We start from the raw sequence: 60,948 nt of genomic DNA on the forward strand, positions 1-60,948 counted from the left end.
TGGGATTACAGACATGAGCCACCGCGCCCAGCCAAAAGTTTTTCTTTATAAAAGAATCACAGCTAATAGATGCAGACATGATAGAATGAGAAAATCAGTATGCTGCAATGACATCACAGATCCTATCAATCCACCTTTTAAAAAATTGTATTTTATTTTTTAGAGATGAGGTCTCACTATGTTGCCCAGGCTGTACTCCAACTTAAATGATTCTCCCATCTCAGCCTCCAGAGTAGCAGGGACTACAGGCAGGCACCACTGCAGCCGGCTGTACCAATTAATCTTAACATGCCCCCAAAATGGCACAACCAGACATCATGTGCTCCCAGTGGGATGGCAATTGATAGAAAGTACAGAGCACAACTATTGGAGAAGTATTCATATTAAAAGAAAAAAAGCAAAACGGCCGGGCACGGTGACTCACGCCTGTAATCCCAGCACTTTGGGAGGCCGAGGTGGGCAGATCACCTGAGGTTGGGAGTTTGAGACCAGCCTGACCAACATGGAGAAACCCTTTCTCTACTAAAAATACAAAATTAGCTGGTCGTGGTGGCACATGCCTGTAATCCCAGCTACTGGGGAGGCTGAGGTAGGAGAATCGCTTGAACCCAGGAGGCGGAGGTTGCGGTGAGCTGAGATTGCGCCACTGCACTCCAGCCTGGGCAACAGGAGTGAAACTCTGTCTCAAAAAAATAAAAAAACAAACAAAATTTTAAAAAGCAAAACAGAAAGACCCCAAGGATAATCAAACCTCCAGACCTAACTACCACTTAAAGAAATATGAGGGGCCGGGCATGGTGGCTCACACCTGTAATCCCAGCACTTTGGGAGGCCGAGGCTGGCAGATCACCTAAGGTCAGGAGTTCAAGACCACCCTGGCTAACATGGTGAAATCCCATCTCTACTAAAAAAAAATACAAAAATTAGCTGGGCATGGTGGCAGGCGCCTGTAATCCCAGCTACTAGGGAGGCTGAGGCAAGAATCGCTTGAACCCAGGAGGCGGAGGTTGCAGTGAGCCGAGATCACACCATTGCACTCTAGCCTGGGTGACAAGAGCAAAACTCCGTCTCAAAAACAAAAACAAAAACAAAAACAAAAAACACCAAAGATACAATAGGCTAAATATAGACTGGAAAGTTCTACAGGGCAAATGGTCCAGTTTTTCCAACAAATTAATGGAATGGGGGAGAGGAGGAGGAAGGGGGACTTGTTAAGTAAAAAAGCCTTAAGAGACATCAATCAATGCCATTTTTGGACAATTTTGAAACACTCAGTAGAAACAAAATATACACTGATTATAATCATTATAAGATAACATTAAAGAATTGATTTTCTGTTGGGCGTGATCATGTTATTATGGTTCTGTTTTTTTTAATTTTTATTTTATTATTATTATACTTTAAGTTTTAGGGTACATGTGCACAATATGCAGGTTAGTTACATATGTATACATGTGCCATGCTGGTGTGCTGCACCCATCAACTCATCATTTAGCATTAGGTATATCTCCTAAAGCTATCCCTCCCCCCTCCCCCCACCCCACAACAGTCCCCAGAGTGTGATGTTCCCATTCCTGTGTCCATGTGTTCTCATTGTTCAATTCCCACCTATGAGTGAGAATATGCGGTGTTTGGTTTTTTGTTTTTGCGATAGTTTACTGAGAATGATGATTTCCAATTTCATCCATGTCTCTACAAAGGACATGAACTCATCATTTTTTGTGGCTGCATAGTATTCCATGGTGTATATGTGCCACATTTTCTTAATCCAGTCTATCATTGTTGGACATTTGGGTTGGTTCCAAGTCTTTGCTATTGTGAATAGTGCCACAATAAACATACGTGTGCATGTGTCTTTATAGCAGCATGATTTATAGTCCTTTGAGTATATACCCAGTAATGGGATGGCTGGGTCAAATGGTATTTCTAGTTCTAGATCGCCACACTGAGGAATCGCCACCTGAGGAATCGCCACACTGACTTCCACAATGTTTGAACTAGTTTACAGTCCCACCAACAGTGTAAAAGTGTTCCTATTTCTCCACATCCTCTCCAGCACCTGTTGGTTCCTGACTTTTTAATGATTGCCATTCTAACTGGTGTGAGATGGTATCTGATTGTGGTTTTGATTTGCATTTCTCTGATGGCCAGTGATGGTGAGCATTTTTTCATGTGTTTTTTGGCTGCATAAATGTCTTCTTTCGAGAAGTGTCTGTTCATGTCCTTTGCCCACTTTTTGATGGGGTTGTTTGTTTTTTTCTTGTAAATTTGTTTGAGTTCATTGTAGATTCTGGATATTAGCCCTTTGTCAGATGAGTAGGTTGCGAAAATTTTCTCCCATTTTGTAGGTTGCCTGTTCACTCTGATGGTAGTTTCTTTTGCTGTGCAGAAGCTCTTTAGTTTAATTAGATCCCATTTGTCAATTTTGGCTTTTGTTGCCATTGCTTTTGGTGTTTTAGACATGAAGTCCTTGCCCATGCCTATGTCCTGAATGGTAATGCCTAGGTTTTCTTCTAGGGTTTTTATGGTTTTAGGTCTAATGTTTAAGTCTTTAATCCATCTTGAATTAATTTTTGTATAAGGTGTAAGGAAGGGATCCAGTTTCAGCTTTCTACATATGGCTAGCCAGTTTTCCCAGCACCATTTATTACATAGGGAATCCTTTCCCCATTGCTTATTTTTCTCAGGTTTGTCAAAGATCAGATAGTTGTAGATATGTGGTGTTATTTCTGAGGGCTCTGTTCTGTTCCATTGATCTACATCTCTGTTTTGGTACCAGTACCATGCTGTTTTGGTTACTGTAGCCTTGTAGTATAGTTTGAAGTCAGGTAGTGTGATGCCTCCAGCTTTGTTCTTTTGGCTTAGGATTGACTTGGCGATGCGGGCTCTTTTTTGGTTCCATATGAACTTTAAAGTAGTTTTTTCCAATTCTGTGAAGAAGGTCATTGGTAGCTTGATGGGGATGCCATTGAATCTATAAATTACCTTGGGCAGTATGGCCATTTTCACGATATTGATTCTTCCTACCCATGAGCATGGAATGTTCTTCCATTTGTTTGTATCCTCTTTTATTTCACTGAGCAGTGGTTTGTAGTTCTCCTTGAAGAGGTCCTTCACGTCCCTTGTAAGTTGGATTCCTAGGTATTTTATTCTCTTTGAAGCAATTGTGAATGGGTGTCCACTCATGATTTGGCTCTCTGTTTGTCTGTTATTGGTGTAGAAGAATGCTTGTGATTTTTGTACATTGATTTTGTATCCTGAGACTTTGCTGAAGTTGCTTATCAGCTTAAGGAGATTTTGGGCTGAGACGATGGGGTTTTCTAGATATACAATCATGTCATCGGCAAACAGGGACAATTTGACTTCCTCTTTTCCTAATTGAATATATGGTTCTGTTTTTAAAGTTCTTATCCATTAGGAAAAAACACAAAGTATTTATAGTGAAATGATGTCTGGAATTTACTTTAAAATGCCCTGATGAAATGAGTGGTAGGGGAGAATTGAAACAAGAATAGCATGCAGTGGAAACTGGGTGATGAATACATGACGTCCCTCCATTTTTGTGTATGCTTGAAATTTTTCATAATAGCTTTTAAATAGTATGCCCCTGAGGCTGGGCTCGGTGGCTCATGCCTGTAATCCCAGCACTTTGGGAGGCCAAGGCGGGTGGATCATCTGAGGTTGGGAGTTTGAGACCAGCCTGACCAACATGGAGAAACCCCATTTCTATTAAAAATACAAAATTAGCTGGGCGTGGTGGCACATGCCTGTAATCCCAGCTACTCAGGAGGCTGAGGCAGGAGAATCGCTTGAATCCAGGAGACGGAGGTTGTGGTGAGCCGAGATCGCACCATTGCACTCCAGCCTGGGCAACGAGAGCGAAACATGCCCCTCATTTGTTCCCTTTCGGATTATAACTAAATATATTTGGTGCAAAGAAAATTTTCTATTTTTCTCTGCATTTCTTCCCATGCATTCCTATCAACTTTCCTATATTTCCTTCATCTGAAAGTGAAAATGACCTATAAAAAGTGCAATAATTAGCAATCAGTTTTCTTGTTTGTTAAGATAATCTTAGTAGATAGCTCATCATAAGCAATTTCTTATGGACCCCAAAATGTGCTATTTTTGGCTCAGATGTCTAAAGTGTCAAGGTGGGAACAAATTTGTGTACTTTATTTAAAGCCTTTGAATGTCAGTTCTTAGTCAAAGGGAAGGAGAAAGGTTCTGCTCACTGTTGAGCTGTGGGGAGGCAGCTTTATTCTCCCAAAGGCCTTTCCCCCAAGATCCTTCTCCTAGCATTTCATTTTCCTCTTTTGTAAAATGGGGCTGTTTTACTTACTAATTAAAGCCTGTGGAAGCACTTTTAAAGAAGATCCTAAGATGTACGATGCTAGAGAAGTGAAAACTATCATTAATATATTTTAATAATCACATTAAATACCCACATAGACACACCCACCTCTTCGCCATTCAAGCAGATTTTGCAAAGGGGTAATTAACAGTAATGATGTCATCACCATCGCTGCTTTCATCCTGAAAGCTGTAAAGTTTCCAAATACTTACTAACTCCTGATTAGGCTTTTAAAACATACCAAATAAGTACAAACTCCCCATATCTGAGTGAAAGCCTGTGGAGAGAGAAATCTTTTTGCTTTGTGAATGGAGTAAATGATCATTAAAAGTGGCCATATTTTTGGTAAGCCTACCAAAAACCCAGAGGGCAGCAGTAATGAAATAAAATGCTGAGATTGAGGGTTTGGAAAACTCAATGTAACTGCCTCCAAAGACTCTCAGAGACCTGTACTTGTCTTTTAAGTCCTCACCAGGAGGTAAGGAGCTACAAGTTTCCTGTCTCCTGGCACCTGATGGGCAATTTTCCAGCCATTAAATGCCAAGCCTTCTGGAAAGTAGCTGACCAGCGCATTGACAATCCAGACTTCAGCTATAGGAATGAAGCTGTTTGAAATTTGAATACAATGAGCTCAAATCCCTTGCAGTGGGAAACCCTGTTCCCTTTTCCAGAATCTGCAGATATTCCACTAGGATAGTGGGATGGGGCACAGGAGAACCTTGCATTTCACCCAGTGACTTCTGGTTCTGATTTCCGGCTTGCTCAGAACTCTCTGTCATCCACATTTCACCTCTTGTTTTCTCTCCACTCCATGTCAACCCTGACATGAATAAAGCTCCCTTTCCTCGATTTCCCTAACCACCACTCACCAAAGCTGATGTGAATGTCTAGCAGACATTCACTAGGATTTGGAGGCAGCAATGGAGAGCTGCCTCACAGAAGAGCACAAGGGAGAGTTTAAAATAGAAGAGTAGATCGCCATCAGTCATCCATCCATCTCCCCCCACCCTCCATTCCCACCAGGGACCCTTCACTGGGCATCTCTTCTACTCAGCTCTGTCTCTAGCCACATTGCGAAGCCATCTTCCTCTCCTTCATCCCAAATACCTCAAGTTTTTAAAAATTTTTTTTAATTTTTAATTTTATTATTTTTTTGAGACAGGGTCTCCCTCTCTATTTTTTTGAGACAGGGTGTCACCCAGGCTGGAGTGCAGTGGTGTGACCACTGCTCAATGCAGCCTTGAACTCCCAGGCTCAAATGATCCTCCCGCCTCAGCCTCTCAAGTAGCTGGGACTACAGGCGAGCTCCAGCATACCCAGCTAACTTTTTATTTTTACTTTTTTAAGATGCAGGCCAGACGCAGTGGCTCACACCTGTAATCCCAGTACTTTGGGAGGCTGAGGCAGGGGGATCACTTAAAGCCAGGAGTTCGAGACCAGCCTGGACAATGTGGTGAAACCCTGTCTCTACTAAAAATACAAAAATTAGCCAGGCATGGTTGTGGGCGCCTGTAGTCCCAGATACTCGGGAGGCTGAGGCGCAAGAATCACTTGAACCTGGGAGGCAGAGGTTGCCGTGAGCTCAGATCACGCCACTGCACTCCAGCCTGGGCAACAGAGCGAGACTCCATCTCAAAAAAACAAATAAATAAATAAAGATGCAGTCTCACTATGTTGCCCAGGCTGGTCTTGAGCTCCTGATCTCAAGCGATCCTCTCACCTTGGCCTCCCAAAGTGCTGGGATTACAGGCATGAACTACCGTGCCAGGCCTCAGTTTTTCATTGTTTTCTTATGTTGAGCAGTCTAGTTCTCTCTCCACCTCAGCCCCAGGTCCCCTCAGCTCCGCTACAACCACAATGGTCCAACAGTTTGCTTTTCTAACAAAGACAATTATCCCCCAAGAAGAATTCTTTTCTGTCATTCAGCAATGTTTTGGGCAGTAATTGACAGAAAAACCTATCTAATGATGGCTTAAATTAGCAGCTTTCAAACTTTTTTGGTCTCAGGACTCCTTGACGCTCTTAATTATTGAGGATCTTTGGGTATCAACTCCAGAAAAAAAAAATTACTGAGGAGCCCAAAGAACTTTTGTTTGTGAGGATTATGTCCATCAGTATTTACTGTATTACCAATTCAAACTGAGAAAATTTAAAAATAAGTATTCATTAATTCATTTTAAGTGTTTTTTTTTTTTTTTTTTTTTTGAGACCTTGTCTCGCTTTGTTACCCAGGTTGGAGTGCAGTGGTGCCATCTTGGCTTACTGCAACCTCTGCTTTCCAGGTTCAAGCGATTCTTGTACCTCAGCCTCCTCAGTAGCTGGGATTACAGGTGTGTGCCATTGTGCACCACCATGCTTAGCTAATTTTTGTATTTTTAGTAGAGACAGGGTTTCGTCATGTTGGCCAGGCTGGTCTTGAACTCCTGGTCTCAAGTGATTCACCCGCCTCAGCCTCCCACAGTGCTGGGATTACAGGCATGAGCCACTGCAACCAGCCTATTAATTCATTTAAAAATAACATTAATAAGCTCAATAATACATTTTCAAGAAAAAAATTCCAAAACAAAAAAATTAGTGAAAAGAATGACATTGTTTTGTTTTACCTTTTTGCAAATCTCTTTCATGTCTGACTTAATAGAAGACAGCTGGATTCTCTATCTGCTTCTGTCTATTGAAGAGCTATCAAACATATAGCCTCTGGAAAACTCTACAGTATACCTGTAGAGAATGAGGATGAAAAAAATAATGTCAATATTATTATGAAAATGAGGCCAGGCACAGTGGCTCATGCCTGTAATCCCAGCACTTTTGGAGGCTGTGGCGGGCAGATCTCTTGAGCTCAGGAGTTCAAGACCAGCCTGGGCAACATAGTGAGACCCCACCTCAAAAATATATATATATACACATTATATATATATATTTATATAAGTATATATGTATATACATATATACATACAAACATATATACGTATATACATACACATATATATGTGTGTGTGTATGTGTGTGTATATATATATATATAAAATCATGAAAATGTTTTGTCCTTGTGGGATCCCTTAAAGGGTTTTAGGGATCCCCAGAGATCTCCAGAATACCCTTTGAGAACTACTACGTTAAAACATAAAGACATTTATTGTGTATTGATAAGAGGTCTGAGGTAGGTGGCTCCAGGTTGGTTTGGGTAACAATCTCCCCGGGTGCTTTCCTACTTTCCATTCACCCACCACTGCATGTTGGCATTTCAGCTTCATGCTTGTTGCAAGATGGCAGCCACAGCTCCAGACATTCCGTCTTTGAAGCATATATTCAAAGGAAGGAGGAAGAAGCTGTATCCAGGGAGGCTGTAACTTTCTCTTCATCGCTCTGTTTCTTACCAGGAAGAGAAATTTTTTTCCAGAAGTAATCCAGCGAACTTCTCCTTGAACATTTTTGGCCCTGATGGGTCCATATGGCTACTCTCAACTGCAAAGGAAGATAGGGAGGCAAATCTCTGGCAAAAGAAAGCAAGATGCCTATGATAGGCTGAAACCCAGCCTCCTTCATCCACTGGAGCTGGGCACAAGTTTGCCTAAACAAAATCAGGATTCTGTTAGCCATGTAGATGGGAGATTGGCTCTGTGGTAAGCAACAAACAGTGCCACCTCCAGCTCTTAAACTAATAAAGATTTCTCCTCCTATACCTTTATCCACAATAAGGAAGCAGAATGCGCAATTGACCATTGGCAGAACCTCAGACATGAGGCTTGGGATTTCTAGTAAAAATGTTCTCATAGAAATCCCTGGTCAACTTGAACTACCAAGTGGGGTGAAAGTGTAGAAAAGCATTGCCATTTTTTTTTTTGTTTGAGATGGAGTTTCACTCTTGTTGCCCAGACTGGAGTGCAATGGCACGATCTCAACTCACTGCAACCTCTGCCTCCTGGGTTCAAGCGATTCTCCTGCCTCAGCCTCTCGAGTAGTTGGGATTACAGGCATGTGCCACCACGCCGGCTAATTTTGTATTTTTAGTAGAGACAGGGTTTCTTCATGTTGGTCAGGCTGGCCTTGAACTCCCGACCTCAGGTGATCCACCCGGCTCAGCCTCCCAAAGTGCTGGGATTACAGGCGTGAGCCACTGTGCCCAGCCACCTTTTTTCAAACATTAAAATGAACATTAAATCAAATGTGAAAATCCTTCATCATATAGATTCTCAAGGCCATCTCTAAGGTCATTTTATGAATATCTTATCAGAAAAGAGTTTTCTGTGGTTTCCTTGGATGTAAGATTTTTGTGGAGACAACAGAACTCCATGCTAAAGATTATCATAAAGATTAAAGAATATCATTCACTTAAGTGGATTATCAAGCAAAGCTATGACTCCACATAATTGCAGTGCAATGAGTGTCCAAAGATGATGAGCCACAAATTTGAAAACGCTTACTCAATCTTTCAGGAAACATTCATTGAGCAGTCTTGGCACATATAAATAAGAGTATTATTATAATTATTTTGAGACAATTTTGCTCTTTCACAGGCTAGAGTGAAGTGGTGCAATCTCGGCTCACTGCAACCTCCACCCGCCCGGGTTCAAGTGATTTTCCTGCCTCAACCTCCTAAGTAGCTGGGATTATAGGTGCCCACCACCATGTTCCACTTACTTTTGTATATTTAGTAGAGACGGGGTTTCACCATGTTGGCCAGGCTGGTCTCAAACTCCTGACCTCAGGTGATCCACTCGCCTTGGCCTCCCAAAGTGCTAGGATTACAGGTGTGAGCCACCGTGGCCGGCCAAGTGTTATTATTTGAAACTTATACCAAAAGGAAGTCTAGTGGCATAAAACACAAAAGTAAAATAAAATAAATTGGGCATCTACAGTAAGACTTTTTAAAATCAACTTTTTTCTAACCAAAGTGAAGAAATTGGACAGGAAGGAAAACAGGACAGGAAAAATAGAATGAAGCCTAGGTTAGTGTATAAAATTCATGATATAACATTTACTGGGTTTTTTGGGTTTTTGTTGTTGTTGTTTGTTTGTTTGTTTGTTTGAGACAGGGTCTCATTCTGTCACCCAGGCTGGAGTGCAGTGGCGCAATCCCAGCTCACTACAACCTCTGCCTCCTGAACTCAAGCAATCCTCCCACCTCAGCCTCCCGAGTAGCTGGGACTCTAGGTGCAGGCCATCATGCCCGGCTAATTTTTGTATTTTTTGTAGAGACAGAGTTTTGCCATGTTGCCCAGGCTGGTCTCAAACGCCTTGCCTCAGGTGATCCACCCACCTCAGCCTCCCAAAGTGCTGGGATTACAGGCATGAGCTACAGCGCCTGGCTAACATGTATTGTTTGTGGTTGTTTTTTTATTTTTCATTGCTATGAAGTATATTTCATTTGAGTTTGATTGTCATAAATATCTTGCTGATTAAACCCTGAGTCAAAACTACAACTTTGGCTGGGTGCAGTAGCTCATTCCTGTAACCCCAGCACTTTGGGAGGCCGAGGCCGGCAGATCACCTGAGGTCAGGAGTTCGAGACCAGTCTGACCAATATGAAGAAACCCCGCCTCTACTAAAAAAATACAAAATTAGCCAGGCATGGTGGCAGGCACCTGTAATCCCAGCTACGCGGGAGGCTGAGGCAGGAGAATCACTTGAACCCAGGAGGCGGAGGTTGCGGTGAGCCGAGATCGCACCATTGCACTCCAGTCTGGGCAACAAGAGTGAAACTCTGTCTCAAACAAAACAAAAGAAAAGAAAACAAAAAACTACAACCTTGGGATTTGACATTTTAAGAGCAAATTTTTGTTTGTGTTTTTTTTTGGAGGGGGGATGAGCTTTTTTAAATTTCTTCTAAAGAAAACGGGAAAATGTGCAGAACGTGCAGGTTTGTTACATAGGTATACGTGTGCTATGGTGGTTTTCTGCACCTATTGACCCATCCTCTAAGTTCCCTCCCCTCACCGCCTACCCCTCAACAGGCCCTGGTGTGTGTTGTTCCCCTCTCTGTGTCCGTGTGTTTTCAATGTTCAGCTCCCACTGATGAGTGAGAACATGCGGTGTTTGGTTTTCTGTTTCTGTGTTTGCGGAGGATGGTGGACATGTACTGTTTTTAGAGGTGTCAAAGAACAAAGTTTCAAGAAACGGAGTTTTAAAGATCTAATTGGTTTTTATTCGCGATTCATGAATTGGGTAATATCCTGTGTACAAAATAGAAGGAGCTTTGCTGGTCTTGGCAGACTGATCAGCTTTTGTAAGGCGGACCCAGCAGGAAAAAGGAAACAACGTAATGCAAAATCGTATTGGTTAACATCGGGTTACTTCAGGTTACTTTACTTGTGCGGGTTAAAGCAGAAGGGATGCCTTCGTCCATTTTGTGCTGTTACAACAGAATACTTGTGCTATGGTTTGAATACTTGTCCTCTCTGAAACTCATATTGAATCTTAATTTCAAATGCAACAGTATTAAGAAGTGGGGCCTTGGCCGGGCGCAGTGGCTCATGCCTGTAATCCCAGCACTTTGGGAGGCTGAGGCAGGTGGATCACTTGAGGCCAGGAGTTCGAAACAAGCCTGGCCAACATGGTGAAACCCCATCTCTACCAAAAAATACAAAAATTAGCCAGGTGTGGTGGCGTGCACCTATAGTCCCAGCTACTAGGGAGGCTGAGGCACAAAAATTGCCTGAACCCAGGAAGCAGAGGTTGCAGTGAACTGAGATTGCACCACTACACTCCAGCCTGGGCGGCAGACTGAGACCATGGCTCAAAAAAAAAAAGAGGTGGGGCCTTTAAGAGGTGGTTGGATTAATGGATTGATAGGTTATCGCAAGAGTGGATCTGTTATAAAAGCCAGTTTAGCTCTCAGAGCCCCTCTTGCCCTATGATGCCTTCTGCCATGTTATGAACACAGCACAAGGCCCTCACCAGAAGCCGACCAGATGGACTTTTCAGCCTTCAGAACTGTAAGAAATTAATTTGTGTTCTTTATAAATAATCTAGTCTCGGCCGGACGCAGTGGCTCACATCTATAATCCCAGCACTTTGGGAGGCCAAGGCGGGTGGGTCACCTGAGCCTAGGAGCTGAGGCAGGAGAATCACTTGAACTCGGGAGGCAGAGGCTGAAGTGAGCTGAGATCATGCCATTGCACTCCAGCCTGGGCCACAACAGCGAAACTCCATCTCAAATAATAATAATAATAATAATAATCATCATCATCATCATCATCTAGTCTCAGATATTCTGTTATAGCAACAGAAAACAGACTAAGGCAGTTTCAGACTGGGTAATTCATAAAAAACAGAAATTTATTTCTCACTGTTCTAGAGGCTGGCAAGTCCAAAATCAAAGCACCTTAACAAGGACTTTCCTTCTGCATCCTTGCATGGCAGAAGGCAGAAGGGCAAGAGAGGGATAACCTCTGTCTTCACATGGCAGAAGAGCAGGAGAGAGCGAACCTACAGCCACAAGCCCTTTTTATAATGACATTATTCTATTCATGAGGGTGGTGCCCTCTCTGATTTCTTGAAAGACCCTATCTGACAAGTGAACAGCTTAGGTTTTGGTTTGGTGATATGGAAACAGCATGAGTGACTGCATTTTGGGTTGGTCTGTTGGGGTTTTGTGCAGGAGCTCAGTCTAATCAATGGCCTCCATAAATTGTATTTAACAGAGATGACTTTCAAATTTGATGCTTAACAGCCAGCAGCCAATTAAAAGATGGAAATGCAATTAATACACAATTCCACTGTTTCTAACGAAAATTTTGTCTCCCAGGCCCACACACATACATACATAGAGGCATTGTGGTATTTAAAAAACCAAAAACAAACTTTGAAACCCATCTCTATAATAAATAAGCAGCTAAATCGGACTACTTATTAACATCTTCAACATAGGTGGGGGGCATAATGCCAAGGCAAGTTTCCATAAATGTTATACCACAAATGCTCACCCTGATCAGGCACAGGTACACAGCTCTTTGATGGTCCAGCTTAAGCCAAAAGTAAAATTTCAAGACAATAGAGGTTTGCAAACAGCAAGATGCAAATGAGAGATCAGGACATTCTAACATTAATAAAGGACAAGCTTGACAAGAAAAAGTAAAATAAATCAGTAACAATTTTTTAGAAATAATTGGTACAGGTTGAATTTCAATGAGACTATCTAGTAATCATAGATGATGGGGGTGGGCAGAGAACAAAGAAACAGAGGATAAAGTTTTGAAACTATATGTTTAACATCCCCACATGAGAATTCAAAGTATGCTAAGAACAGAAGTAAATACTGGAACAAAACAGTTGTGTAAAAACCTAATAAATAGAAAGGTTAGAAAAACAAAAATTAGGCCGGGTGCGGTGGCTCATGCCTGTAATCCCAGCACTTTGGGAGGGTGAGGTGGGAGGATCACCTGAGGTCAGGAGTTCGAGACCAGCCTGGCCAACATGATGAAACCCTGTCTCTACTAAAATTACAAAAATTAGCCAGGTGTGGTGGCTCATGCCTGTAATCCCAGCTACTTAAAAGGCTGAGGCATGAGAATTGCTTGAACTCAGGAGGCGGAAGTTGTAGTGAACTGAGATAGTGCCACTGTACTCCAGCCTGGGGGACAGAGTGAGGCTATCTCAAAAGAAAGAAAGAAAGAAAGAAAAACAAAATCTTCTGATGTCATTTAAAAGGAAACAAAGGCCCGGCGCAGTGACTCATGCTTGTAATCCCAGCACTTTGGGAGGCCGAGGTGGGTGGATCACTTGAGGTCAGGAGTTTGAGACCAGCCTGGCTGACATGGCAAAATCTCATCTTTACTAAAAATACAAAAATTAGCCAGGTGTAGTGGCACACATCTGTAGCCCAAGCTACTCGGGAGGCTGAGGCAGGAGAACTGCTTGAACCTGGGAGGTGGAGTTTGCACTGAGCCGAGATCATGCCACTGCACTCCAGCCTGAGAGATAGAGTGAGACTGTCTCAAAAAAGAAAAGAAAAGGAAACAAAAAGTTTTTTTTTTTTTTTTTGAGACGGAGTCTCACTCTGTTGTCCATGCTGGAGTGCAGTGGCCCAGTCTTGGCTGACTGAAACTTCCACCTCCCGAGTTCAAGGGATTCTCCTGTTTCAGTCTCCCAAGTAGCTGGGATTACAGGCGTGTGATACCATGCCCGGCTAATTTTTTTTTTTTTTTTTTGTCTTTTTAGTAGAGACAGGGTTTTACCACGTTGGTCAGGCTGGTCTCGAACTCCTGACCTCAGGTGATCCGCCTGCCTCGGCCTCCCAAAGTGCTCGGATTATAGGCCTGAGCCACCATGCCCAGTCAGAAACAAAAAGTTAAGTAACCTACATAAACTCCATAAATTGAAAGGGAAGTAACGAATAAAAATTAAACCTAAAAGGAAACAGGGTATGGTAAAATTTTACCAATTAAAGAATTAAATGTAAACAGACCGAACTCTCCTATTAAAAAATGGCAGCCTACCAACTGCCTACAACCAAATCTAACAACTTTTTGCAAACAAGAGACACACAAACCAAAATCATCATCAAGAGAGTAGCAATGTTTGAGGATATTCCCATGTGAACAGAAGAAAAGCTGGGATTACTATTTTAGTAGCAGATAAAGCAGATGTCATGTCATAGCAAAAGGCAGTACAATAAATAAATAAGGTCATTACATAATGCTCAAATGTATATTACATTATGAAAATTGAAAATACTGAATGTATGTGTTACAAAAACCATTGTAACAAATCCATAAAAGAAAATAGACAAAAAGGCAAGAAGAAGTAAATATGATTTTAATTGGAACCCTCAATATTCCATTTCTGGAAAAAATAGACAAAAACTAAATTGAAAAATACTGTATAATTGAATAATTCTTTCAAAAAACTGTTTTCAGGGCTTACTAGATTTTAAGTCTGTGCTACATGCTAGAAGACAAGTCCATGAACAATATGAATTTAACAGACTTATGGAGAGATTAGAGATGCGACAAGTTAATATTGTCTCTTTTCACGTGTACATAGATCATACCATCTGCAAACAAACAAACATATAAAAAAACTAAGATCCTATATTGGACAATAAAGACTCATTCTTTCATTAGTTTAGCACACATTAACCAGTTTATTCAATGTATTAGGTTGTTTTGGTATTCACAGAAAGGCAGAAATACCATCCACCAAATGGTCAAACCACAAGTCAACAAAATCAAAAAAAAATAAAAGCAAGTAGGGCTCGGTGGCTCACGCCTGTAATCCCAACACTTTGGGAGGCCGAGGTAGGCAGATCACCTGAGGTCAGCAGTTTGAGACCAGCCTGGCCAATATGGTGAAACCCTGTCTCTACTAAAAATACAAAAATTAGCCGGGCATGGTGATGCACGCCTGTAATCCCAGCCTCTGAGTGGGAGGCTGTGGCAACAGAATTGCTTGAACCTGGGAGGCGGAGGTTGCAGTGAGCCGAGATCGTGCCACTGCACTCCAGTCTGGGTGATAGAGTGAGGCTCAAAAAAAAAAAAAAAGTACAATTCAATAGCAGTAGGTACACTTACATTGTTGTGCAACCATCACCACTATCCTTCTCTAGAATGCTTCCCTCATCTCACACTGAAGCTCTATACCCTTTAAACTATAACTCCTGATTCTCCCCTCTCTCCAGGAAATTCACTTTTGAGCTTAAACTGTTTTGAGTTAGATACTTGTACCTTGTAATCAAGAGTCAACTAACACAACTTTGTAAGAGAATATATATATTATATATATAATATATATTAATATATATTAATAAATATTTTATATATTATATATATTATATATTATATATAATATATATTAATATATATAATATATAATATATATAATATATATATTCTGTCTGTATACATTCTCTCTCTATATATTCTCTATCTATATTCTCTATATATTCTATATCTATATATTCTTTATCTATATTCTATATCTATATATTCTATATATATTCTTATATATATTCTATATATTCTTATATATTTTCTATATATATTCTATGTATATTCTATATATAATCCATATGTATTCTATATATATGGATTATATATATTCTATATATATTCTATATATAGATTATATATACTCTATATATAATCTATATATAGGGATTATATATAATCTATATATAGAATATATATAGATGATTACATATAATTTCTATATATATAGATTATATATAATCTCTATATACTCTCTATATATTCTATATAGAGAGTATATATAATCTCTATATACTCTCTATATATTCTCTATAGAGATTATATATAATCTCTATATATTCTCTATAGAGATTATATATAATCTCTATATATTCTCTATAGAGATTATATAGAGATTATATATAATCTCTATAGAGAATATATAGAGATTATATATAATCTGTATATAATCTCTATAGAGATTATATATAATCTATATATTCTGTATATAATCTATATATATACTATATATTCTATATATAATCTATATATACTATATATTCTATATATAATCTATATATACTATATATTCTATATATAATCTATATATTCTATATATAATCTATATATATACTATATATATTCTATATATAATCTATATATATACTATACATATTCTATATATAATCTATATATACTATATATATTCTATATATAATCTATATATATACTATATATTCTATATATAATCTATATATATACTATATATATTCTATATATAATCTATATATATACTATATATATTCTATATATAATCTATATATATACTATATATATTCTATATATAATCTATATATATACTATATATATTCTATATATAATCTATATATATACTATATATTCTATATAAGCTATATATATTATATATATTCTATATATAATCTATATATATACTACCTATATTCTATAATCTATATATATACTATATATATTCTATATATAATCTATATATATACTATATATATTCTATATATAATCTATATATACTATATATATTCTATATATAATCTATATATATAGATTCTATATATGGATTATATAAATTCTATATATATTCTATATATATTCTATATATTCTATATATTCTATATATATTCTATATATTCTATATATATTCTATATATATTCTATATATTCTATATATATTCTATATATATATTCTATATATTCTATATATATTCTATATATTCTATGTAATTCTATATATATTCTATATATATTCTATATATATTCTCTCTATATATATTCGATATATATATTCTCTCTCTATATATTCTATATATATATTCTCTCTATATATATTCTATATATATATAGAGAGAGAGAAAGACAGAGAGAGAGAAAGAGTCTTACTCTGTCACCCAGGCTGGAGTGCAGTGGCACGATCTCGGCTCACTGCAGCTTCAACCTCCTGTGCACAACTGATCCTCCCAGTCCAGCCTCCTGAGCTGTGGGACTACAGGCATACACCACCACGTCTGGCTAAATTAAAAAAATTTTTTTTGTAGAGATAGTGTCTCACTATGCTGCTCAGGCTGGTCTTGAACTCCTGAACTCAAACGATCCTTCTCCCTTGGCCTCCCAAAGTGTTGGGATTATAGGCGTGAGCCACTGTACCCAGCAGAGAATATTTGTTTGCTTGTTTGTTTTGAGATGGAGTTTCACTTTTGTTGCCCAGGCTAGAATGCCATGGCATGATCTTGGCTCACTGCAACTTTCACCTCCTGGGTTCAAGTGATTCTCCTGCCTCAGCCTCCCAAGTAGCTGGGATTAAAGGCATGCACCACCATGCCTGGCTAATTTTGTACTTTTAGTAGAGACGGGGTTTCACCATGTTGGTCAGGCTGGTCTGGAACTCCTGACCTCAGATGATCCATCCACCTTGGCCTCTCAAAGTGCTGGGATTACAGGTGTGAGCCACCTCACCCGGCCTGTTTTTAAAACAATGAAAACAAAATACAACATATACAATTACATATAACAAGAACTATAAAAGTATTCAAACTCTTTGTCACAATAATTTTATTCTGGAGAATATAACCCAAAGAAGAACCCTCCACCATCACCACCACCACCACCACCACCACACACACACACACACACACACACACACACACAAACTATATTGAACAAAAGCATTCATAGCAGGCTATTGATAATAAATTATGAAAACAACATGATATACATCAATATGAATGACAACTAAGAAAAAAATTGTAATGACATGTGTGCACCATGTACAAACATGAAAATGTTTGATATGTTTTGGCTGTGCCCCCACCCAAATCTCAACTTGAATTGCATCTCTGAGAGTTCCCACATGTTATGGGAGGCACCCCACGGGAGGTAATTGAATCATGGGGACCAGTCTTTCCCATGCTATTCTCATGATAGTAAATAAGTGTCACGAGATCTGATGGGTTTATCAGGGGTTTCTGCTTTTGCTTCCTCCTCATTCTCTCTTGCTATCGCCATGTAAGAAATGCCTTTTGCCCTCCACCGTGATAGTGAGACCTTCCTCGGCCACGTGGGACTGTAAGTCCAATTAAACCTCTTTCTTTTGTAAATTGCCCAGTCTCGGGTATGTCTTTATCAGCAGCATGAAAACAGACTAATACAATGTTCATATAAAGTAATATAAAGTAAAAGAAACAAGAAAAATTGCAGACATGCACTGATTGTAAGTACAAATGAATGAATGACCTGAATGCACACTTCACAAAAGAGGGGGTTTGAATGGCCAACAGGCTTATGTAAAGTTGCTCGATGTCATTAATCATCAGGGAGTTGCAAAGTAAAACCACGATGCAATACCACTTCACACCCACCAGAATGGCTCAAATTAAAAAAGACAATACCAAGTGTTGACAAGTATATAGAATAACCAACACTCCTATACACGGTTGCTGGGAGTGTACATTGGTACAATCATGTTGGAAAGCTGTTTGGCAGTATCTATTCCACTCCTGGGCATACACCCAAGAGAAATTCATGTACTTGAATATTCATAGCAGCACTGTTCCTAATAGCCCCAAACTGAAAACTATTCCAATGCGTGTCAGCAGTAGAATGGAGCGAGAAATATGGATAGTCACACAATAGAATATGCAGGTGTCAGCATTCTATGGCCTGCAGGCCAAATCCAGCCTGCTGCCTGTTTTTTGTAAATAAAGTTTTATTGGAACACAGCTGCACTCATTTGTTTATGTATTGTCTATGACTGCTGTCACCCTACAATTGCAGGGTTAAATAGTTGTGCTAGAAATCACATGTCCCACAAGCCTGAAATATTTACCATCTGGCCTTGAACAGAAAAAGTTTGCTGACCTGGGCTATGTAGCAATGAGAATGAATGAACTACAACTACATGCAATAACTGAATGAATCTCACAAACAGATTGTTGAGGGGGAAAAAAAAAGCCAGATCCACAATCGTACGTGTTGTATGATTCAATTTACATAAAGCACAAAACCAGGTGAAACTATTCGGTGCCGTGAAAAGTCAGGATAGTGACTACCCTTGGGGAGGTAGTGTCTGAAATAGGGCATGGCGCAATGGTAATGTTCTGTTTCTTGTTCTGGGTGTTGTGAACAATAACCAGGCCAGGCGAGGTGGCTCACACCTGTAATCCCAGCACTTTGGGAGGCCATGGTGGGCGGATCACTTGAGGCCGGGAGTTCGAGCCCAGCCTGGACAACATGATGAAACCCCGTCTCTACTAACAATACAAAAATTAGCCGGGTGTGGTGGTGCACTCCTGTAGTCCCAGCTACTCGGGAGGTTGAGGCAGGAGAATCTCTTGAACCTGGGAAGTGGAGGCTGCAGTGAGCTGAGATCGCAACACTGCACTCCAGCCTGGGCGACAGAGTGAGACTCTGTCTCAAAAAAACAAAAAACGAAAACAAAAACAAAAAACCACAAAACACACACACATTCACAAACAATAACTGGCCAGGCACGGTGGCTCACGCCCTTAATCCCAGCACTTTGGGAGGCCGAGGCAGGTGGATCACCAGGTCAGGAGTTCAAAACCAGCCTGGCCAAGATGGTGAAACCCCATCTCTACCAAAAATACCACGCCCGGCCCTTGGTGTAACTTTTATTGAAAAAAAAATCCAAGTGTAAGTGGATACGCGAAGTTTAAACCCATATTGTTCAAGGGTCAACTGTATCGGGAAATGGAGAGACCTACTTTGTTTTTTGTTTGACATCTGCTGCAATGGGAGAGAAACCTACTTTGGATGCAATGTAAAGAACGATGATTTCAGAAGAGGCCCCAGGAAGGTGTATTTGTGGGCAGTGGGCAGAGCTTGTTGGTGAGCTAACCCTTCAATTACAGGTGGCAAACAGGCCATGCGCACTACGCGGCCTGGTCAGGAGGACACGGCATTGGGAGACCTTCCCCAGGGTGTGACCTTTGGCAGGTTAGGTCCCCACCCTGGCATCCCTTCCAGCCCGGGCATTCTGCGACTCCAGGTGCGTGAGGAACGTTTCTGGCACCAGGCACGCCCTGGGACTTTCCCCAGCCCTGGCCCCCGCCCCCACCGAGTAGGTGCGGGTGCCGCGGCCGGGAGCAGACAGAGGCCCCGGGGCGCCCCACCCCGACTCCCGAACCTCGGTGCCCTCTGGCGGCCACGCTGGGCAGGACCGGGCTCATCGGGGGCGTGGCTCGCCCCGGAGGCTCCGCCCCTTCTCCCCAGGGTGGGGCCGGGGTGGTGGTTACCGGCAGAGGCTGCAGAGGTTTCGCAAGGACGTGACCTTTATGGGAAAAAAAAAACACTGTGTCACGCACGGTTGCCAGCCGGGGCCAGCGAGCTGAACTAGTTTTCTGAAGCCCGCGGAGGGAGGAGCCAGAGCGGAAACGTCCAGCCCAGTGACTCGCTGCCTACTGCCCCTCCAGGACCGCGGCGGCGCGCCCTGAGCCCCGGGGCACCAGATGGGGCGCGAGCCCGCACCCAACTGTGTCCGGGCCTGCCGTTGGGGCGACGTCACTGTCACTACACTGGGAGTCAGTGGAATGAGGGCACTCTCGCCTCTCTTCCTCCTTCCTCCAATTCCAGAAATGAGGCCCGGGAGCCCAGGCTGATCCAATCCAACCCCACTGAGCTGGGGTTTGGATTGGAAGGGCGGATGTGAAACGACAGAAGTAGGATAGTTTGCGAATAAAGAACAAGGGAGTTGGGTGCTTTAGCCACAGAATAGGTTCAGCCAAGGTCATTTAGAGGTGCCCAGCAAGAGGGGAGTGGCTACCCCTCCCCCATCCTGATCTGAGGCATGCAGTGGGGACGTCGGGGGTGGCCACAGGGGCTGTGTGTGTCCTTATTAGGACCCGAGAAAAACCCAGGGACTGGGAGGCAGGAGGACAGGGTACCCACTGGGTCCCAGCTCCACCTTCATATGTCACTCTGGGGAGCAGGTCACTTAACCTCTCTGGGCCTCAGTTTCCTCACTTGAAGAATGAGGGGTCTGGACAAGATTATGGAATATGTTTCGAGTACAATCAGGCCTAGGAACTGAAAGTCCCTGTCCTGACACCATCCAGTAAGTCAGAGAAAAAGGAAGGGTAAGAGGCCAAGGCTGTCACTCACCCGGTTCTCTTTCTATAGCTCCCTTACAAATTCTCACATGGGCTTCAATTCCCTTCAGCAAACAATTGTGCACTTCCGCCTGTGTGCCAAACCCAGGCTTGGGCCCAGCTTTGTGGGGCCTGGGGCAAGAGTACGCACGGAGGACCACACACTGTATGTCTGAATATTTAAAAGCTACACATCAAGCTAACAAACTGTTAAATAAAACATGTTCTATCCTCCTATCTGAGCAGATATACCTTCATAACAATCTGGAAGGTCAAATTCAAGTTTGCAATTCTTGCATTCCTCAGCATTCTGGGCTAGGGTGTGATGGCACAGAGAGTGGCCCCAGCTCAAGGCCATGGCGTAGCTTCCCTCTATTCCCAGGCCAGATCCATCCCATGCTATAGCGGATCTTTCCCACACACGTCCTCATATCCAAGCTCTGTCCCCTTCTCTGCAACTGTCTACCCCCTAAAGGATCACCTCTCGAGTACGCACATTGGTGAGACCATCCACCTTCAGGAGACTGGACCTAGAGAAGTGGGTTCAGAACCTGTTGGGCAGTGAATTCCCAGGTCGCAGGTATCCAGAACGTGGTTCTGGGTGGGTAAGTGTCTTGGCCTCAATGACTCCTTGCCCTGTGTCTCCCTGCCTCTTGCCCTGTCTGAAGGCGACACCAGCCAGACATTGTGGGGGTGCAGACTTGGATCAAGCACAGCCCCTCCAAGGAGGCCAGCCATCCAAACACTATGAACTTTGGGTGCAGTGGCTCAGGCCTGGAGTGGTGGCTCATGCCTGTAATCCCAGCACTTTGGGAGGCCGAGGCGGGCGGATCACTTGAGGTCAGGAGTTTGAGGCCAGCCTGGACAATATGGTGAAACCCCATCTCTACTAAAAATACAAAAATTAACCGGACATGGTGGCGCGTGCCTGTAATCCCAGCTACTCCGGAGGCTGAGGCAGGAGAATTGTTTGAACCCGGGAGGCGGAGGTTGCTGTGAGCCGATAGCGCACCACTGCACTCCAGCCTGGGCAGCAGAGCAAGACTCAGTTTCAAAACAAACAAACAAACAAACAAACAAACAAACAAACAAACAAACACTGTGAACTTCGAGGCAGATGCCTGCAAGTGAGAAAGGAGGGCACTGGAAGGGGATTCATTTCTTAGAGGTGGTAGCGCTTATGCTAAGCATAGCAGGCAGATTGAGATTTCAGCAGGTGGAGAAGTGGGGAAAGAAAGCAAAGCAAAGGCCCAGGAAGGGCTACCCAGGGTTGGGGTGTCTGTGAATTGTCACTACAGGGCAGAAAGGCTGGAGGGCAAATCTGTGTCCTCCAGATAGCAGGCAAAGCCTCCAGTAGTCGCCGGCTGTCTTAATTAATCGGTAATTCTTACCAATTCCAAGGTGGGGAAGCCCAGCCAAAACGGCGAAACCCCATCTCTGCTAAAAACACAAAAATTAGCCAGGCATGGTGGCCGGCGCCTGTAGTTCCAGCTACTTGGGAGGCTGAGGCAGGAGAATGGCTTGAACCCAGGAGGTGGAGGCTGGCAAAATCATGCATGTTGGGCCATCACTATTTCTCAAGGTCACTTACACACCCCTTCTCCCTCCTCCAGCTCCTTTTATGGGCTACCAACTGCATGATGAGTGAGAGCTAGCATGGGTACAAAACCACCCCAGGAGGGCCAGGTACAGTGGCTCACGCCTGTAATACCAACATTTTGGGAGGCTGAGGCCAGTGGATCATTTGATGTTGGGAGTTCGAGACCAACCTGGCTAGCATGGTGAAACCTCATCTTTACTAAAAATACAAAAAAAATTAGCCGGGTGTGGTGGTACTCACCTGTAGTCCCAGCTACTCAGGAGGCTGAGGCAGGAGAATTGCTTGAACCCAGGAGGCAGAGGTTGCAGTGGGCCGAGATCACGCCACTGCACTCCAGCCTGAGGGACAGATTAAGGCTCCGTCTCAAAAACAAAAACAAAAAAATCCCTCCCCCAGCAGCCCACCAGTGGCTGGAGTAGGCTCTGAAAGGGCCGGCCTTTCTCCTGTCTTGAGCTTTAAGTTTCTCCCAGGGGAAGTCAGTCAATCACATTTCCTGTAACAACCCTGGGCCACCTGCTTTTCTCCCTGCAGCAAGGTTTTGATTAAGGGCTGCTCATCCTCCCAAGTTGGTGGTACCAGCTCACCTGGTGGATGAGCTCCTTCCTTTTTATGCCAAGAGTCTCTGATGCCTCCTTATTTTCCACTTGGGAGAAATGTTTCAGTTCACAGGTGGAGAAGAAGGTCTTCCTTAGTGGGATCCCAGTGCCAGAGCACCAGGCCCACTGGCCTGGAGAAGATTGAAGGCAAGGTTGGCCCAATAAGCTGCGAACAAAGGTTGTGGGTGCAGACAGGTTGGCTCTTACAGTCGAGATTCAGCCTCTGGACTGCTGCTGGGGGAGTGGGGGCTTCGTTGGGCTAAGGCTTGGCGTGATGGCTACAGGGACACCTCCGACACTGGTGGTCACAATGAGAGGGCTGCCCACTGCTCTCATCTAATAAGCGGGGTGAGTCCAACACTGGGGATAGAGATGTCATTTGAGAGGCCTCCCCCACCCACATCCCTACCCCATCCCTAGTATTCTCTTCTTTCCAGCAGGTTAGACAAGTTCAGCCACATTCTGGCTTTCAAGGCTCAAATGGAAGAAAACAAAAATTCCCCAGGGCACGGTGGCCTGAGATGTCTAGATTCACATCCAGAACCCTTTCTGTGGGAAGGGAACTCCTGGCTTCCTCTCATCAGCACTGGCTCACCAAGTTCTGCGTGGCCAGAACTTGGCAGGTTGCCATGGATACCTGGAAGTGCTGTCCCAGCAGACAGCAGAGGCTGGCTGGGGCCAGGAGAATGTGGGGGCACCTGAACTGCTGGCCAGAAGGGCTAGATAAGCAGGCCCCCCTGCCACCCTCATTTTGATCAGACCCCCTCCACCAGTCTCCTAAAACAGGGCTTTCCAAACTTTACCGGGCACAGGAATCCCCCTCTCCGCCGACCTAGTTAAAATGCAGATGCTGGCCGCGCGCGGTGGTTCACGCCTGTAATCCCAGCACTCTGGGAGGCCGAGGCGGGTGGATCACAAGGTCAAGAGATCAAGACCATCCTGGTCAACATGGTGAAACCCCGTCTCTACTAAAAATACAAAAAATTAGCTGGGCATGGTGTAGTCCCAGCTACTCAGGAAGCTGAGGCAGGGGAATCGCTTGAACCCAGAAGGTGGAGGTTGCAGTGAGCCAAGATTGTGCCACTGCACTCCAGCCTGGGCGACAGAGTGAGACTCCATCTCAAAAAAAAAAAAAAAAAAAAAAGCAGTTGCTGATTCAACAGGTCTGGGGCGGGGGGTAGAAGGCGCTGAGATTCTGTTTTCCTAACGAGCTCTCAGGTACTGCTTCTGGTCCACCGGCCACACTGAGTAGCCAGGGCCTAAACTGAGTCCTGGTGGGCTTCAGAAACCTCAGCCAGATTCTGAAGGTCCCATTCCTGGACCCACTGCCTTAGGCCACCACTACCAGCCCTAACCCCAATGGGAACCTCTTGCCTTCTTGTAGTGGAAGGACTCTCTCCAGTCCGTTTTTGTATCATTCACCATCAACCACTTCAAAGAAAGGAAATCAGCAGCCTGCATTTTGGGGAAACATTTTAAGCTGTCCTGTCCCTTCTCCAGCTCTCCAAGTTATATAATGTGTCCTTGTTGAAAATGCTGATAATGCTGTTTGGGTGGCAGGAAGCCAATTTCAGGCTACATATTGCTTGGAGCTGGGGCTGGGGTCAGGGAACGGGGCAGGGTCTGGGGAAGGTTTAAGGAGAGAAAGGGGCCAGGCAGATGGAGAGAGGACAGGAGGGCCAGGGTGGTCAAGGCCCAGGGATAAAGCCGATTGGTATGTCAGCAAAATCTGTCACTGGCTTTAGTGATTCGAAAGGCAAACACATTCTTTCATCTCTGTTAATCCTCATCTGATACAGAGGATTTTCCTGCCATTAAATCTGGAGAAAGAAAAATAAGCACTCAAACCTGCACAAGCAACTATTCCTCTTCACCCCTTGTTCCCGTCCCCCCACCCCCACCTTTACTTCTCTCTCAAACCATTTTTAGCATCTGTGGCTGCCTGACTTGGGAGATGGATGGGCTGAGGGAGTGGAGGGGGACCTCAGAGGAGCAGGACCAGAGAGACTCCCAGGACGGTAAGCAACATTTGAGGACCATTCACTAACGCTTCTCTGCAGGGGTTTCCTCTCCATCCATTTCCTTGCTGGGTTGTCAGTGATGCCATCTGAGTTGCTGTCAGGGCTGTAGCCTGACAAAGGGTTTCCTAATAGATCCAAGCTGTCCATTTGCGGGGAGCTTCTGATTGCCTGTTGTTACTGGTTTCTCTTAGCCCAACACCAGGGTCATTAAGAAGGAAGGAATGTGAGGAAGAAAGAAAGGCAGGGCATTCAGGAAGAAGTGTGGAGGCATGGGAGGGTTCTCATGGGGCCCTCCTGGGCACTGGGTGACCTGTCCTTTCTCCCCTCAGGTAGGGATCCCACGGCTGGGTGGTCCTAAGCCACTGGGTGGATGAAAGGCCGAGGGATGTTGGTCCTGCTTCTGCATGGTGAGTTCTCCTGCCGGTGGGTGCAGGGGTTGGGAAGAGGGGTGGAAGCCACAGAGCTTCTGCCCAAAGAGTCTTTAAAGTGGCTTCTGGGACAGCGGTATCTGGACACTTCTGATCAGGTTTCACTGACCCTGTGATCGTGGGGGAGGGGATAGAGAAAGCAAGAAAACAGCAGGTGGTGGGGATTTTTGTTTGCTAAAAACAAAACTCCTGAGCCGAATATATATGAAATAGTCCTCTTGGTGATTTTCTTATTCTAATTTCAGATATGAATTCATTGGTGTGATAACCAAAAGCTACAGTGCTACAGTGTTTTTTTGTTTTGTTTTGTTTTTGGAGACGGAGTCTCGCTCTGTCACCCAGGCTGGAGTACAGTGGGGCAATCTCGGCACACTGCAAGCTCCGCCTCCCGGGTTCACGCCATTCTCCTGCCTCAGCCTCCCGAGTAGCTGGGAGTACAGGTGCCCGCCACCACGCCTGGCTAATTTTTTGTATTTTTAGTAGAGACGGGGTTTCACCATGTTAGCCAGGATGGTCTCGATCTCCTGACCTCGTGATCTGCCCGCCTCGGCCTCCCAAAGTGCTGGGATTACAGGCGTGAGCCACCGTACAGTGGTTTTTTCTTTTCTTTTCTTTTCTTTTCTTTTTTTTGAGACAGAGTCTCACTCTCGCCCAAGCTGGGGTGCAGTGGCATGGATCTTGGCTCACTGCAACCTCCGCCTCCCGGGTTCAAGTGATTCTCGTGCCTCAGCCTCCTGAGTAGCTGGAACTATAGGCACCTGCCACCACGCCCAGCTAATTTTTTGTATTGTTAGTAAAGACGGGGTTTCGCCATATTGCCCAGGCTGGTCTTGAACTCCTGACCTCAGGTGATCTGCCTGTCTCGGCCTCCCAAAGTGCTGGGATTGCACGCATGAACCACCGTGCCCGGCCTACAGTGGTTTCTAATCACATTATTTTAAGCTCATTTAGTTAAAAACAAAAGTCCCTTTAAAAAACCACCTTCCTAAAGGAAAAAGAAAAAATGAAAAATGCCTTGGAATTATAGGATTATGGATATTGAAGTTATTTTTCAAAGTTTCTTGCTCTGTTATGTGCACTTTAATATACCAAGAAGACTCATTATGAAATATTTTCCCTGGCTCTAGCTGTTCCAATCTGACTGAGATAGCCCAAGGAAAAATCCTTTAAATTCTTCAGTAAATGATTCTACACAAAGAATCTGTTTTTTTCTGACCCTCAAGTGAATTTAATTATTTGAGATATGATGATCTATGTGATAGACCTCTGTATGCGATGCTGATAGAGAACATTTTACCAGATCATCTAAAACAGGAGTAATGGAGTTTTCTTCCTCTTTATTCCACCTTTTCAAAAACCGGAACTTGCTCTGTTCAGTCAACCAACAGGCATACACTGTGTGCCTTCAAAATGCTCGAGAGATATTTATGAGGGATATAATAGCATGCTCTTTGTCCTTGAGAAAATTCTTTTATAAGAGATTCAATAAATAAGCAATAAAAAAAATTGGAGCAAGGCACGTGGAACACTGTGATAAATAGGACATGACTTCCTACCTCGAGGAGGTTCTAAAGAACAGAGGTTGATATTTATATAATTACTAACAGTCAACTTCTTGCCATTCCTCCTACCTTGAAAAAAAAATGAAACTTGATTGACTCATTGGGGCACAATGTTTGCTTCCAACAGCCAGTATCATTTTAAACGTGCACCAAAAGCTCTACCGTTCCTCACAGAAAGCAGACAGTATTCATAGCCTGCACACTTCAAAACAGGAACTGTCCCTGCTACAGAAACCCGAAATATATCCAGACTTCTTGTGACAAGTTGGAGAGCTCAGCGGTGACATCATTTGCTAACAATAGATGCACTTAAAATTAATGACCATCTCCACATCCCCTGGCACTTTAATTTAAAACACACTCTAGCAAGCACAGAGAATATTTCTCTGACTGCGAGTCACAAGCAATACGGACAATATGTTCCCGAGAAGCAGGCAGGGATAGTGCTCTACCTCCTTGGCCAGAAAAAAAATGACTAAGTGAGCCTCACAAAACAACACCTTGGAGAAATCAGAAGTGGCTCGCAGCAGGGAAATTTGGGGCAAGAGAAATTCTCCTCTGGACACACAGGGCTCCTGGAAGTGACCCACTTCTCAGATGCATAAGTGCAAATACCTCCACCTCCTCCCCCCATGTTAACCCCTGGGGTCTTCCTGCTGTTCACAGCATAATATCTGAACCCCTTAACTTCCTTTACAGGGTCTTTCACATGTGACTTCCTCTACACTGAGTCTCAAAGAGAGTCAGGGGTTGTGTGTTTGTGTTTTTTGTGTGTGTTTCTTTTGAGACAGGGTCTCGCTCTGTTGCCCAGGCTGGAGTGCAGTGGCATGATCTCAGCTCACTGCAACCTCTGCCTCCCAGGTTCAAGTGATTCTCGTGCCTCAGTCTCCAGAGTAGCTGGGATGCGCCACCACCACACCTGGTTAATTTTTGTATGTTTAGTAGTGATGGGGTTTCACCATGTTGGCCAGGCTGGTCTTGAACTCATGGCCTCAAGTGATCTGCCTGCCTTGGCCTTCCAAAGTGCTGGGATTACAGGTGTGAGCCACCGTGCCCCACCAAGATTTGCATTTTAAAGGAAGTCTATAGGAAAATAAAATCACAATGAGGTGCCACTCACACAACTAGAATGGCTACATTTTTTTTTTTTTTTTGAGACAGGGTCTCACTCTGTCGACCAGGCTGAAGTGCAGTGGTACTATCTCGACTCACTGCAACCTCTGCCTCCTGGGTTCAAGTGATTCTCATGCCTCAGCCTCCTGAGTAGCTGGGATTGCTGGCGTGAGCCACCACACCTGGCTTATATATATATATATATATATATATATATATATATATATTTTTTTTTTTTTTTTTTTTTTTGGTATTTTTAGTAGAGAGGGGGTTTCGCCATGTTGGCCAGGCTGGTCTTGAACTACTGACCTCAAGTGATCTGCCCACCTCGGCCTCCCAAAGTGCTGGGATTACAGGTGTGAGCCACCACGCCCAGCCATAATTTTTGCATTTTTAGTAGAGATGGGGTTTTGCCATGTTGGCCAGGCTGGTCTCAAACTCCTGTCCTCAAGTGACAGGCTCAAGTGAGGCTGCCTCGGCCTCCCAAAGTGCTGGGATTAGAGGTGTGAGCCACAATGCCCAGCCAAGAATGGCTACAATTTAAAACACTGACAACACCAAATGTTGGTGAGAATGTGGAGTAACTGGAACTCCCATACATTGCTGCTGGGAATGTATAATGGTGCAACCATTTTGAAGAACTGTTTGGTAGTTTTTTAGAAAGTGAAATACATATTTATCATATAACTCAGCCATCCCACTCCTAGATAAATGAGAAACAAAAACACATGTCACAGCTTTAGTCACGATAGGCTGAAACTAGAAGCAATGGAAATGTCCATCAACAGGTGAGTGAATAAACAAATTGAGGCACCTCTATCCAGGGAAATACTGCTCAGCAATAGAAAGGAATGATCAACTGATATTCATGACCACATGGATGAACTTTACAGAAGGTTGTGCAAAATAAGCATTTGATTTCATTTCCTTTTGAGACAGAGTCTTGCTCTGTTGTCCAGGCTGGAGTGCAGTGGCATGATCTTGGCTCACTGCAACCTCTGCCTCCCGGGTTCATGTGATTCTCGTGCCTCAGCCTCCTGAGTAGCTGGGATTACAGGTGCCCCCCACCATGCTCTGCTAATTTTTGTATTTTTAATAGGCATGGGGTTTTGTCATGTTGGCCAGGCTGTTTTCGAACTCCTGACCTCAGGTGATCCACCTGTCTCGGCCTCCCAAAGTGCTGGGATTGCATGCGTGAGCCACTGCACCCAACCTTGATTTCATTTCTGTAAAGTTCTAAAACAGGCAAAACTAATCTATAGTTCAGAAAGCAGGTCAGTGGTTGCCTGGAGCCAGGGATGGGAAAAGGACTGAAGTCAAAGGAGCCTGAGGAAACTTTCTGGGTGGTAGAAATGTTTTAAGTCTTTTTGCTGTTGCTGTTGTTGTTGTTGTTGTTCTGAGACAGGGTCTTGCTCTGTTGCCCAGGCTGGAGTGTAGTGGTGCGATTATGGCTCACTGCAGCCTCAACCTCCTGGGCTCAAAGGATCCTCCCACCTCAGCTTCCCGAGTAGCTGGGACTAAATGTGCACCACCATGCCTGGCTAATTTTTGTTTTTTGTTGTAGAGATGGGGTTTCGCCATGTTGCCCTGGCTGGTCTTGAACTCGTGACCTCAAGCAATTCTCCTGCCTCGGCCTCCCAAAGTGCTGGGTGCCCAGCCAGAAATGTTCTAAGTCTTGATTGGGGTGGTGGTTACACAGGCATGTGTACATTTATTATACTTACTGAACTGCACGCTTAAAATGGGCACATTTTATTGTAAGTAAAGTATACCTTAATCAACTTGATTTAAAAGAAAAAATGAAGGCTGGAGGGAGAGAGTGGCTGTACCAGAAGCAGAAAAAATGCTTCACTGTCCACAGTCAGGCACTGTGGTATATCAGGCAACATGTATGTGAGATTCATCAACGTTATTATGTGGATTAGAGTAGTTTTTCCTTTTGAATGCCTAGTAATATTCATTTGTACAGATTGACTGGTTAGTTTATCCATTCCCCTATTGTCGGGTGTTTGTTTCCAGTTTGAGGTGATTGTTAATATTTAGGCCCGGAGGCCTTTCTGGGGCCTTGCGTTCTTCTCCTTAGATGGGACAGATGTTCATCTTCAAGTTTCACCAGGCCTGCGAGGCTACCAGCACACCACCCCTCTGGAAACATTGATTTCTCCATCCCTTATGACTCACGTTAGCCAGCAAAACTGCAGCTCGAATCCTTTCTTTCCTGTCACAAAAGGTACCTGCATGGGGTGAAAACCAAGTTCTGGGGTCACAGGAGGCCAGAGGCCACAGCATGGTCTCCGCCTCCGCACTTCTGTTTCCTCCAGCCAGTCTTGTTTTGAAGATCCAGCATTGGGTTTTGGTCCGAGGAGCCACTTGGTAGCATTTGCCAAGAATGGAAGGAGAGTGATTTCTAGAGCCAAGGTAGCTAAATAGATTTTGCTGAAACCAGAAATTTGACCATGTTTTCCTTTGCTATTTTTGGTTTCATAAGGCTCAAGTTCTTTTAAAACAATGAGAATAAAGAAACATTCCAATCTCAGTCTGTGGTTGGAAACACCAAGTAGCTGTTCTCCTAGCAAACCTCAAGGTGGGAAAGCACATATTTGAAAAGCCGAGGGCTTAGGAAAGAGAAACTGCTCAGATGGTCTGCATTAGACCTCATTATGCGGGTGCCTGAGGCTGGCCATCCCTGCCTCCTTGCAGCTCGGGGGCTGGCCAGGACACCCGATAGGGACACACAAGCAGGGAGCCATTTCTGGTGTTTATTTTCCCAGATTCAGGGACGCCTTGTAACATTTTTAAAAAACTGAAGGAAAATTCACACAAGATAAAATTAACCATTAACTATCTTATTTTCTTCTTCTTCTTCTTCTTTTTTTTTTTTTTTTTTGAGATAGAGTCTTGCTCTGTCGCCCAGGCTGGAGTGCAGTGGTGCGATCTCTGCTCACTGCAACCTCCGCCTCCCAGGTTCAAGCTATTCTCATGCCTCAGCCTCCCGAGTAGCTGGGACTACAGGCATGCACCACCATGCCCAGCTAATTTTTATATTTTTAGTAGAGACAGGGTTTTGCCATGTTGGCCAGGCTTGTCTCAAACTCCTGACCTCAGGTGATCCACCCGCCTTGGCCTCCCAAAGTGCTGGGATTACAGGCGTGAGCCACCACACCCAGCCCATTAACCCAGCCCATTAACCATCTTAAAGTGTACAATTTGGTGGCATCTAGCACATTGTCAATGTTGTGCAACCATCGCCTCTACCTAGTTCCAAGACATGTTAGTCTCCCCAAAAGCAAACCCAATGTCTATTAAGCAGTCACTCCCCATTCTTCCCTCTCCTCAGCCCCTGACAGCCATTAATCTACTTTGTGTCTTTATGGATTGGCATATTCAGGACATTTCCTATAAAGGGAATCATAAAGTATGTGGCATTGTATGACTGGCTTCCGTCACTCAGCATGTTTCAGAGGTCCATCCATGTTGTAGCATGTGTCAGTCCTTCATTCCTTTTTTTGTTTGTTTTTGAGACAGGGTCTCGCTTTGTCACCCAAGCTGGTGTGCAGTGGCAAGATCACAGCTCACTGCAGCCTGGACCTCCCAGGCTCAAGAGATTCTCCTGCCTCAACCCCCCAAGTAGCTGGGACTACAGGCACACTCCACCAAGCCCAGCTAATTTTTATATTTTTAGTAGAGATGGGGTTTCACCATGTTGCCAAGGCTGGTCTTGAACCCCTGGACTCAAGCAATCTGCCTGCCTTGGCCTCTCAAAGTGTTGGGATTATAGGCGTGAGCCACCGTGCCAGGCCTTCATTCCTTTTTAAGGCCAAATAATATTCCGTTGTATAGTTATGCCACATTTGCTTATCCATCCATTCGCTGATGGACATTTGTTGTTTCTACCTTGGGCTGTTGTGAATAATGCTGCTGTGAACGTGCATGTGCAACTGTCTCTTTGAGACCTTGCTGTCAATTCCTTTAGGCATATGCCTAGGCATGGAATTGCTAGGTCATATAGTAACTCTACATTACACTTTGTAACTCTTTATATCACACAGATGAATCCCATTTTTATAAAATTGGTGCATCTAGACCTTTGATTTTTGACTTTGGCTGCATATGGTAATCACCTGTGGAGCTTTAAACATACCAATGCCTGATCCCACCCCTGAAGATTCTGATGTAATTGATCTGATGTATGGCCTGGGCACTGTGAGTTTTCAAAGCTCCACAAGGTGATTCTAATGTTCAGCCCTGGAAATGAACCATCCTAGACTCCAGACTCCTCTTTACAGCCTATCCCTAGTAATAGCTTCAGTATTCTGACAACTGGTGTCTTGCTTTCCATTCTAGGGCAGATTTCCACATGGTCCCTTTTTTTTTTGAGATGGAGTCTCACTCTGTCGCCCAGGCTGGAGTGCAGTGGCGTGATCTCAGCTCACTGCAACCTCCGCCTCCTGGGTTCAAGCAATTCCTCTGCCTCAGCCTCCGGAGTAGTTGGGACTACAGGTGCATGCCACCATGCCTGAATAATTTTTTGTATTTTCAGTAGAGACGGGGTTCACCATATTGGCCAGGCTGGTCTTGAACTCCTTACCTTGTGATCCACCTGCCTCAGCCTCCCAAAGTGCTGGGATTACAGGTGTGAGCCACTGTGCCCGGCTGATCCTTTTTTTTTAAGATGGGCTCTCACTCTGTCACCTAGGATGGAGCGCAGTGGCACAGGCACAGCTCACTGTAGCCTTGACCTCCTTGGCTCAAGCAATCCTCCCACCTCAGCCTTCCAAGTAGCTAGCAGTACAGGTGTGCATCACCACGCCTGGCTAATTTTTGTATTTTTTGTAGAAATGAGGTCTTGTCATGTTGCCCAGGCTCATCCTGAACTTCCGGGCTCAAGTGATCTTCCCACCTTGGCTTCCCAAAGTGCTGGGATCACAGGCATGAGCCACTGCACCTGGCCTCCACATGGTCTTTGAAGGATTTGTGCCTTAGTGAGGTTTAATCCTGTGACAAGAATGGTTCATAAGAGCCCACAACTAGCTTGGGCCAGTGTTTTCACAGCTGTGTCAAGCAACGAGACACATCTGTCCCCCATAACTGTCTACAAATTACAGATGAGGAAACTGAGAGACAGAGGTTGTCTGAGGTTTTTGTTTTTTTGTTTTTTTTTTTCTTTTGAGACAGAGTCTCACTCTGTTGCCCAGGCTGGAGTAAAGTGTTGCAATCTCGGCTCACTACAACCTCAGCCTCCTGGATTCAAGTGATTCTCCTGCCTCAGCCTCCTGAGTAGCTGGGATTACAGGCGCCCACCACCATGCCCGGCTAATTTTTTGTGTTTTTAGTGGAGACAGGGTTTCACCGTGTTGGTCAGGCTGGTCTCGAACTCCTGACCTCAGGTGATCTGCCTGCCTCGGCCTCCCAAAGTGCTGGGATTACAGGCATGAGTCACTGCGCCCAGCCTGAGGATTTTTTTTTTTTTAAAGCAGTATGACAGAACAGGGATGAGAGTGTCCTCAGAGTTTATGAGAGAACTAGGTCAAGAGGCTGTGCCCTCGGGGTGAGTATTTTAAGACCGAATGTTCTGGAAAGCCTTGCATGTGAATCCCGGGGTGATGACAGAGGCTGGCTGAGTAGGGACCTGTCATGAGCCCAGGGCAGTCCTGCTACATTTATTTCTCATCTTCCCCTCCCTACCTCAGACTGGGGAAAAAAAGCACTGAAGCCTTTTTCTGATTTCCAGATGGATCCTTCCCCAAAATACCGGTGCAAGAAGAGAAATTGCTAAGCAACTGCCAAATGAGTTTCACCTTCTCTTTTCACAAACTGTAATCTTTATTTTTAATGTGGTAAATGTTTTTCTGGCCAAGGTATTCCCATGGAACCCAGCTCTGAATAGCCAAGGAGATTCGTTTTTGGAATGATCACTGCTGATTCTGGGAGAGGCTATTTTTTCATTTGGATTCAGCAAAACCAGGGATGTCCTAAACAGTGTTTGATTTGATGTTATGTATTTCCTGTCAGCAAATGGGGAGCAGTTTCCTTTTGGTTGAGGGGTGCTGCATGGTCCTGAATTTGAGTTGTTTTCTCTGCCAAGGTGAAGAGGTCACTGGCTGGGTGCGGTGGCTCATGCCTGTAATCCCAGCACTTTGGGAGGCTGAGGAGAGCGGATCACTTGACTAGGCGGTTCAAGACCAGCCTGGTCAACATGGTGGAACCCCGTTTCTACTAAAAATACAAAAATTAGTTGGGCGTGATGGTGCGTGCCAGTAGTCCCAGCTACTTGGGAGACTAGGCAGGAGAATCGCTTGAACCCGGGAGGCAGAGGTTGCAGTGAGCTGAGATCCTGCCATTGCATCACGTGGTTCTTCAGGAAAAGGAGGAGAGGCCAGGAAGAGGGAGATGGTTCTAGAGAGATTAAGGGAGCCTGTCTGATTCAGGATATTGCTCAGGACTCTTGTTGCAAAGCATCTACTCTAGGTCATTGAAGGCAAGAAGGAGTTTACTTAGGGACATTAGGTATTCTCAGGCTTCCTACTAGAGGCCACACTGCCCAGAGCAATGCCTAAACCAGGAAGTGCGCAGCTCCAGCAAAAATCCTGTGGCCACTGCCATTGGTGGCCATACCTGGCAGCTCCAGGGAATCATGTTGGGTACTGGGTGCCAGAAATGCAAGCCTAAAAGCCTCTGCCATCATTCTGGCCAGACATTGGTTTCTGCCTGGTGCCTACTTCTGAATCCAAGTCTTACTGGGTGTTTGATTGACAAAGCTATGTCACATGCCTGAGCCCTAACTGTAAAGGGAGTTGAGAAAGAGAGTTTCCGGCTTCCATCTTGAGGAGGCAGGACGTATGATGTTGGAAATTCTCTAAATGTAGAAAGAGTGCTTAAAAGGTACTCAGGAGCCAGAACACATGCTATGGTCTGAATGTTTCTGACCCCCATTCCCCACCCAATTCATATATTGAACCCAACTCCTCAAGATGATGGTATTAGGAGGTGGCGCCTTTAGGAGGGGATTAGGTCCTAAGAGTGGAGCCCTCATGAATGGAATTAGTGCCCTCATAAAAGAGGCCTCAGAGGCCAGGTGTGGTGGTTCATGCCTGTAATCCCAGCACTTTGGGAGGCTGAGGCGGGTGGATCACCTGAGCTCAGGAGTTCACACCAGCATGGGCAACATGGTGAAACCCCATCTCTATTAAAAATACAAAATTACCTGGGCATGGTGGCGCATGCCTGTAATCCCAGCTACTCGGGAGGCTGAGGCAGGAGAATCGCTTGAACCCGGGAGGCGGAGGTTGCAGTGAGCCGAGATCGTGCCATTGCACTCCAGGCTTGGGCAACAAGAATGAAACTCCATCTCAAAAAAAAAAAAAACAAAAAAAAAAGGCCTCAGAGAGCTCCCTTGCCCTTTCTACCACGTGAGAACACAGTGAGAAGACAACTGTCTATGAACCAAGAAGTGGGCCCTTGGCAGACGCAGAATCTGCCTTGCTCTTGGATTTTCCAGCCTCCAGAACTGTGAGAAATCAATTTCTGTTGTTTGTAAGCCACTGAGTCTACGGTAGTGTGTTATGGCAGCCTGAACTGATTAAGACAATACACCAGCTTCTTCACCTTGCCCTTGGCTCCTGCTCCCCCCTAACTTTGACCTGCACATGGCTTTGGTACAAACTCCAGCCCCAAAGCTAGACAGGTTGGTGCTCACATCACCTTACTGACTAGTTATTCACTGCCTATTCCATTTTCACGGAAAAAGAATGAATCTGATGAGCTCTGTTTAGGTCAAAGTGTTCAACTGCGGTGCAAACAGCTGTGGTTGGGAGGAGATGGCAGAGACACATGGGGCTCTGAATAGGGTATTTTTTTCTTAGAGGCAGTGGCTGGCAACACCTGCTGTCAGACCGTGGAAAATGAAAGCTACAAGGGCTCTCAAAGACCAGGATGTGCAGTGTCTTAGTCTATTTCGTGCTGCTGTAACAATACTAGAGACTGGGCAATTTATAAAGAACAGATATTTATATCTTACATTTCTGGAGGTTGGGAAGTCCAGGATTGAGGGGCTCACATCAAGTAAAAGCCTTCCTGCGGCGCCATCCCATGGTGGAAGGTGGAAGTGTGAGAGAGCAAGATGGGGCTGAACCTGCTTTTATTACAAATCTACTTTTGCAATAATAACATTAATTCATTCATGAGAGCAGAGGCCTCACGACCTAACCACCTCTTAAAGAGCCCACCTCTCAACACTACTGCAGTGGGGTTTAAGTCTCCAACACGTGAACTTAGGAGGACATATTCAAACCATAGTATGCAGTTTCTTCAGTTTACAGTTAAAGCAATGAAAGCTCAGAAAGGCTAGGTGTGTGGGGTGGGAGATAGTACAGTATAGTGAAAAACAAAGGTTGGCATCATTTAACCGTCCTGAACCTCAGTTTCCTCTTTCATGAGAAGAGAAGAATAATCCTTATCTTGCATGGCTGTCATATTAAATGGAATAATGTCTGTGGCAAGCTTAGCCCTGAGCAAATTCTTTTTGAGACGGAGTCTCACTCTATTGCCCAGGCTGGAGTGCAGTTGTATGATCTTGGCTCACTGCAGCCTCTGCCACTCGGGTTCAAGTGATTCTCCTACCTCAGCCCCTCTCCCACTGAGTAGCTGGGACTACAGGTGCGTGCCACCATGCCCAGCTAATTTTTGTATTTTTAGTAGAGATGGGGTTTCACCATGTTGGCCAGGCTGGTCTCAAACTCCTGACCTCAAGTGATCTACCCACCTCAGCCTCCCAAAGTGCTGGGATTACAGGCATGAGCCACCACACCCGGCCCTGAGCAAATTCTTATTAAAAGCTGGTTGTTGGCCAGGCGTAGTGGCTCACGCCTGTAATCCCAGCACTTTGGGAGACCAAAGTGGGCAGATCACTTGAGGTCAGGAGTTTGAGACCAGCCTGGCCAACATGGTGAAACCCCGCCTCTACCAAAAATACACAAAAAATTAGCCAGGTGTGGTGGCAGGTGCCTGTAGTCCCAGCTACTTGGGAGGCTGAGGCAGGAGAATCACTTGAACCCGGCAGGTGGAGGTTGCAGTGAGCTGAGATGGCGCCACTGCACTCCAGCCTGGGCAACAGAGCGAGACTCCATCTCAAACAACAACAACAAAAACAACAACAAAGTTGGTTGTTTTAAGAGCAAAAGAAACCCATACAATTTAATTAATTTGAGTAGCATTATACGTGTTCATATTACCCAGATAACATATGTTACCACAGTACCTAAACTATGTCCTGTAGATATTTGCTGTCATTTGGGGGTGCTTCCATCTGTAGGTCTTGTTCTGTTGAGCTGCCCCGAGCCACTCCCAGCAGCTCTGTTCTAGGACTGCACATAAATGTCATCATATAGGCTGGGTGTGGTGGCTTACGCCTGTAATCCCAGCACTTTGGGAGGCCGAGGCAGGTGGATCTCCTGAGGTCAGGAGTTCGAGACCAGCCTGACCAACATGGTGAAATTCCATCTCTACTAAAAATACAAAAATTATCTGGGTGTGGTGGTGGGCGCCTGTAATCCCAGCTACTCGGGAGGCTGAGGCAGAAGAATCACTTGAACCCAGGAGGCGGAGGTTGCAGTGAGCCGAGATCACGCCACTGCACTCCAGGCTGGGCAACAGAGCAAGACTCTGTCTTGGGGAAAAAAAAAAGAAAAGAAAAAAGAAAACAAAAAGTCATCGTATAGTATGTTTCTTTTGTGTCAAGTTTCTGTTAACATGTTTTTATTGCTTGTATCAGTAGTTTGTTCCTTTTATTGCTGAGTAGTATTCTACTGTACAAATAAATTATAATTTATTTCTCCATTCTACTGTTGGGTAATTTCTACTTTTTATCAATTATAAATTAGCCTCTATGAACACTCTTCTATAGTCTTTTTGTGGACTTTTTTTTTTTTTCATTTCTCTTGGGCAAATACCTAGGAGTGGAATTGCTGAGTCATATGATAGGCATATGTTTAGCTTTAATAGATATTGCCAAAGTTTTACAAAGCTATTGAGCTATTTTACACTCCCATTGACTATGTGAAAGAATCTAGTTGTTCTCCATCCTCATCAACATATGGGGTTATCAGTCTTTTGAATTTTAGCAGAAAATCTCACTGCAGTTTTAATTTGCATTTCTCTGATGGCTAATGATGCTGAGCACCTTTTCATGTGCTTAATGGCCATGTAATATATTCTTTTTCTTTCTTTTTTTTTTTGAGACAAGGTTTCACTTTGTCACCCAGGCTGGAGTGTGGTGGTGCCATCTCAGCTCACTGCAGCCTCTGCCTCCTGGGTTCAAGCGATTCTCCTGCCTCAGCCTCTTGAGTAGCTGGGATTACAGGCACCCGCTACCACATCCGGCTAATTTTTGTATTTTTAGTAGAGACGGGGTTTCGCCATGTTGGCGGGGCTGTTCTTGAACCCCTGACCTCAAGTGATCTGCCCACCTCGGCCTCCCAAAGTGTTGGGATTCCAGGCGTGAGCCACCGCACCCAGCCTATTCTTTTGTTAAGCATTCAAGTCTTTTATCCATTTTTTAAAAATAAATTTTAAAAAATTTTATTCTTTTTCTTTGCTGGCAAAGTGAAAGCAATCACCGATTTTTACTTAGTTGTCTTTTCATTATTCATTTGTAGGAGTTATTTTTACATTCTGTATAGTCATATATATAACACATACATACATACATACAATTCATATTTAAAGTGTATCCTCATGAAACCATCACCGCAATCAAGATAATGAACATATCCATCACCCCCAAGAATCATGCCCCATTATAATCTCTCCCTCCTGCCCTTCTTTGCCTCCCTACTCATCCCCAGGCAACCCCTGATCTTTCTGTTACTATAGATTAGTTTACAGTTTCTAGAATTTTATGTAAGTGGAGTCACACAGTATGTATTCTTTTTTTTTTTTTTGGTCTGGCTCCTTTCACTCAGAATTATCTATCACGTGATTCATCCATGTTGCAGGTATCAATAGTCATTCCTTTTTTTTTGGCAATTTTAACATTATTTTTTTCTCTTTCATTTTTTAAAATTTCCATAGGTTTTTGGGGAACAGGAGGTATTTGGTTACATGAGTAAGTTCTTTAGTGGTGATTTGTGATATTTTGGTGCAATCATCACCTGAGCAACAAACACTGAACCCAAATTATAGTCTTTTATCCCTCACCCCCTCCCACCCTTTCCCTCTGAGTCCCCAAAATCCATTGTATCATTCTCATGCCTTTGCATCCTTATAGCTTAGCTCCCACTTATGAGTGAGAATGCATGATATTTGGTTTTCCATTCCTGAGTTACTTCACTTAGAATAATAGTCTCCAGTCCAATCCAGGTTGCTGCGAATGCCATTAACTTATTCCTTTTTATGGCTGAGTAATATTCCGTCATATATATATATATATATATATATATATATATATATACCACAGTTTCTTTATCCACTTGTTAACTGATGGGCATTTGGGGTGGTTCCATATTTTTGCAATTGTGAATTGTGCTGCTATAAACGTGCGTGCAAGGATCTTTTTCATATAATGACTTCTTTTCCTCTGAGTAGATACCCAGTAGTGGGATTGCTGGATCAAATGGTAGTTCTACTTTTAGTTCTTTAAGGGATCTCCACACTGTTTTCCATAGTGGTTGTAGTAGTTTACATTCCCACCAGCAGTGTAGAAGTGTTCCCTGTTCACCACATCCATGCCAGCATCTATTATTTTTTGATTTTTTGATTATGGCCATTCTTGCAGGAGTAAGGTGGTTTTGCATTGTGGTTTTGATTTGCATTTCTCTGATCATTAATGATGTTGAGCATTTTTTCTTTTTTCTTTTTTTCCTGAGACACAGTCTCACTCTGTCGTCCAGGCTGGAGTGCAGTGGTGTGATCTCGGCTCACTGCGACCTCTGCCTCCTGGGTTCAAGCAATTCTCCTGCCTCAGCCTCCTGAGTAGCTGGGATTACAGGCACGGGCCACCACGCCTGGCTAATTTTTGTATTTTTAGTAGAGACGGGGTTTCACTATATTGGCCAGGCTAGTCTTGAACTCCTGACCTCGTGATCCACCCGCCTCGGCCTCCCAAAGTGCTGGGATTACAGGCATGAGCCTCCGTGCCTGGCCAAGCATTTTTTCATGTTTCTTGGCCATTTGTATATCTTCTTTTGTGAATTATCCAATAGTCATTGCTTTTTATTGCTGAGTAATATTCCACTGTATGGCTATATCATTTGTTTGCCCATTCAACTCTTGATGGACGTTTGCACTGTTTCTAGTTTTGGGCTATTAAGAATAAAGCTGCCAAAGTCTTTGTATAGACATACGCTTTTATTTCCCTAGGAGTAGAATGGCTGGATTATAAGGTAGGCATATGTTTAACTTTTAAAGAAACAACCTCATTGTTTCCAATGTGGAAGTCCCATTTTACATTCCACCGGCAGTGTAAGACAGTCCCACCTGTTCCACATGTTCTCCAACACTTGGCACCTGTTTTAGTCCCTTCAGGCTATTGTATCAAAGTTCCATAAAGTGGGTGGCTTATAAGCAACAGAAATGTATTTATCACAATTCTGGAGGCTGGAAGTCCAAGATTGGGGTGCCAGCATGGTTGGGTTCTGGTGATGGCTCTTTCCTGGGCTGCAGGCTGCTGTCTTCTTATAGTATGGCCAGTCTTTCTAATTTTAGCCATTCTAATAGGTGGCTACTTTAATTTGTATCTCCCTAACAACTAATGATGTTGAGCATCTTTTCATGTGCTTATTTATCTTCTGTCTATCTTTTTTTTGGTGAAATGTTTCTTCAAATATTTTGCCCATTTATTAATTGGATTATTTTCTTATTGAGTTTTGGGAGTTCTTCATATATTTTAAATACAAGTCTTTAATGAGATATGTGACTTACAAATATTTTCTCACAGTCTATTGCCCGTCTTTTCATTTACTTTGCAGTGTCTTTGAAAGAGAAGAAGTTTTAAATTTTGATGAAGTCTAGTTTATTATTATTTTTAGTTTTATGGTTATTGCTTTTTCTTCTTCTCTCTCTCTTTTTTTTTGTCCCAAGAAATCTTTACCTACCTCTAGGTAACAAAGATACTCTCCTGTGTTATCTCCACGAAACTTTGTAAGTTTTAGCTTTTACATTTAGGTTTACGGTCCATCTAAAATGAATTTTGCGTATGGTGTGAGGTAGGTGTTGAGATTCTTTTTACTTTCCAGGGATTACACTATGCATCCTTGTCGTGGTCTACCTTGAATTAATCTTGTATTGCTTCAAGTATAATGTAAGATCCTTATGAGAGTACAATTCAATTCACCTCCCTTCTCATCCTTCATGTAATTGTTGTCATAGTTTTCATTTACGTGTTTTAAACTCCACAATACATTGTTATTTTTGCTATAAATAGTCACTTGTCTTTTAAGCAATTAAGGTGAGAAATAGTAGTCTCTTTTTTTTTTTTTTTTCTGAGACGGAGTTTTGCTCTTGTTGCCCAGGCTGGAGTGCAGTGGCGCAATCTCGGCTCACTGCAACCTCTGCCTCCTGGGTTCAAGCGATTCTCCTGCCTCAGCCTCCCGAGTGGCTGGGACTACAGGCGCACGCCACCACACCCAGCTAATTTTTGTATTTTTAGTAGAGACGGGGTTTCACCATGTTGGCCAGGGTAGTCTCGATCTCTTGACTAGTGATCTGCCCGCCTCGGCCTCCCAAAGTGCTGGGATTACAGGCATGAGCCACCACGTCCAGCCCAATGCCTGGCTAATTTTTTGTATTTTTAGTAGAGACAGGGTCTCATCATGTTGGCCAGGCTGGTCTTGAACTCCTGACCTCAGGTGATCCACCCCCCCCCATCGGCCTCCCAAAGTGCTGGGATTACAGGGGTGAGCCACCGTGCCGGCCAGTAGTCTTTTACATTTAGTAACATACTTACCATTTCCATCGCTCTTTATTCCTTCTTGTAGACCTAATTTTCATCTACCAGCATTTTCTTTCAGACTGAAGAATGTCTTCATTTCCTGTGCAGAAGATCTGCTGGAGAAGAATTTTCTCAGATTTTGTTTACCTGAAAATATCTCTATTGCCCTTCATTTCTGAAGATATTTTTACTGGAGAGAGAGAGAATTCTAGGTTGCCAAATTTTGCTTTTCATTCAGCGCTTAAAGAGCACTAATCCCATTCTTTTTTTTTTTTTTTAAACAAGGTCTGGCTCTGTGGCCCAGGCAGGAATTCAGTGGCATGATCTCCACTTACTGCAACCTCTGTCTCCTGGGCTTAAGCGATCCTCCCACCTCAGCCTCCCAAGTAGCTGGGACTACAGGCACATGCCACCACACATAGCTAATTTTTGTGTAGAGACAGGGTTTCGCCATGTTGCCCAGGCTGGTCTCAAACTCCTGGGCTCAAGCGATCCACCCACCTCGGCCTCCGAAAGTGCTAGGATTACAGGCATGGGCCACTGTGCCCAGCCACTAATCCCATTCTTGATCATCCACTCTCCTGACCTAAGTACCTCTCAAAGTCTCCATCTCCTAATACCATCACTTTGGGGGTTAGGATTTCAACACATAAATTTGGAAGGCGGACATAAACATTCAGACCATAACTGTGATTATCTTTTACTGTTTTTTACTCTATGTAATATGTCTTTTTGTTTTGGATACTTATAAGAATTTTCTATCTTTGGCTATGATGGGCCGTGCGTGCGTGTGTGTGTGTGTGTGTGTGTGTGTGTGTGTGTTTTATGTTACTTGGGGCTTGCTAAGCTTCTTGTTTTAATCAAATTTGGAAACTGTCATCAATTATCTTTTAGCCATATTCTGTATCTTCTCTCCTCTGAGACTCCACATACATGTATATTAGTCTAATTGCTTGATATTGTTCCACAGGTCATTGAGGCTCTGATAATTTTTCCCCCAGTCTTCTTTTTATTTTCTCTCTGTGCTTCACTTTGGTTAATAACTACTCGCCTCTCTTCAAGTTTATGAAGATTTTCTTCTGCAGTGTCTAATCTGCTATTTATCTTATTCAATAATTTTTAAAATTTCAGCTATTGTTTCAGTACTAAGATTTCTACTGGGTTCCTTTTTAGAGTTTCCATACCTCTTCTAAAATTCAGATTCCCCATGTCTTTGCCCATGATCCCTATCTCTTCCTGTAAATTCCTTAACATATTTATAGCAAATCTTTGCTTGGTAATTCCAACATGTGGGCTGTCTGAATCTGCTTCTGCTGTTTTTTTTTTCTTCTTGACAAGTGTCATGTTTGCTGCTTCTTCACATGTCTACTAGTATTTGGTTGTACACTGGATACTGCGGAGGCAGTGGTAGAAACTCTGGATTCTCTTGTCTTCTGTTGAAGAGTGTAGAATTTTGTTCTGGCATTCAGTTAAATTACTGGCAGATCACCTTGTTCCCTGAAAGCCTTGGTTTTAGGATTTTTAAGGGTAGGACTACTTGAGTTTTGCCTTTAGTCCTGGGAAATGGTCTTCACTCCTGAGGCATGGTCCTTTGGGGTTTCAGTGGAAAGCTCAAGGTATTTGACAAGCTCCTCTAACTTGGCAGACCTTGAACTCTTTTTTTTTTTTTAAGATAGAACCTTGCTCTGTTGCCCAGGCTGGAGTGCAGTAGCATGATCTCAGCTCACTGCAACCTCCACCTGTAGTCCCAGCTACCTGCCCCCCGAGTAGCTGGGACTACAGGTGCCTGTCACCACACCCAGCTATTTTTTTTTTTTTTTGTATTTTTAGTAAAGATGAGGTTTTACCATGTTGGCTGGTCTCGAACTCCTGACCTCAAGTGATCTGCCTGCCTCGCCTTCCCAAAGTGCTGGGATTACAGGCGTGAACCACCACGCCCAGCTGGGACCTTGAACTCTTAAACTGCCTCCTGTCACTGGGCAATTGCTAAAATCTCTGTTTAGGTCTTTTGGTGTTTAGTTCTTGCTTTCCCCTTGGGCTCCCTGGAGTCATCCCACACATATGCCCTTCAGAACTCAGCCAAGGACATAAGGGGAACCTGTATACTAACTTTGTGGCTCCTCTTTTGAGGCTCCCTATTTTCCATGTTTTCCCTCCTCAATTTCCAGCCACTGTGGCAGCTATAAATGCTGACCTCTAAGCTGTCAGCTTGCTTTCTGCTTTAGCTTCACTCCCCATGTGCTGTGTGGACTTGAAAATGCCCTGAGAGAGCCGGGCCCAGAGGCTCACGCCTGTGATCCCAGCACTTTGGGAGGCCGAGGCAGGAGGATCTCTTGAGGTCAGGAGTTCAAGACCAGCCTCGGCAACATAGTGATACCTTGTCTACAAAAAATTAGCTGGGCATGGTGGTACATACTTGTAGTCCCAGCTACTTGGGAGGCTGAGGTGGGAGGATTACCCAAGCCCAGGGAGGTCAAGACTGTGGTGAACCGAGATTGCACCACCGCACTCCAGCCTGGGCAACGGAGAGAAGAGACCCTGTCTAAAAAAATAAAAAATAAAAAATAAATCCTGAGAGGAAAAATCAGTTAGATGCACATCTCACCTAGTTTGTGTCTCTTCTTTGAAGGGTTGCATCGACTCTGATTGCCTGTTTTGGTTGTTCCCTGGTGCTTTAAAACAATTTTTTTTTTTTTTTTGAGACAGAGTTTCACTCTTGTAGCCCAGGCTGGAGTGTAATGGCGTGAACCTGGCTCACTGCAACCTCTGCCTCCCAGGTTCAAGCAATTTTCCTGCCTCAGCCTCCCGAGTAGCTGGGATTACAGGTGCCCGCCACCATGCCTGGCTAATTTTTTTTTTTTTTTTTTTTTTTTTTTTTTTGTAGTTTTAGTAGAGACAGGGTTTCGCCATGTTGGCCAGACTGGTCTTTTTTTTTTTTTTTTTTTTTTTGAGATGAATTTTCGCTCTTGTTGCCCAGGCTGGAGTGCAATGGTGTGATCTTGGCTCACTGCAACCTCCGCCTCACGAGTTCAAGAGATTTGCTTGCTTCAGCCTCCTGAGTAGCTGGGATTACAGGTGCCTGCCACTATGCCAGGCTAATTTTTGTTTGTTTGTTTGTTTGTAGTTTTAGTAGAGGCAGGGTTTCGCCATGTTGGCCAGACTGGTCTCGAACTCCTGACCTCCGGTGATCCACCCACCTCGGCCTCCCAAAGTGCTGGGATTACAGGTGTGAGCCACCACGCCCAGCTAAAACAATTTTTTTAAAAAAATTTTGTCCAGAGTCTACCATAGATAGCAGTGGGAATGTTAGTCTGATAGAAGCTACTCTGCCATGATTGCAGTAGAACTCATCCACATATATTATTATTAAAAGAATTTTTTTTTGGTGCCTTGCTTTTCTGGCTCACTAAACATGTACTTAGTCTTTATACTGAACAAACCAATACAGTTTTGCTGTCAGTTCTGAGAATTTACTTGACTTAATTTATTATTATTATTATTTATTATTTATTATTTTAGATGGAGTCTCACTGTGTCACTCAGGCTGGAGTACAGTGGCATGATCTTGGCTCACTGCAACCTCTGCCTCCCGGGTTCAAGCGATTCTTGCGCGTCAGCCTCCTGAGTAGCTGGGATTACAGGCGTGTGCCACTGCGTCTGGCTAATTTTTGTATTTTTAGTAGAGACGGGGTTTCACCATGTTGGCCAGGCTGGTCTCGAACTCCTGACCTCAGGTGATCTGTCTGCCTCTGCCTCCCAAAGTGCTGGAATTACAGGCGTGAGCCACCGTGCCTGGAGACTTAATTTATTATTTTTTGGGAGGACAAGGTCTTGCTCTGTTGTCCAGGCTAGAGTTCAGTGGTCCAATCATAGCTCACTGTAATCTTGAACTCCTGGGCTCAAGTAATCTTCCTGCCTCAGCCTCCTGAGTAGCTGGGACTACAGGTGCACACCACTGTGCATGGCTAATTTTTTAATTTTTTGTAGAGATAGGGGTCTCACTATATTGCCCAGGCTGGTCTGAAACTCCTGGGCTCAAGCGATCCTCCTGCCATAGCCTCACAAAGTGCTGGGATTACAGGTGTGAGCCACTGTACCCGGCCTTGACTTAATTTAAATTTCACTAAATAATCCAGTAAATTAGTTGTTGCTCCTAATGGCTATCAAAGTTTCAGAGGCTAAAAATAAGTCTCTAATAGTGACAATTTCTTGAGTGTTTAATTAAAGTTTAAACTCTAATCTATTTTTTGAAATAGGTAACATAGCCACATGGTTCAAAATATTAAAGGCTAAAAGCAGTGTACATTGAGAAGCTTCAGTCTCACTCTTCTCATATATGATTTTTAAACATAGGCAGCTACCTTTCTGATCTCTTGCATTATACAAATTGGTTGTATCCTGACTGTTGTAATCCCAGGAGTTCCTTGACAAATAATTTTTTTTTTTTTTTTTTGAGACAGAGTCTCACTCTGTTGCCTGGGCTGGAGTGCAGTAGTGTGATCTCAGCTCACTGCAACCTCTGCCTCCCTGGTTAAAGTGATTTTTATGCCTCAGCCTCCAGAGTAGCTGGGACTACAGGCACGCGCCACCACACCTTGCTAATTTTTGTATTTTTAGTAGAGATGGGGTTTCACCATGTTGGCCAGGCTGGTCTTGAACTTCTGACTCCAGTGATCTGCACGCCTTGGCCTCCCAAAGTGCTGGTATTGCAGGCATGAGGCACCATGCCTGGCCAGCAAACAATTTTTAAAATAGATGGAGGAATCCTTGCATAGGAAGGCATCATTTAATTCTACAAACGTTTATTGAGCCACACAGTGCGCCTGGAACAGTGTTAGCTATTGTGGGGTATAAACATGAGTCATATGACTGAGTGTACTTTTCTTAATTAGAAAGAAGAGAGTAGAATGAAGGACTATTTGTAAAGAAACCTGATGCCTGATACTTGACCTAGTTGGAAGGGTTGATAGAAAAAGGTTCTGCCTCTTTCCAGCTGAGGCCTGCAGTTAAGGTTATATTCTTGGCCCTGTCTCCCTAGCAGGGTGTCTCCCCAGCCCAGCAGCAGCCCTGTTTACAGCCAGGCTCAGCACAGAGCCCAAGAACCTTGCTGGAAGCTTGGTGTCTATCTCAGTTTTTAGGGAGATGGAAAAGCTAAGTCAGGCATCCTCAACATCAGAATGTTGAAGTGGCTCCAGTTTACAACTGAGGGGCTGTTCAAAGGCCTGAGTGCTCTTCAGCTGTGTCTGAGAGGGCTGGATCCACTTCTCAGCTGCTTAGAAAACATGGAGTGTCCATAACAGATGACCTGAAAAGACATTGGAAACCAAGCAGAGCTACAGAGGTGGCAGCAAGTGTATTCTACATATCCCTTTTGGGGCCACATCTTCAGGTTCCTGCAGGGACTTGGGTAGGCAAGGCCGGGTAATGTGTACAGAATGGGAGGATGTGAGTGGCAGGCCAGGGGTATTTGCTAGGAATTCGGGAGTACTGATGAGGAGGGGTAGAAATTATGAATCGGTGGGCATATTTACATCTGGGTACCGTTTGCTTTCCTACAGGAATTTCAGATAGAGCTGCCCCTGACCATGAAATAAACATTGTGCATCTACCATGCTGCTTTTTCCATTGGTCCTCAAGATTGGGCTTGGGGCCTCTGGCTTCCACAGGGTAGCAGGCCACGATGACATTCTACTTTTTTTTTTTTTTTTTTTTTGAGACGGAGTCTCACTCTGTCACCCAGGCTAGAGTGTAGTGGTGCAATCTCGGCTCACTGCAACCTTTGCCTCCTGGGTTCAAGCAATTCTCCTGCTTCAGCCTCCCGAGTAGCTGGGATTATAGGTGCATGCCACCACACCCGGCTAATTTTTGTACTTTTAGTAGAGACAGGGTTTCACCATGTTGGCCAGGCTAGTCTCGAACACCTGACCTTAGGTGATCCACCCGCCTATGCCTCCCAAAGTGCTGGGATTACAGGCATGAGCCACTGTGCCCAGCCTCATGACATTCTACTTTGCTGCAGGTGGCAAGCCTACTTGTGGGCTTTTGAAGTCTTTATCTGATCCTCCATTCAAATGCTCAAAATGAAAGTAATTTATAAGCAACTTACTCTCCCATGATGATGTAAAAACGTTTCTAGCAGGCAAGGACTGGTGAATGGAACTTAACTGCAGAGTGTCTATAATTAATTCTTTTGAGATGTGCAAGAAGGTCATTGATTTTATTTAGTATGCTGTCCTTTTGGCTTAATTTTAGTGACTGTTACAGAAAAAAAAATTGATTGACAGGCTTTTCTTTCATTCCCAATCTCCTGCTCCCTAATTCTCCCTCCTCCTTGAGGCATAATTTACTCAATGGGGGTGTTCAGGAATTGAATTCTTCTGGTGAGAGGAACTATAGTAGCACCAACAGAAATATAACACAAGCCGCATGTTTAAAAATTCTGAGTAGTCACATTAAAAAACGTAAAAAGAAACAGTTAACATTAATTTTAATATTTTATTTAACCCAATATATCTAAAATACCATTGTAACATGTAATCAGTATAAAAATCATTGATGCAGCTGGGTGTGGTAGCTCACACCTGTAATCCCAGCACTTTGGGAGGCCAAGGTGGGCGGATCAACTGAGGTCAGGAGTTTGAGACCAGCCTGGCCAATATGGCAAAACCCTATCTCTACTAAAAATACAAAAATTAGCCGGGTGTGGTGGCACATGCCTGTAATCCCAGCTACTCGGGTGGCTGAGGCAGAAGAATCACTTGAACCTGGGAGGCGGAGGTTGCAGTGAGCCGAGATTAGCGCCATTGCACTCCAGCCTGGCGACAGAGTGAGGACTCTGTCTCAAAAAAAAAAAAAAAAAAATCATTGATGCAGTATTTTACTCTTTTTAAGTCTTTGAAATCTGGTGTGTCTTCTATATGCATAGCACATCTCAATTTGGGTTGGCCACATTTCAAATGCTCAGTAGCCCATGGGGCTAGTGGCTACTGTATTGGGCAGCGCAGGTCTAGGGTGTAGGCCACAGCGATGTCCTCGGAGATCCCCCAGGGCCTGCAGACAACAAACCCTCAAGGCCACATTCTAGTGTTCCCCGACCAAACTGAGGGTGGGGCTGCTATTTCTCACGGCCCAATAATGAGATGCAGATGAACTGGGAAAGGAGGGAGTTTTTATTTCTGTAACTGGTTACAGGGGAAAGGCCTGGAAAATATCTCTAGACCAACTCAAAATTACGAACTTTTCCAGAGCTTATATACCTTCTTTTTTTTGGGGGGGGGATGGAGTTTCACTCTTTTCACCCAGGCTGGAGTGCAATGGCACTATCTCAGCTCACTGCAACCTCCGCTTTCTGGGTTCAAGCAATTCTCCTGCCTCAGCCTTCTGAGCAGTTGGGATTACAGGTGCCCACCACCATGCCCGGCTAATTTTTGTATTTTTAGTAGAGACGGGGTTTCACCATGTTGGCCAGGCTAGTCTTTAACTCCTCACCTCAGGTGATCTGCCCACCTCGGCCTCTCGAAGTGTTGGGATTACAGGCGTGAGCCACCGCACCTGGCCCAGAGTTTATATACCTTCTAAGCTACATGTCTACGTGTTAAGTGTGCATTCATCTAAAGACATGTGATTAACTTCTTTTAATCTATAACTAAGGTCTGAGTCCTGAAGACCTTCCTCTGGAGCCTCAGTAAATTTACTTAATCTAGATGGGTCCAGGTGCTGGGGTGATTACCCTTATTTTGTCTCCTGCTAAATCATGGAGGTTTGGGGAGTTCCTCCAGACCCCCAATAAACTTGTCTGTGGAGGTCTGGGGAGTTTAGACCCCCAGTAAAACTTGTTTAATCCTAAATGGGTCCTGTTAAGAATTATTTCATAATCTTGTCATGCTTTAAGGCCCAGGAAAGGCTTGGGCAAAACTCTTGGTGGGCTTTTGTTACCTTCCAGCCTTTGTATAAGGGCACTGGTATATATATATATGTATATATATATATATATTTTTCCCCCCTGGGGTAACTGGTTCTTTAGCAAGAGGGGAGCACTGGGGAGTATCTTCAGGGTGGCTGAACTTTGCAACCTCTTTAATAAACAACTTCCCCCTGTGCAGTTTGTCCTCCTTTATCACCACACTCCGATGCCCTGGTATTCAGGAAATGGCATCAGGCCCATATTTCCGTAGAGTTCAGAGTTCTGTGAGGTAGAGCATTCCTTCCAATGGGATCTTAGAATTCTTAGAGTTGCAGAATTTTACTGACTAGACTCAGGAGGTCTCAGGAGTCCAGACTTCCTTAAAGCTTGGCTCAAAATTCCAAGGGAGCTCATAACTCCATGGGGCCCAGAGTTCCTGGCTCGGGAACATTGGGAGGCCTGGGATACAGTGGCTTAGCCTCAAGCAAAAAGGTGAACAATATCTTTATGGCTTGAAGGTATACGAAATAATGTCACTACATCGGAGCAGCGCCTCTGCTTGCACACCTATGGGAGTCTGTAGCTGTGACACATAGAAGTTGGCCACATCCATGTCGGTGGCTCCAAAGTGGGTGGCCACACGCACACCCTCGTGCAATGTGAAGCTCACCTGATGACTCACCATGGCCAGCAGGCCGCGGAGGTAACGATCCCGAAGGGCGGCTCGGGCCCGCTGCTTCTGGGATTCCAAGGATTCTTGAGCTATGGAACACTCCTGGATTTCAAGAACCTCTGACTACAGGGGGGCTCTGCGTCCATCAGGGGCAAAGCCACGGCTGAGACCATCAGGGCCTCGGGGCAGCCGGAGCACAGGCACAGGAAAGGTCACTGGAGCCTGCATTGTCTTGGCGAGGTCCGTGGCTACTGTGCGCGCCCCCACTTCCGCCGGCACCCCGCAGTAGAGGCCAGGGCAGGCCCCGAGCCGCGGAGCCTGGGTTCCGCCTGCGCCACCGCCACCAACCCACGTGGTCACGGGCAATTTTATTTATTTATTTATTTATTTATTTATTTATTTATTTATTTTTGATATGGAGTCTCACTCTGTCGCCCAGGCTAGAGTGCTGTGGCGTGATCTCAGCTCACTGCAACCTCCACCTCCCGGGTTCAAGGGATTCTCGTGCTTCAGCCTCCCAAGTAGGTGGGATTACAGGAGCCCGTCACCACGCCCGGCTAATTTTTGTATTTTTAGTAGAGACGGAGGTTCACCATGTTGCTCATGCTGGTGTGAACTCCTGAGCTCAGGTGATCCGCCCGCCTCGGCCTCCCAAAGTGCTGGGATTACAGGCGTGAGCCACTGCGACCGGTCAGCTTTTAATATTTAACTTAACCATTCAGTCAGTGCCGAAACAGTAGTTATGGAGGCCTGCATTAGTGAGTCCTGGCCTGCCACACTAGGAGCACACAAGTGGTGGTACAGGCAGGAGGGAGTTTAGAACGGGGTCAGCTGCAGGGATTGCAGCTGGGTTTTGCTGATTAAGGTAACCGGAAAGCAAAGGAGCGGGTGTCTTAGGTGGATAAACCCGTGTGAGGCCGCGGAGGTGGGAAGAGGCCATGTGCCTGACACAAGATAACTCGGTGGAGGGCCTGCATCCTGCTGCCCGGACAGGCAGGATTTTTCCTGGGGTGACCTTTGGCTGACGGTTGCTCCTTTTTTCTCTTTTCTCCTCCTTCCCGACTCCCCACCACCCTGTTCCCGCAGCGGTGGTCCTCGGCCTGCCTAGCGCCTGGGCCGTGGGGGCCTGCGCCCGCGCTTGTCCCGCCGCCTGCGCCTGCAGCACCGTGGAGCGCGGCTGCTCGGTGCGCTGCGACCGCGCGGGCCTCCTGCGGGTGCCGGCCGAGCTCCCGTGCGAGGCGGTCTCCATCGACCTGGACCGGAACGGCCTGCGCTTCCTGGGCGAGCGAGCCTTCGGCACGCTGCCGTCCTTGCGCCGCCTGTCGCTGCGCCACAACAACCTGTCCTTCATCACGCCCGGCGCCTTCAAGGGCCTGCCGCGCCTGGCTGAGCTGCGCCTGGCGCACAACGGCGACCTGCGCTACCTGCACGCGCGCACCTTCGCGGCGCTCAGCCGCCTGCGCCGCCTAGACCTAGCCGCCTGCCGCCTCTTCAGCGTGCCCGAGCGCCTCCTGGCCGAACTGCCGGCCCTGCGCGAACTCGCCGCCTTCGACAACCTGTTCCGCCGCGTGCCGGGCGCGCTGCGCGGCCTGGCCAACCTGACGCACGCGCACCTGGAGCGCGGCCGCATCGAGGCGGTGGCCTCCAGCTCGCTGCAGGGCCTGCGCCGCCTGCGCTCGCTCAGCCTGCAGGCCAACCGCGTCCGTGCCGTGCACGCTGGCGCCTTCGGGGACTGTGGCGTCCTGGAGCATCTGCTGCTCAACGACAACCTGCTGGCCGAGCTCCCGGCCGATGCCTTCCGCGGCCTGCGGCGCCTGCGCACGCTCAACCTGGGTGGCAACGCGCTGGACCGCGTGGCGCGCGCCTGGTTCGCTGACCTGGCCGAGCTCGAGCTGCTCTACCTGGACCGCAACAGCATCGCCTTCGTGGAGGAGGGCGCCTTCCAGAACCTCTCGGGTCTCCTCGCGCTGCACCTCAACGGCAACCGCCTCACCGTGCTCGCCTGGGTCGCCTTCCAGCCCGGCTTCTTCCTGGGCCGCCTCTTCCTCTTCCGCAACCCGTGGTGCTGCGACTGCCGCCTGGAGTGGCTGAGGGACTGGATGGAGGGCTCCGGACGTGTCACCGACGTGCCGTGCGCCTCCCCGGGCTCCGTGGCCGGCCTGGACCTCAGCCAGGTGACCTTCGGGCGCTCCTCCGATGGCCTCTGTGTGGACCCCGAGGAGCTGAACCTCACCACGTCCAGTCCAGGCCCGTCCCCAGAACCAGCGGCCACCACCGTGAGCAGGTTCAGCAGCCTCCTCTCCAAGCTGCTGGCCCCGAGGGTCCCGGTGGAGGAGGCGGCCAACACCACTGCGGGGCTGGCCAACGCCTCCCTGTCCGACAGCCTCTCCTCCCGTGGGGTGGGAGGCGCGGGCCGGCAGCCCTGGTTTCTCCTCGCCTCTTGTCTCCTGCCCAGCGTGGCCCAGCACGTGGTGTTTGGCCTGCAGATGGACTGACCTGGCCAGAGGGGGGAAAGTTTGCTTAACTGGGCTTGAGTGTGTTTGTGGTAAGGGGAGAGGAGCCGGAATGGAGGGCAGAGGTGAAAATCCCAGTGGAGGGTGGAAGGAACCGTTTGCCTCCAGAGATGGCCCCAGGGAGAACACAGGGACGTGCCACTCGAGGGGGAGGATGGTATGGATTTCTGCTTTTGTCACACGGGCATCCATTGGAAAAGAGAAGCAAGAATGAACGTGGGCCCTCGGGTGGGAAGACTAGGAATCGGAAGCTTCTAGGGCTTCACATCCCTTCCCCTCCCCTCCCCTTCCCCTCATCTTCCTGGCAACAGTGCCTGCAAGGCCTGAATTAGAGAGACTTCCATTGGCTAAGTAGTTAAGAGCCGTCCCATTTCTCCTGGCGGGGTAACCCATTATACCGAAGTCCTTTGTTTTCTACCACAATCCTCCTCCTCCTCTCCAGGGGCCTGGAAACACTAGGATTCAGGAAGGTAGGCAGGACGTGAGAGAAGGGAGATGGGAGAGAGATTTAAGACAAAGGGTGGCGGTGGTTCCTGGGGTCTGAGATGTGTTAGGAGGCGTTTAAAACAAAGATCCAGTTCATTTACTCCACAGTTATTCCCAGGGCTGGCCCTAGCCACAAAGGAACTTTAGGGCAGGGTAGGGAAAAAAGGGGCAGCAGGGGGTGTGTTTGTGGACAAATAAATTTGTAAAGTCCGAGGATTAAAAAAAAAAAAGGTTAAACCGGTTTCTCTACTGCTGGACTTTTCAGAGTCTTTCATATGCTAACATTCATTGTGAATCTCCCAAGAGGCCACACAATCCTTTTTTCTTAGCATTTTGTGGGATGAATGTCCGGAAGACACAGAGAGCGGGGCAGGGAGGCTCCAGCTTGGATGATTCCATTAGGTGTGGAAATTATTATGGGCTGCACACTTCGGGGCTGACTAACGGCCAAGAGGGAAGGAGGCAGCCAGTAGCTGGGAAAGGGGATTTAGAGATTTCTCAGGTTGGGGGTTGGCCCACTATATTCCCCCCGGCTTGACTGCAAGGGCAAAGGCCAGCCAGGCCTGCAGCAAGCATGCATGGCTCTGGGTGTGCTGTGCCTGAGGGCGGGGCTACCAAATCCCACCTAGGGGCCCTACCAAACCCAGCTTTTCTCAGGGTTGCAGTGGGAACAAACGGTGTTTGTTCTGTCTGCCTCAGGATCAGCAGCTCGTTTAGCATATGCTGCAAGAATAAGGCTTTGCAGGCTGAGTTGCAAATGCTGGCTCTGCTGGTCTGCAGTGGCCATCTCTGTGGTTTGCAGCAGAACCGTCCTAAGCTGGTCACAACAGGCAGGGATTCCTGACAGACTATAAGGCAGTCAAGTCAAGAAAAGTGCATATGCTGCTCACCACTTACACAAGAACCCAAGCTGTTCTCTGCACTGCATGCTATGACTGCATTTGTCAACATTCTGGAAATTGTCATCTTTTTAATGTCCTCTCTATATTTGAAGAGGTGGGTTTTGAAAACCCACATGAAGGCCAGGCGCGGTGGCTCACACCTGTAATCCCAGCACTTTGGGAGGCTGAGGCAGGTGGATCACGAGGTCAGGAGCTCGAGACCAGCCTGGCCAACAAAGTGAAACCCCATCTCTACTAAAAATACAAAAATTAGCCAGGCATGGTGGCACGCACCTGTAGTCCCAGCTACTTGGGAGCCTGAGGCAGGAGACTCGCTTGAACCTGGGAGGCGGAGGTTGTGGTGAGCCGAGATTGCGCCACTGCACTCCAGCCTGGGCAACAGAGCAAGACTCTGTCTTGAAAAAAAAAAAAAGAAAACCCAAATGAATTCGGGGTGCACCAAGCTGTCACTTCTTTTTTTTTTGAGACGGAGTTTCATTCTTGTTGCCCAGGTTGAAGTGCAGTGGCGCGATCTTGGCTCACCACAACCTCCGCCTCCTGGGTTCAAGCGATTCTCCTGCCTCAGCCTCCCGAGTAGCTGGGATTACAGGCACGTGCCACCACGCCCGGCTAATTTTGTATTTTTAGTAGAGACAGGGTTTCTCCATGTTGATCAGGCTTGTCTCGAACTCCTGACCTCAGGAGATCCGCCTGCCTCGGCCTCCCAAACTGCTGGGATTACAGGCGTGAGCCCCCACGCCCGGCCAAGCAGTCACTTCTTCATGGGGACACTCCTGTGTCTCTGTGTAATACTAAGTATTGGAAGTGTCGCACAAAGTACTGCTGAGCACAGGTGTATTCAAATGTTTCAACCATTAATGGTCATTAACTCAATGGGTTTTAAATTTTTAAAAAACCAGACCGGGCACAGTGGCTCATGGCTGTAATCCCAGCACTTTGGGAAGCTGAGCCAGGAGGATCGCTTGAACCCAGTAGTTTGACACCAGTGTGGGCAACATGGTGAGACCGCATCTCTACAAAAAAATAAAAAATTAGTTTGGCATGGTGTCGAGCACCAATAGTCCCAGCTATGCAGGAGACTGAGGTGGGAGGATGTCTTGAGCCCAGGAAGTTGAGGCTGCAGTGAACTGTGTTCATACCACTGCACTCCAGCCTGGGTGACAGAGCAAGGCCCTGTCTGGAAAAACAAAAACAAAAAAACCAGCGTTTAAAAAAAAATTATAGAATAGAAAAGTCACAGAGTATCACGTAATATTATAAGACTAAGTATTGTTTTGTGAAACCTTTTTTTTTTTTGAGATGGAGTCTTGCTGTGTTGCCCAGGCTGGAGTGCGGTGGCGTGATCTCGGCTCGCTGCAACCTCCGCTTCCTGGGTTCAAGCGATTCTACTGCCTCAGCCTCCCGAGTAGCCGGGACTACAGGCACCCCCCACCATGCCCGGCTAATTTTTGTAATTTTAGTACAGACGGGGTTTCATTGTGTTGGCCAGGCTGGTCTCGAACTCCTGATCTTGTGATTCACCCACCTCGGCCTCCCAAAGTGCTGAGATTATCAGGCGTGAACCACCGCGCCCGACAGAACTTTTTATTTAATATATATGTATTTGTTCAAATTATACTTGTATGTGTGTGTGTACTGGGTTACTGTGTACAATTTATATTTTATTGTGGGTTATGTTAAAATTTGAAAGCTACTGATCTGGAGCATGTGTGATTTTTTATTTTGAAAAATTTCAAACCTACAGAAAAGTTGCAAGAATGAACACTTTGGCCATTTACCTAGGTTTCCCAATTGTTAACATTTTACCATATTTGCTTTTTCTCTCTCTCTTTCCGTATTATTATTATTTCTTACTAACAGTTTTAGTTAGTTGCAAATATCATGACCTTTTGAGCCCAGGAGTTTGAGGTTACAGTGAGCTATGATTGCGCCACTGTGCTCCAGCCTGGGGAACAGAACAAGACCTCTTCTCTTAAAAAAAAAAAAAAAGATTCACTCTATATTGAAATTTTAAGAGTTATCAAAATTATTAAGCAGTCATGTTTTTTTCCTATGGGCAAAAAATGAGGTTTCTAGGTCATGGCTTGCTTTGGTTTGGTCACAATACTCAAAACTAGAAACCTGTTGATTGATTGCAATATTTCAAAGTGAATTTGTTCTCCAAATGTCTTACTTTTGAAAAGTGACAAGCAGATGAGGGCAGAATTGTTGTTTGCTTAAACCGAGTGTTGTGGCCATGGTAACTGAGTGAAGATCACGAGAATCCTGGAGACCAGATCTCTGCATTGAGGTATCCATGGAAGTCTGTGGCAGACATGCAGCCTGGGTTACTGAGGAACAAGGTGCTGCCTTGAGAGGAATGTCCTTCCTTTCATTTGGAGCGGGTTTGTGAGAGTCAGCCTCAAAATGCTGCTCCGGTTCTGCCTGGGTGGTTAGATGGCCAGCTTTTTAATGGACATTTGCTTGGCTGAATGTTTTTGAAGGAGTATCAGCATTAAAATAGCCTCCAGGGAAACAGGTTTTTATAGAGCTACTCAGCCCAGTAGAATTCTGGGAACGTGGGAGCTACTTACTGCCAAACAGACCCAGAGTTGCTTGGAATGAGTTGCCAGTGAATTTGTGGCCGTTATGAGCTCTCGTGAGAAAACAGGGAGTGAAGACTTTCCATTTTGAGTTCATTTAGTCTCTCACCCCATCACTGGCTACATGGTACCTTAAGTAAATAGTAGGTACTATAGATTCTGTTAAGCAAAACTATGTGTACCAATCAGGATGGGCCATATTATGCTGCGGTAACAGATAACTCCCAAAGCTCAGTGGCTTACGGAGGTTTATTTCTTGCTCATGCTACCTGTCCATTGTAGGATCATTAGCAGGGCTCTGCTCATTGTAGCTATTCAGGGACCCAGGCTGACAAAGGGTACACCATCTTAGGACATTGTTATCCAAACACGAGGCTCTAGGGTTTGCCACAGAAGAGGAGAGCTTGGGAGAGTTGTGCATCACTCTTTTTTTTTTTTTTTTTTTTTGAGACGGAGTCTCGCTCTGTCACCCAGGCTGGAGTGCAGTGGCACGATCTCGGCCCACTGCAAGCTTCACCTCCCGGGTTCATGCCATTCTCCTGCCTCAGCCTCCCGAGTAGCTGGGACTACAGGCGCCCGCCACCACGCCTGGCTAATTTTTTGTATTTTTAGTAGAGATGGGGTTTCACCGTGTTAGCCAGGATGGTCTCGATCTCTTGACCTTGTAATCTGCCCACCTTGGCCTCCCAAAGTGCTGGGATTACAGGCGTGAGCCACTGTGCCCGGCCTTTTTTTTTTTTGATACGGAGTCTCGCTCTGTCCCCCAGACGAGTGCAATGGTGCCATCTTGGCTCACTGCAACCTCCCCATCCTGGGTTCAAGCAATTCTCCCACCTCAGCCTCCCAAGTAGCTGGGAGGGCACCCGCCATCATGCCCAGCTAATTTTTGTGTTTTTGTAGAGACGGGGTTTCACCATGTTGGCCAGGCTGGTCTTGTACTCCTGACCTCAAGTGATCTGCCCACCTCAGCCTTCCAAAGTGCTGCGATTACAGGTATGAGCCACTGCACCCGCCCTGTGCATCCCTCTTAAATGCTTCCACTCAGATGTGACACACGTTGCTGCTCAAATCTCATTGACCAAAAAGGACACATAGCCAGACTTAATTTCACTGAGAAATGGAAGCATGATTCCCCTATGTACCCAGGAGAGGGGAACTGGGAATATCAGTGAACACTAGTAATGCTCCAGGCTGGGTGTGGTGGCTCATGCCTGTAACCCCAGCACTTCAGGAGGCTGAGGCAGGAGATCACTTGAGGCCAGGCATTTTAGACTAGCCTGGGCAACACAGTGAGACCCTGTCTGTACAAAAAAAACAAACAAAAAAATTAGCCAGGTGTGGTGACACATGCTTGTAGTTCCAGCTACTAGGGAGGCTGGGGTGGGAGGATCACTTGAGTCCAGAAGTTGGAGGCTGCAGTGAGCTATGATAATGTTAGGGTAGGTAGTCAGGCATGAGCAGAGCAGAAGAGGGCTCTCCCCCCACCAGGAATGGCAGGTGGCCATCAAGTGATGGGCAGGCAGTTGGTAAAGTGTGGCGCTCAAATAATAATTTGTCACAGCTGGTGTCAGGGAAAGGCAGGCTGCCAATAGATAGAAAACACCTGAAACTGGTGATCAGCAGCTTCCCGATAAGATCTCAGGAGTTGGCCGAGTGGACTCAAACATGCACACAAAATGGCAAAATGGTGGAGTTTAACCTTCCTCTAGGAACACTGGATTGGTAAGGGAAAAATGCCTCAAGTGAGCATGCGTGCGACTCCAGTAAATGCACTGTGCGTGCAGCCCCTCCCAAGTGCTGGCAGGCCACTGCGCATGCAGGCAGCTGACCCCAAGGGAAGACTCAGGGGAGAAGTAATGCAACCCCGGAAGCATGCCAACATAGAAAACCCCAAGTCAAAGGTCACACCATGCACTTGAATCTCTCAAGTTGCCTGCTTGGCCCTCTTCCAAGTCTACTTTACTTCCTTTTGTTCCTGCTCTAAAACTTTTTAATAAACTCTCACTCCTGCTTTAAAACTTGCCTAGGTCTCTCACTCTGCCTTATGCCCCTTGGACAAATTCTTTCCTCTGCAGAGGCAAGGATCGAGTCTGCTGCAGACCCAGGCGGATTCACCACTGCTAACAATCACGGTACTGCATTCCAGCCTTGGCGACAGAGTGAGACTCCGTCTCTAAAAAACAAATAAAAACCTTTACTTCTCAGAACTGTCAAAAGAATAGAGACTCGAGGGGGAAATCTGGTGAGCAATCCACTAGCCCCCGGCTAGGCTTCTGGACACTGTATTTGGCCAATAGGAATGCTATGGCCTCTTTGTATTGGTTCTTTCAAGTTAAGGGGACAGAAAATATAAAGACAAAAGATTCATATTTTTCCTTTAAAAAATGTTTTCCATACAAATACTCAACGTACAATATTCAACTCCCCAGAAGCTTGATCTTTGGAAAATATTCCCCCTTAGCCCTCTGGCTCTTTCTGAGAGGCTCCTCTGTGGTGGTTTCACACCTGAGGTCAACAGCCCCCACACCCACCCACCTTTGTTAGGCTACCACAGTGCTGCCCTCTAGAGGACAATATCTGCTGGGCACAGCTGTCCTTGGCTGTCTGTCCCTTCTGCCAACCTCAACCTGACCTCAAGGAAGGGAACCCTAGTCCTCTTTGATCCTCAGGCCCAAAGATGGTTTAGACCCGTTCTTCACAGCCCAGAAGAGAACACCAGGCTGGGAAGTGAATGAGACTTTTCCAAAGGGTTGGTTATAATAGAAGGGAAGTGAATAGGCCACTGACTAACACTGGATGGGGCTGTTGGCAGAACTGTCAGCCCCCAACCGCCTCAGGGGACCCTGCAGCTGGCCTAACTTCCCTCCCTAGCCACACGCCCTGGGAATGCTAAGGCCTCCCTCTGTTTCTGAGGCCAAACTCTCAGGGAGGATTTTTTTGTCCCCCAGCCTAAAGCCCACCTCACCAACCCCACATGGGAAACTCTACTCTCCAGGCAGTGGCCCGCTTTGTCCTCAGCAGCATTCCCCACAGGATGTCACACATAGTTCTACTGTGTGGGCCATCGGAGCTGCCAAAAGGAGCAGTCAAGTCCAGGTCCTCAGCCCACCTGCCTGCCTGCCTTCCAGTCCCTTCTTTGCCCTGGCTCCACATTGTCTAAAAACTGCTGCTCAGAGCTCCAAAAGAACAAACAGTAATTCTGGGGACACCAGTTAGCCTAATATTACACAGACTAAAGTAACATTTCTCTCCAAAAAGCCCCAACTTCTGGGAGACTAGCAGATACTGGGTGGCTGAGGCAGGAGGGTCACTTGAGCCCAGGAGTTTGAGACCAGCCTGGGCAACATAGTGAGACCCCATCCCTACAAAAAAAAAAAAAATTAGCCAGGCATGGTGGCATGCACCTGTAGTCCCAGCTACTCAGAAGGCTGAGATGGGAGGATCCCTTGAATCCAGGAATTTGAGGTGGCAGTGAGCCATGATTACACCACTGCACTCAGCCTGGTGATAAAGTGACTCTGTCTCAAAAAAAAAAAAAAAGTACAGCATGCCCCTTCTTTTTTAACTGTTGCATGTATGACCAGTGTTTTTATCTGGAAAGATACTTCCTTTTTCTTTGATGGAACAAGACTTTTCACTCCCCCCTCTGAGACTGTGTTCAGGTTTCCCCCGAAGGGTGAGGGGTGGGCCCTGCCTTTCTATTTGCACTGGGCCTGATAACTTCACAGAGCAAAGTACAGTCTTTCTT

The 60,948-nt window shown here is 45.4% G+C and overlaps 1 protein-coding gene, 1 long non-coding RNA gene and 1 pseudogene across 2 annotated transcripts; 1 reads left to right on the top strand and 2 right to left on the bottom strand.

Annotated features, from left to right (window-relative positions):
* Positions 1–18,758: 18,758 nt before the first annotated feature.
* LOC134809279 (uncharacterized) lies at positions 18,759–22,930 on the bottom strand. The gene is made up of 2 exons (XR_010154636.1): positions 22,738–22,930; positions 18,759–20,080 (listed from the first exon to the last, which is right to left on the bottom strand). It is a non-coding gene; the product is annotated as an uncharacterized LOC134809279 (long non-coding RNA).
* A 49-nt stretch (positions 22,931–22,979) lies between these two features.
* On the top strand, positions 22,980–53,801 carry NYX (nyctalopin). Its single transcript, XM_063804355.1, has 4 exons — positions 22,980–23,441; positions 25,023–25,111; positions 25,444–25,521; positions 51,804–53,801. The coding sequence occupies exons 3-4, from the start codon at positions 25,485–25,487 to the stop codon at positions 53,210–53,212; spliced, it is 1,446 nt and encodes a 481-aa protein (XP_063660425.1). The 5' UTR covers positions 22,980–23,441; positions 25,023–25,111; positions 25,444–25,484; the 3' UTR covers positions 53,213–53,801.
* LOC740086 (gem-associated protein 7-like) lies at positions 50,550–50,945 on the bottom strand (annotated as a pseudogene).
* Positions 53,802–60,948: the final 7,147 nt, after the last annotated feature.

This window comes from Pan troglodytes, chromosome X (assembly GCF_028858775.2).
Source record: "Pan troglodytes isolate AG18354 chromosome X, NHGRI_mPanTro3-v2.0_pri, whole genome shotgun sequence".
Classification (NCBI taxonomy): domain Eukaryota; kingdom Metazoa; phylum Chordata; class Mammalia; order Primates; family Hominidae; genus Pan; species Pan troglodytes.

Coding starts and splice junctions, on each gene's coding strand:
- NYX (XM_063804355.1), top strand. CDS start 25,485: ATGAAAGGCCGAGGGATGTTGGTCCTGCTTCTGCATG. Junction 25,522..51,803: donor GTTGGTCCTGCTTCTGCATG/GTGAGTTCTCCT, acceptor CTGTTCCCGCAG/CGGTGGTCCTCGGCCTGCCT.